This window comes from Anthonomus grandis, chromosome 12 (genome assembly GCF_022605725.1).
Source record: "Anthonomus grandis grandis chromosome 12, icAntGran1.3, whole genome shotgun sequence".
Lineage (NCBI taxonomy): Eukaryota > Metazoa > Arthropoda > Insecta > Coleoptera > Curculionidae > Anthonomus > Anthonomus grandis.
Genome location: NC_065557.1, coordinates 16715645 through 16769107, shown reverse-complemented (window position 1 = coordinate 16769107; position 53463 = coordinate 16715645). Strand labels below are relative to the sequence as shown.

At 28.7% G+C, this 53463-nt stretch overlaps 2 protein-coding genes across 2 annotated transcripts; both read left to right on the top strand.

Moving 5' to 3' along the window:
- Positions 1–1885: 1885 nt before the first annotated feature.
- On the top strand, positions 1886–13249 carry LOC126743098 (cytochrome P450 4d2-like). Its single transcript, XM_050450046.1, has 8 exons — positions 1886–2161; positions 4241–4438; positions 4864–5052; positions 11689–12062; positions 12158–12226; positions 12285–12459; positions 12581–12748; positions 12826–13249. Exons 1-8 carry the CDS (start codon positions 1993–1995, stop codon positions 12990–12992), a joined length of 1509 nt encoding a protein of 502 aa, XP_050306003.1. The 5' UTR covers positions 1886–1992; the 3' UTR covers positions 12993–13249.
- Positions 13250–16496: 3247 nt separating this feature from the next.
- On the top strand, positions 16497–52519 carry LOC126743337 (uncharacterized). Its single transcript, XM_050450374.1, has 16 exons — positions 16497–16790; positions 21054–21251; positions 21699–21887; positions 31614–31987; positions 32079–32147; positions 32208–32382; positions 32513–32680; positions 32758–32924; positions 36415–36622; positions 38607–38804; positions 39102–39290; positions 51075–51448; positions 51555–51623; positions 51684–51858; positions 51989–52156; positions 52251–52519. Exons 1-16 carry the CDS (start codon positions 16622–16624, stop codon positions 52415–52417), a joined length of 3057 nt encoding a protein of 1018 aa, XP_050306331.1. The 5' UTR covers positions 16497–16621; the 3' UTR covers positions 52418–52519.
- Positions 52520–53463: the final 944 nt, after the last annotated feature.

The following is a 53463-nucleotide window of genomic DNA, read 5'->3' as shown; positions in this document are numbered from 1 at the left end:
ATAAATACAACTAAACTAGGCATTACACAAGCGTCGTGGTTACGTGTGACGAAAGAAGAGCCCGGCATAGTATTGTACAAAAATAATTTCAGTGACTTAATAGGATGGGAGAAGTGCCGTGTATTAAAAAAGTGTGTGACTGTGCAAAATTTAAAGTCGGTTGAGCTTTTAGCCTTGCCTGGTGTTGAGCAAATAAAGGAAAGTAAGAAAAAAGACCTTCGCACAATGCTAAAGTACATTGATCAGGACAATAGGGCATTTTTTACCACTATTTTAGATTTTTAATCATTTATTATTTTTGTGGACTTAGATCATTTCCGTTATTTCTTCACTTATTTTGCTCTACGAAGTTTTTTTGATGTCTTACCACAGAACGTTTGTTTTAGTTTATCTCTGTGTTTGTTAATAAAGCCAGTTGTCCATAAAAAAAATTACATTTGTTTTATTTTCCTTATTTGTCAAGTTTTCTTTGATTTCTAGCAATTTTTAATTTTGGCACTTAGTTCACTTAGCTCAACCACTCTTCAATTATGAATCAACTACTTCTTAATGTAGCTAAAACCATTAGTACTGTTTTTTAATTTATAATTTTAGTTACCTAGTTAATTGTTAAATTTTTTAGTTTAATTGTAAGCCTTTTAAATTTTTTTATAGAAGCTCTGTAAAAAGCCTAATTTAGGCCAAAGCGTTAGTGAGGCATAATAAGAAAAACATTAGATAACTTTTTGAAGGTTTGTCTTTAATAGCTTTTAGCAAATCTTCATTTCACGGTCTTGGTAAAAAGGACGTATACCCATCGTTGTCGTGTCATTTATATTTTGAAGAAGACTAATATTTTTTAAATTCGCCAAAGCTTTTAGGGTTCTCAGTGTAGATGCCTCTAGTATTTCCTTTTATGCAAATAAAATAATTTTATATTTTTTCCACAACAGTTGAGAGCAAAAATTTTTTGTCCTGTCTCTAGAAAAAAAAATCATAAATTTTTAGTCCTCTAATTATTTGACAGCAGGCAATGTAAAAAACTAAATTTTTGTTATTCAGAATAAACTGAGCCGTCTTAAAACATCCAGAGCGTTTAAATTTTTCTATCTTCTTAGCGCTAAGTTTTCTTTTAAGTATCTCTTTTCAAGCTTATTTTATTGCTTTATTTGCAAGCTTGCTTTATTAAGTAATTTTTTATGTCTTCCAGGTAATCGAGGTTAATTAATATTTATTTGTTAATTATTATACATATAAAAATGCAAGTTGTCTTTCTTAACCAGCTTAGAAAAAGCACATTATATAAAAATTTCGCTAATTTTCAAAATAAAATTCCTTTATCTTATATTTAATTTCCAAGTAGACCAAGTATCATAATAATCCGGTGAGCATAAAATTAATTATAAAAATACATTGACATATCCACTTACTGTTGATTCAACGCACAAAATCAATAAATTAACATCAATAAATTAGTATATTAAAGGGAGATCTATATCGCCTAATGTTTATTAATTTAATATAAAATGCCAATAATTTAACTACCTATGAATGTGCATAATTTGTATTATTAATGACTAATCCTTGTATTAATGTTATTCATCATCGATTTTAAACTAATGTGATTGTTTATTGATTCAACATACTTTTTTATTAATAAATTTAGTTTCTTTTTTTTATAACCCAGCAACAACATATTAGATAACGAATACAAACTCCCGTGCTACTATAAGAAAATATACTAGTACACATATAATATGAAATATACATATTATGTAAATAAATAGTAAAAATGCAATACTTGCCTATTGTAAAAATAGATAATTTACTTAAATCGATTTTTAATCTCAAGTTATGTGGTATCCATTAAAGGTCGTTTCACTTTTGTCTAGTATATATTTGTGTCTTTACGACCGACGCGTAGATGTACTGCGTCAGCTGACAGTGCGTGGTACAATACGTAAAACGAAGAAGAGTTTTATGTTATAAAAGTGCTGTAATCTGCGAAGCAATATGTTGAATACCTCACAAATTATTCTTAGTATTATTGCTATAGCTTTAAGTTATATATTATATCAAGCAAAAAAAGTGTATATTGCAAGAAAACATTTGACGAAATGGATTCCACAAGTTCCTGGTTCACTGTATTTTGGTGCGAAGTCTAAGTTTGGGCCCACAAAAGGTAAGATTTACATTTTAAGTTTTAAATAAAAAAAAAATTATAGTCAAAAATGTATTATCGAATAATCATATCGTGTTTATGAGAATTTTTACATGCAAACAAAATTAAATAACAAAAATTATAGGGTTTTAGCTTTAAATTAAGTTCATCTCATTCCTGTTATAAAAATAATTGATACCTTATACTAGACAAAAGATGCAAAATGAAGCGTGTATTTATCATTTATCGCAATGTATAAATAATATTTATTTTTTAAATTTCTAATATGAGTAACTTAATGATGTTAAAGAAATCGCCAAAAAGATTCCATAGTAAAAATGAGAATTTTTTTTTTAAATTTGCCTCTTACTATAGCAAAAAATCGAGCTTTTAAGACTTTAGAGACAAATTGCAAAACTATAAGAGATAATATCTGAAGTTTATTGATCTTTATAAAACTAGACAAATATAATCTTCACCAAAAATATATATTTAATTATTCTCGGATAATGACTTAAAATTTTCATTCCATAAGACGTGGGGCATAAAATTTACAAAAAATAGACACGAAATTAAGTGCTTTATTATTATTTTTTATAAAAGCTAAATAGATCCTCAAATAGATCCAGTACTGTTAAGTAGTTGTAAGAAATATATTCTTAGAAATAAATAGAAATTATTAAGAAATAAGGAAAATGACTTATTAGAAACAAAAAGAGAAAATTTAAATTTTCTTCATATTGTGAGGTTAAACAGAATTTGTGTTTCAGGATAGTGTCACAGAAAAATGCATAACAAAAATAATAAATATCTTTAGTTTATATGAATTGCGTATTAAATTAATAATTTATTACGTATCAAAATAAAAATTCCTGTGATTAAGAATTAAATATCCTGAATATTTAAGTCTTTATCTATTCATACATAATTTATTTATAATTTATTAGTAATGCATGCAATAATGATCTTGTAATTACCTATTTAATGATTACTGACGAAATGATTTATAGATTGGTGTATTTTTTAAAACGCACGGTTTTACCAGAAACAGTAATAACTTAATAGTAATATACAAAAAGGTCATCCTTTCGGTATATTATATACATACAACCTGTTCTGGCCAAAAATCATGCTCTAATGTCAAGTAGTATGTAATATCTCTGAAAAAGTACTCTTTTAGAGAGGTTGTATAGTTAACTAAGTACGTATAATCTAACAAATTTATTTTAGTATAAATTTTTTTAATGCCTCTTATCATTCTCAGATGCATCATCTCATCTTCAGTCCTAGTCGGGCCTTTTTAATGCTAAGACTTTAAAGAGTCTTGTAAGGTAGTAAAATAGACATACAGCAGAAGGCAGGCTTTTTAAATATGGTTCTAAATGACAATTTAAGATAATAGGGACATGCAGAATTATTCTCTAAAAAATTATTCAAATCTCAATTCACGACTTTACATCGCCACCTTTAAAATATTATTAATAAATAGTTCGTTATTAAGCATGTATTACAGCTTAATCTAGTGCTACATTAATTATAATAATTTTTAACACATTACATTAACAACACATTACATTTACAACTACATTAATTATAATAATTGGTTTTGGAGATCGCTATTTAGTATCATGATAAGTTTTTGTTATACAGAAGAATTAATAAGAATATTATTTAATATTCCATATAATGCATCTAAACAAAATTGTGTTAATTATATGTTCTCTATTTTATTTTATATATTTTTTTTTGCAAATTGGCTTAAGAAAGATTAAGATTAGCTCAAGTTGAAATATTGTGATTGTGTCATGAATATTTTAATATTTTTATTTTTATAAATTATTAAAATTTAATAAAAATATATTAAGTACCTTACTTAGAGGAAAAAAAATTACTGTTTCGTAAAACCGAAAATAATACTTTAACTGTGTATGCCATTTAAAAAATTGTTTTACAATAGAAGTTAATTACTAAACTAAAATATTTAATGGTTGATGCACACAATATTATAATAAAAATATCATGATTATATATCTAACCAAAAAATTAAAAAATTTAGTATAAGCAACGTATTTATATAATTAAATAATTTCTAATATTTAGACAGGATAAAAGATACAGCCCGATTATTAGATAACCCGAAAAAGTCTGTATATTTGGAGTTTTTAAGTAATTGGGTTATCATAACTCAAGATTATGACCTAATGGAATTTATACTGAGTTCAAACGAATTAATTACCAAGGGACCTCACTATAAAAATCTAGCAAAGTGGCTAGGTTATGGACTCTTAATTGCAAATGGTAAGAAAAATTATTAAAACTATTTAATTATTTTGTATATCGCAATACTATTTTGAGTAATTAACATATTAATTATAAATTAAAAGCACATAGTAACATTGCATATTTTAGGATAATGACAAATCTTATATTTTGCTTATAATTTATGTAAAAAAAAATATTTCATAATAGTTCGTAGGAAGAATAATTAACAATAGTGACTTTTATTTCAAAAAAAAATTAAAATATAAACCAATAAAACACAAGTATATAACCTCAATGCGATACAGTCTACCTTAATAGAAAATAAGTAATATAGTATTGAGCTACGATACTCAATAAATAAATTTGTAAAAGAACAATATGCATACCGAACAACAGTAGTTTATATTTGTTATTTTATTTATAACCTATTGCATATCCCAGAATTGATCAATTTATTTTAGGGCAAAAATGGAAAACCAGCAGACGTATTATTACCCCAACTTTTCATTTTTCAATCCTGGAACAATTTGTGGATGTGTTCAATTCAAACGAAGCTATCATGATTGAAAAACTTAAGCGCGAAGCAGTGGGAAAAAAAGGTGTTGAGATTTACTCGTATATAACAAACTGCGCACTTGATATTATTTGTGGTAAGTTCCTATTAGTACACATAGCAATATGGTTCCCTTGACAAAGGTATTGTAAGAAATTAATTGAAAGTTTGAAAATATTGAAACTAAACACATCGGAAGTTATTTAGGAAACACAGCTTAATATTAATTCATCAAAAATGCAAAAATTCATCGTAGTATGAATACTTAAGAATGTAATATACCGAAAATTTTAAAATTAAAATTTAATAGAATTTCTCGAAAAGTTAATAGAAAAGAAAAAGTTCTTGTTAATAGAGTACATAACTACTTCTATTTCTATTAATAGCCTGATATCTATTTGGCATGTGTTTAATTAAATTGATAATGCCGTTTTGCACAATTTGTAGCCATTGCAGCAACTCTTGCCTTGACTGGAACACTATTCCTAAATTTAAAACACGCCTCTTAAACAAATCTCAAATGTGCTCAATAGGGTTTAAGTCAGGGAATTGCACAGGTTATCGCAATACCTGAATATTGTGCTGGTTCAAAAACTTTGTAAGAATAAAAATGATATTTTAACTAATTGGAGGGTGGATGACCTTAATTGTATGACAGTTCAGCATCTGCTAGGAGTATTTCTACGAGCTTAAAAGAACATATATGCTTGGTGGAGGGGTTTAAAGACTCGAAAGTATTATATAAATATCAGTATGGTTTCATTTCCACAATACGTCCCATATGACACAGTGTGTTAAACCCGATTTGTAGGTTGTAAGTTCCGGCCGTGGTCTGGCCAATAATTTAGATTTTTGTTTTAATTTCTATTTGTTTTGGATTCTTGTATAGATAAATAATTACCATTTTAACGGTAAAATATTTAAGTATCCTTAATATATGCATGTCTTAAATTTTAGGAGTTTTTTTACGAGTGTAAATTTTAGGAACTGGTGATCAGGTTTTTTTTTAATTATATATGTTAATTTTAGTAGGTTAGGGTCCTTTACTATTTTTATTTAGGTATAATAATGCCTTTAGAGATGAAAACTCGTATTTTTTAAAACCAAATCTTAACCTTAATATATTAAGAAAAGAATTGACAAATATTTTCAATTGTGTATTTTCATGCCCAAGTATAAAATGTTTATCAAATTCGGTAACCCGTGGATATGTTCCAGGATTTGATCTCGATATTTGTTTGCTGGTAGAAACCCTTAATTTATAATCAGATTAGTCCAAAATAGTGCTAAAACTCTAGTCTAAACCATCAAACTTTTTCAGCCATTTTCAATAAGATCTTACAGAAAACCTGGATTCATCGGTTAAAGGAATGCATACCCGCTTACGCTCCTGCCAATTCCAATCTTCTTCGGTCTGTCCCTACATACTGTCATACTTCTTGCGTAATTTCCCCAGTACAGTACTGGAGTTATACCAGGACATCGGGTGTAAAATTATTTGTATGTAATCTATCCCATCTTTTCCTTCTTAGTTGGTTGGCAATATTATTGGTGTCGCCAGTCTCTTCAAGTGTCGTCGCAGATATTCATAGTATTTATATAATTGATAGCTATACGCGTATCATACAACCCCTCGAAGCTGTGTTTTACGATTAAGATTAAAAATTAATTTCTTCGCATATTGATTATGTTACGTGCACAATTGAAATAAATTCTCTCTATATTGACAGAAAACATTGTACCTACTGAATATATTTTTTAGTTTATCAATTATGCTTTGAAAGACCTAGACAATTTTTAACAATAATATTTTAATATGACGTGTTAAGGTATGTTAAAAAAAAAACAACCCAACTCAATAAATATTTAACACAATTTATCTTGCAAATAAATTAAGTCTAAAAATTAAACGGCTTTTTTTACCTCTCCACTATGTACGTATTTACGTATTTGATTAAAAATATAAATTTAAATTTATCGTGCATCTTATCTAGATAATTATTAAAATAAAATGTGAAATTTATAGTGTTGTAGCGAGTTCAGTATTACCTTTTACTTACACTCGTAACTTATACGCTTAATTATATAAGTTTTAGAATATTTAAATACTTTAAGTTCAATAAAAATATAAATGGTAAAAATATAACATTAATAATAATATAAGTAATATGTTAAATAGTAATATAAATCAAAAAAGTATTTTTAATGTTTAGCTAAGAACACTTAGATGACCAGATTTATTCGTCATTTAGCTGGAAATTCCATATCTATTTAATAATTTCGAAACAGCAATCCGAAAAAAACATATATGAAATTGGCTTTTCTTTAAACTTTATTGCACTCATATTAATGTGTGTTATTTATTAATAATATATTAATGTATTAACAATATTTTTGATTTTAAATTTCAAAAATAGTTTTTCTATATTATTAAAATGTATATCGAAATAAGTATTTGCTTCATACTAGATACCCCTAAAACGTTTCATATTTATTATAAAATTTTAATTAGCCTATAATTATGGTGATTTCTCGAAATATTTATACATTACTAAGTAGGTTGAAATAATAAGATAATTTAGTCAACAATTAAATATTACTTAATTTCAAGTGGTAAATCATTTAGTGTCAGCAACAACAGAAATAACAGATTGTTTTTGTTTATTACTTTGTTGCTCAATGAATGTGTGAAATTGCTGTATTTTAGAAAAAATATGTTTATCTTTATTCATTTAAAAACAGATCTTGAATCCTAATCTATTTATGATGAGAATATAAATAAAAATAAACATGTTTTCAATAAAAGTATTAGTAAATATTTTCTTTAAAATTCAGGCATAACAAATACAAAAAAAATTAGGTTTTCAAATGATAAATCAAGCTTGAAGAAAGTAGTTTTTGAATTTTAACTTCAAAATGTTTGACTTATTTCTATTGTACAAAAACTACTATATGTACTATAACTATATACTTCAATTTTATTTTGTATTTTTTTGTAAAAATTTACAATTTTTATTTGACCTTGTGTTTTTTGTTTTATTTTTTTAAATTATTTTACTTTGCTTTGTCTTAGCTTTGTCTACATAATTTATAAAAGAAAATGATTAACAAATTATTTATATATTTTTTATTTACATTATATTTTTTTAATTTTAGCACATCCAGTAGCTCACATTTTAAAAATCAAATAATATAGTGTTTAATTTTGTATAAACCTACTCTCATCTAAATCTAAATAACATCTCAGAATGTGCAAACCAAATCACAGAGACGATCTTGGCCGGAATGGAAGCTTATATCCCTTTTTCTACTAAATACGGATCAAACAACAAGCAATGGTTCAACCTGAATTGCAAAAAGGCAGTAAACACTAAAAACGCAGCATATCGCAAATGGCGTCAACATCCTTCCATCGAAAATCGGAGGAACTTTTTAGCCTCCAAAAATAGCTGCAAGCGAATTATTGATAAATGCAAAAAGAGTCACAACAACAGGATCAAAAACAAACTGCTAAACTGCCCAAATGGAACAAGATCTTTCTGGTCGGTATCGAAAGCCGTTAGTCAAGGATTTGCTTAGTTGGCCTTGCCACCCCTAACAGCAGATGATGGTTCTATTGCGGTAACAGCAAGGGAAAAAGCCAACTTACTGGGTAAACTCTTCGCGTCCAATTCTACTCTGCACTCGCCAGGCAAAACACCCTCATATTTGCCAAGGGTGAATTCATCGATGGGAGAAATTTCGTTTCCCCAACGAATTATAAATAAAATTCTTAAAAGCGTAGACACCAACAAAGCTTCTGGACCCGATGGAATTCCAGCCCTAATACTAAAACTTTGTGCAGACCAATTGACTCCTCCCTTATGTAGACTGTTCACGGCATCGTATAAGCAGGGCCAATTTCCAACAAGCTGGAAAACTGCTCGAGTGCAAGCTGTACCCAAAAAGGGTAAGAAGACGATGCCCTCCAATTACCGCCCGATTGCACTAGTTCCAGTAATATCGAAGATTATGGAGAAAGCAGTCAACCAACAACTGTTAAGATATCTGGAATCATCTGGACTAATCAACGATCATCAATACGGCTTCCGAAAGCTTAGATCTACCGGCGATCTTCTGGCCTACATAACACACTTGTGGACGGAGGCCATGGAGAAGCACGGCGAGTCTCGCTCAGTCGCTCTTGACATTTCCAAGGCATTTGACAGAGTGTGGCATGAGGGACTACTAACCAATCTCTCCTCAATCGGCATACAAAACTCATTATTGAATTGGATCAAAAGTTTTCTTGAACAACGAACAATCCAAGTAGCCGTCGATGGATACCTCTCCGACAAATTTAACAATAACGCTGGAGTCCCTCAAGGATGCATTCTATCCCCCACCTTTTTCTTGATATATATCAACGATTTACTAGGAACCACTGTCAATCCAATCTACAGCTTTGCGGACGATAGCACACTTATTTCCACATTTAAGTCCGCCAAACCAACGACAGCCGCAACTCCTCAGAATCTTAGGCAGCAACAAGTAGCTTCAACCAACAGCGATATTAGAGCAATCTTGGAGTGGCGCGATAACAATTTGGTCAATTTTAACGCTTCAAAAACGCAGGCTGCAGTATTTACGATGAAGACTAACCTTGGTGGCCCGGAGCTGGTTATGGCAGGGAAAACAATGCCAATGAAATCATCTTTACATCTTCTAGGAGTCGAGGTCACCAACAGTGTGTCCTGGCATGACCACGTTGCCGAGGTCGCCAGGGCGGCTTCCAAAAAACTCGGAGTGCTTTTCAAAATGAAAAAACTGTATACACCAGAACAGCTGCTGACTCTTTATAAGGCTCAAATACGCCCTTCCCTCGAGTATTGCTCGCATGTCTGGAGCTCTGCACCCAAGCATAGTTTAAACCTGCTGGATTCTATACAGAAGAGAGCTATTCGTCTTATCGACAAACCAGAACTGACAAAGAGTCTGGATAGTCTGGAGCATAGGAGAAAGGTGGCCGATCTCTGGCCCGATTCTACCGTTATTATCACGGTAAGTGCTGCTCTGAGCTGGCAGGCCTGATTCCACCCAGGGCTGTTCCGGCAAGAAGAACGCGTCTAGCAGTTGCGGCTTATCAACATCGAGTCCACCTGCCTACCCCAAGGACGTTGCTGTATCGGGACTCATTCATCTGGAGAAGAATGTTCTTTGTGGAACGGGCTTCCACCTCACATATTTCCCGACGCATACAACCTACAGCGATTCAAGGTAAATGCCCACAAATATCTTCGCGCGAGCACCACTCCAAGAGTGACATAGGACTTTCCTCTTGTGCTTGTGTTTACCATTAAAAAAAAATTTATGTTTTCATTTCACTCTTGATAATTCTACATAAAAATTTCAAGTTTATTCATAATACTTTTATTAATGAAACTATCTAATCTAATAAAATTAATCATTATTTTTTTGTTTAAATATTCAAGTATATGTATACTCAATTCATAAATTATTGTCTTTTACTATAACTATAACCGGAACTTTTATTTTTAGAACCAATAATCATATTATCAATTGTATTGATAATAATATGATGTTCTGTGATAATTTATAACTATCAAGGAATATATTGTCTTTTTAATTTTGTTATCAATAAGATAAAGAAAGAGCGTAGAGAAATTCGCGAATCTTAACATTAATAACAAAGCAAACAAAAGTATTACTATTTGTCTGCAAAATTGGACATGCAAGAATGCTTACATTTTAGTTAATAAGTAACAAATTGCTTTTGCTGATAAAATAAAAGTTTTGGGTATGACTGTTTAACCAGATATAAGATTTCAAAGAAAAAAAATGTATTTGCATATGTATCTATTCATTATATATTATCCTTGTCTTATATATTATTAATAGTTTAACTTAGTAACTCAATATAATGTATATAGTAAAAGAGTAACTGAATAAAGGATATAACGCGTACAAAATTCATGTTATTGTTTTGCCTGCTTTTTGAAAAAAATGATTACACCGACTTCAATGGCTAAAATTACAATTTGTATATAAATTTTATTTTTCAAAATCTATGCAATAGAAGTCAACATATTTATTTGAAAAATTAATTCAAATAATGTAATACATGAAGGAAATATAAAAAATCGAATTCTAAGGATTATTATAAGATTTTATCTTTATGTGAACGTTAATTCTGATGCTGATTTTCTCTTAAAAAATTTGATTATTTGAGTGCTGTTTTTTTCTGTTATATTTTTGACTTAATTATTATTTCTACATTCTAGATATATACGGTGCTTTTGTTTCAAAACAAACCATCCTCAAAAGCTTCTTAAAACACGTCTTAAAAAAAACAGGTCAATTTAGATATACTAGGGGAAGGTGTGTACTTCAACGAATAGTGATCGAAAATGTCTCGGAATAATGTTTAAATATATTTTATCGGCCTCAAACGTTTGTACATCAAATGACTACCCTGCTAAGTGAGATATATCATTTTAAAGGGCATACAATCTCCTATCCAACCAAATCGAAAAAACTACTTAAAAAAGGCATTTTATTTATAATATAAAAACTCTTTTGTAACGATTTAAAGTTAAAATATACTACAATAAATTCAGAACTTTGTAAAGCAATATTTGTTGCAATACCATAACAGATGAATTAAAAAAAAAATGTTTTTTTAAACGTCTAACGTACATCATTACTATTACTACTATATTTAAGCGATTTGTAGAAACTGCTATGGGAGTGAAGATGGATTCACAGCAAAATAAAAATAAAGAGTATACTGATGCCGTCAAGGATATGTGTGAAATTTTAGCTGTTAGAAATCTTTCGTTTTGGAAAAACTGGGACTGGCTATTCCGCCTATCACCTGAGTATAAAAGACAACAAAAAAATTTGAAGATTCTTCATGGATTTACAAATTCTGTTATTGAGAAGCGCAAGAAAGAACTTGAAAGTAATAAAGATATAAAGAAATTAGAGGAAGAAGATAGTTTCGGCAGAAAGCGTAGGAAAGTGTTTTTGGATTTGTTATTAGAATCAACTGACAATAGTCTTAGTCAAGATGATATAAGAAAAGAAGTAGATACTTTTATGTTTGCGGTAGGAACTGATTTTAAAAATAAAATATTTCTAATACTTTAAATTTTTCTTAAAGAAAAGTTATGTATCTTATCATTGTTTTAAATCTTTTTAAGGGGCATGATACTACCTCTTCAGCTGCAACTTCAGGTATATTGCTGTTATCGGAGCGGCCTGATATTCAGGTAAGGCAAGCACTAAAATTATTTATTGCACTTGTTTCAAATAACTTAATTTTTATAGAAATCAATCCGTGATGAGTTGAAAGAAATCATTGGAAGCGATAGAGACAGACCATTGACCTACAGTGATTTACATAATATGACTTATTTAGAGTTAGTTGTCAAAGAAATATTAAGAATAAAACCTCCAGTTCCATTCATAGCAAGACAACTTACACAAGATGTGAAATATAAAGGTTCGGATTTTAAATTTCTTAGTTCATAATGGAAATTCAATTTAATGAATATAATAAACTCATATAGTGAATTAATATAATATGTTAGTTTTCTATTATATATATTTAAGTTTTTTTTTAGATCATATTATTCCAAAAGACACAATGATATCATTGTTTCTGTACGGAATGAATCGAGATCCAGATTTTCACAATGATCCCGACAAATTTAATCCCGATCGATTTTTAAGCACTGATAAAAAGGCCTATTCATTTCTTCCATTTAGTGCCGGACCCAGAAATTGTATAGGTAGGTGTGAAACTCTTATGTAACTGTAATTGCTTGGCTATTGATTATAGATAATAAATGAATTGTGTTGTTTTTAGGACAAAAATATGCTATGTTAGAACTTAAAAGTATGCTGGCAAAAATATTAATGAACTTTGAAATCCTTCCATCAGAAGTCCCTCACGAGCCTGACTTTACTGTGGAAATTGTATATAAATCTAAAAATGGAGTCTACGTCAAACTAAAAGAAGTGGATTGGAACTGATAATAAATATTTAAAATTAAAATGTTATTTTATGATAAATAACTTAAACTTACTTCACTAGCCTAAAATAAATACAATATTTAATGCTTAATTTTTATATATATTTATAATATTTTTTTACTTTTTTCTGCAATAATGTGGTTCTTAGTTAGGGTTAGCATAACCTGTGTTTATAAAACCGTATTAATAGATGTATATTGTGTCTCATAATGTTTGTCGAAAACTGTTCAAATAATAAAACAAAGGATTTTAAATTTTGTATAGAGCTTTTTTCACACACTAAAAGTAACGATGAGGTTAAATGGAGTAATAACTACAAGTATTCAGCGTAAGAATTCTATTGATATTATCTGCCTAGCGCTTTAGAGCGTAGTTTATCATCAGGACTATGACTCTACAAAAAAGTCAACAGCTTAAAATAATTAAAATTAATAAAGTTGTTGATTCGCTATTACTAAGATATAGTTGAGACTAGAATTTATTATACTAGCTCTGGAAAAACATAATTTCTCTAAATTCCTATTCCTCTTGTTATTTGGCAGCCCGCAACCTATATTTGTTTTATTCAAATTAAAGCCTGGATGCCTAAAAATTTCAAAAGCATTTCGGATTTTCTTTCCAGTATTTCTTTCAGGCATTTAAGATCGTTAATTCTTGTTTACTCTGGAATTAAAAAAATTATTATTCTAAATGCCCATACCTTTAATAATTTGGTTGCATCTGCAATACTATAACTCTATAGCATATAACATTATTATAATCAGATTGACATTTTAACTTCCTCGAGTATCCAAGAAAAAATATTCAATTTAGCAAGTATTGAATTAATATCTTTAAGAAAAACTTAGATATTATCCATCAAGGATATTATTAAAATCTTCTAAATTTTTCCGGTCAAAATTTCACTGGCTTTTCTTTGTTTAATTGAGAAAAGGAGATATAATTAAATTTTATTTGTCAATTATTATTTATTTAAAAATGCAAAATATCTCGCATCATCAGCGATTTAAAACTAATGGAATTGTTTATTGATTTAATACTTTTTCAATAATATTTGGTTTCTTTTTCATTCAGTGTCTGACAACAACATGTTCAGTAAGGGAATATACCGGGTCACACGGGAAAAAGGGAACACTTAATAACTACTTTACTCTTTAAGATAAACAAATAAAATTTGATATATCGATGGAAATGCTATAAGAGCATTTTGAGACAAATCCAGTTGTTTTCCGTCTGTTTAACCGAAAGTGGCACTAATTTTTTTTTTTAATGAGACATTTTGTATATTATTACGTAGTTTGATAGAAAATAATATTTTGAGAACAATGATACTGCATTTGCTATTTTTTATTTTATACTTATAGAAAAAATTATTTTTTCAAATTTTAAAATAGTGTGCCGTAAATGTGTTAAAAGTTTAATTTTTAATCGTGTAGTTACGAAAATAAATAGTTTTCTTTGCACTTGATGACTTAAATCTTTGACACACTTATTTAAAATGTCCAAATCAGTAATTTTGAAATTTTCTTAATATTTTTAAACAACATAATTGGGTATGAATATTTTTTATATTAGTGGATAAATAAGCCTATAACAAAAAAAAATTAGGTCATAATACAGGGTGTCTCACGACGAATAGACGCGATCGATATCTCAGAAACTAATTTTTCAACAATTTTGAAAATTTGGCAACAGGGCACAATTGACGGGGGCCACACGACTAAAATATTTTGACAGTTGTGACGTTTCCGGTTATACCGAAAGTAGGTGTAAACTTCGTTATTTCAAATGGAACATCCTATATATTTTTACATTTTTGACTTCCACATGAAATTCTAGGTATATTTTGTGTATAATGTCCTATACCTAAGTGTAACCGTTTTTGAGATATTTTTAATTTAATGTGAAAAACTATGTTTATAAGCCCTAACATAATTACCGATTACTCCCTTTTAGTAGCCTTTATTTATTGGTTAGTTTTGGTTTTATTTGCGAGGAAGGACCACTTTAAAAGACTAAAAGACTTTAAATTTTAATATTTAACTAAAAAAACAATACAGGGGGGTCAAAAACTAGCATTAAAAATTAAAATGCAAAAATCAATAAAAACTTTATATAAGGTTATCTAGTCCAAAAATTGATAGTTTTTGAAGTATTGGCAATTTAAATTTGACCTATTATTAAAAGCCGTATAGTAACACGGCTCAAGGATTGTTGATTAGTTGATCATGACGGTTGTCATAGTAACCGCTGGAAGCGGCAGTAAGACAATGGATAAAAATAAGGGATTTCCATTTAAAAAAATTGACTTTTAATGATTTTTTCATTTTAATTTTTAGTGCTAGTTTTTGACCACCCTATATCTTATTTTAAGCCAAATATTAAAATAGTCTTTTAAAGTGGTCCTTCCTTTAAAATAAAACCGAAACTAACCAATAAATAAAGGCTAGTAAAAGGGAGTAATCGGTAATTATGTTAGGGCTTATAAACATAGTTTTTCATATAAAATTAAAAATATCTCAAAAACGGTTAGCTTTAGGTATAGGACATTATACACAAAATATATCTAGAATTTCACGTGGAAGCCAAAAATGTAAAAATATACAGGGTATTCGATTAAAAATAACGAAGTTGACGCCTACTTCCGGTATAACCGGAAACGTCACAACTGTCAAAATATTTTAGTTGTGTGGCCCCCATCGACTGTACCATGTTGCCAAATTTTCAAAATTTTTGAAAAATTAGTTTCTGAGATATCGATCGCGTCTATTCGTCGTGAGACACCCTGTAAATATAAATAAACGCATTTAATTAATAGAAATAGCATAGAATGTTTTGATTTCTTCACTAGGACATATTACATGACATCTTGTCAAGTTTAATTATTATTTGTCATTCAAATACATTTTTTGCATTTTTTTGAAAGAAGTGTAACACACATAAACACATACATACATATAACATACATAAACACATCTAGTGTTTAGTGATATTTGAAATGTTTGCTGACTGTATTTCTGAAAAACTGATTTAAATAATACAACACAATGAACATTAATCTTTCGGTAATTACTTTTAATTATTTATGGTTGCACCTTATTTCAAAATTTTAAAAGTTGATTTTTTCTATGAGTATAAAACAGAAGCAAATACGGTAACATTATTCTAAGAATATAATTTTCTATCAAAATACGAAATAATATACCAATTGTCTCATTTAAAATAAAGAAGTTAGGGTCAGTTCCTGTTAAACCGAAAGCAACAAAAAATAACAGAATACGTCAAAACATGTTCTTATTATTATTCTATCATTATAAAATAAATAAATAAATTTAATTTGTTTATCATGAAAAATTTAAAAGTTATTAAGTGTTTCCTGTCTCACCCAGTATATATAAATGAATACTAAAACTAAAATACTCGTATATTGTATAAATAGATAACTAATTTAAGCCGTTTTTTATTTTCGTGCTATAGGCTATCTATCAAAGGTCGTTTCACTTTAGTCTGGTATATAATTATTAGTCTCTTTACGACCGCGTAGAAGTAAACTGACTGTGCGGCATAATACGTTTTTGAAACAAAGAAGAGTTAAATATTATAAAGAGTGCTGTAATTTATAAAACACTATGTTGAATGTCTTACAAGTTTTTCTTAGTATTATAGCTATAGCCTTAAGTTATATATTATATCAAGTAAGAAAAGTGTATATTGCGAGAACACATATTACAAAGTGGATACCACAAGTTCCTGGTTCACTGTATTTTGGTGCAAAGTCTAAGTTTGGACCTACCAAAGGTAAGATTCATCTTTTAAGTTTTAATTTTAAAAAAATTAGAGGCAAAAATGTATCACTGTATAAGTATTATAGTGTTTTAAATTTAACTTAAGTTTTATATTCATGTGATATAAACAATTGATACTTTATAATAAACAAAATAGTGTCTGTTAAGTCTATCCTTCATGTATAAATATAATATCTATTTTTCAAATTTCCAATATGAAAAAGCGGGTGATGTTCAAGAAATTCCCAAAAAGATTCCATAGTAAATGAAAATGACAATGCTTATTAAAATATAGAACTTTAAAGACAAACTTTTGCAGAGATAGTACCTAAAAATAAATTTATCTTTATAAAACTCGACAAATATAATCTTAACCAAAAAAAAAAAAATGTTAAATACGCTGTATGATAATGACTTAAAAATTTCATTTCATAAGACGTAAAATTAGATACAAAATTTATTGTTTTATTAAACCAAATTTCATGTCTACTACCGAGACCCAATACTATTAGGCAGTTGTGAAAAATAGAAAATTTAAATTTTACCTAAAATTTGACGTTAAACAGAATTTGTATTTCCTTTAATCACCTAAATGCAGGTAAATAAATGTAAAGACTCTAAAATCCCTTTAAAATGAATTAACTATGACCCTGATCTGCCAGATAAAATAATATTTAAAAAATTGTTTAAATGCAAAATCCTGTATATTCATTACCTTGTCAAATTTTCGAAAAATTGTACATATTTTATGTGTAATGGCTTATAAATATCGTAAATTATTGCGGAAATATGAAGTGTCTTCAGATTTAATGCAAAAATTAATTAAAAAACGGCAATAATTTGGATTATACTGAAAACTAATAAGTAATACTGTTGTTCTTGGTAACTAAAAAAACTAAAATAATAACGTAGTCGACGTTTAAAATGATTGCTGTGAATGAATCTTGATCATATTGTAATCGTAAGTAAAAAATGTTCGCTAACGTTACAACGACTGTGCTAATTGCAAGCTTTAACATTTTCAAGGATCTTTCAAGATGTTTTTCTGGTATTAAGCTTACCTGATGGCGATAATTTTGTCGATTATCATACCGGTAAAATATAAAGATGGATTCATCAGCAACTCAATTAAGTTTTAGTTGGATCAAATCGGCATCTAACTTTGCCATAATTTTTTGACAAAATTGTAATCTCCCGAGAAATACATTTTATTTCCTTTTAATATTCAATAAATGGTCAACATCTTTGGCTGCTTTTTAACTAAAACGATGTTCCTCAAGCTCAAGTATGATATAGAATTTTATATAAATTAGTTTGACAACTAACTTTTTTATATGCTTTACCAAGTTCGCGACAGTGCTTTTCTATTTTCAGTATTATGTATGTTGTTGCAAATTTCTGCAATCATATATTTTTTAGTTTCTAATATTAATAATTTTTGAAATAATTCTTAAAACATATAAAATGTTCAATAATAATTCAATATAGGTATAGGGTCGTGCATAAGTTATATCTTAAATATTTTATTTATTTTTCAAATAAGACTTGTTTTATTTAAAATAAAAAATTTACATGACACACTTTGTATTAAAAAGGTTATCTGAGAATACTTATTGATATGTACGAGCATTTTTTTTTTAACTTAATTTTCTTTTATAGAATGTATTCTATTGGGTTATCATATATACAATAAGATAAAATTATCTCTTAAATACCTAATAATAAAATACTATTAGATAAACTATTTATCATAATTGAAATGAGGAGGCTTGTAGAAGTAAACATAAAGACTAATATAGATGCTATTTGATAGATTTGAAAATGATTCGTAAATATTTATTTTAAATTGTATAATACAGCGTGTTTCTTAACCTATACGCATAAATTTGGGAAATTATTGCCAATGATAAATAATGACTAATAGTGAAAAAAAAATTAAGTAAAATATTTTTAGTTTCTGAGATAATTCTTTTTTTTTTCACAAAAATGTTAGAACTTTATCAGGTGGAATTTTGTTTTCAAATTAAGAAGTAAACAAGTTCGGATGATGTTTATTATGTTTAGTAGTACCTACTTTGCTATCAGTTGATACAGTTGTGGTCGTATTTCATTTTTTATTAAAATTATGCTACATAATTTTTCAAATGAGGAACTAATGGACATGTTACTGGCATACGGGGAATCAAAACAAAACAGTGTGGCTGCAGCTAATCTTTATGCATAAAGGTTTTCTCATAGGTATCATCCGTCGCGTGAAGCTTTTTGGCGTGTGGTTCAGCGGGGTAGAAAAACTGGAAATTTGCGGCCGAGGCCAGGGCAACATGGTGGAGCCATTAGACCTAGGCGCATTTTAAATCTGGAGAATTTGATTTTAGATATCATCAAAGAGCATCCTGACATAAGCACTAGAACAATTGCAACGCAATTTGGATAATAACCAGTCACAGTTTGGCGAATTTTAAGACATGAATTACTGTATCCATTTCACGTCCAAAGGGTACAAGCTTTACTTCCAAGGGACCATGCGCCTCGAGTAAACTTTTGCGAGTCGTTGTTACATCAGCAGCAGTTAAACCCAAACTTTACCAGGAACATTTTAACTACGGATGAAGCAATTTTCACACGCAATGGTATTCACAATTTTCGCAACACGCATTTTTGGGCAGTTGAAAATCCGCATGCCATTCGACGAACAAACTTTCAACAACAATTTTCAGTAAATGTGCGGGCTGGAATTGTAAACAGAATACTTATTGGCCCTTTCATTTTGGATAACCGTCTAACTGGTGCTCTTTATTTACAATTCTTGCGACAAAATTTGCCGGTACTCCTTGAAGAAGTCCCTCTTCACATTAGGCAGAATTTGTGGTTTCTTCACGATGGTGCTCCACCACATTTTGCGCGACCAGTGCAACGGCATTTGGATCGAATGTGCCCCGAACGATGGATAGGCCGAGGTGGTCCAATTAGATGGCCTCCTCGATCACCCGACCTTAATCCACTTGACTTTTATTTTTGAAGCCGCGTAAAATCTCTGGTGTATGTAACCGAAGTTGACAATGAACAAGAATTAAGAAATCAGATATTTGCTGCCGCCGAGGAAATTCGACTACAACCTGGATTAGCTGCTGTCTGCAACTCCTGGATTAGGCGTGCTCAGTTATGTATTTAAAGTCATGGAAATAACTTCGAACAGTTACTATAATAGTTAAATAAACATTTATTTTGGAGAATTTACGTTTTTTTTTAAATTTTAATTAATAAGTCGTTTATCTCCGTAACTAAAACTATTTTACTAAATTTTTTTCACTATTAGTCATTATTTGCCGTCAGCAATAATTTCCCAAGTTTATGCATATAGGTTAAGAAACACCCTGTATAAGGTTGCATAGTCTAACCGTAAATCATTAAATTGTATCTTTAATACATTGGCGTACATAGAACATAGTCCGAAAATTTATTCTTTGTTGAAAAGGCTTTAAGAAATATGCATCAATTGCAAAAGAGTTTAAATAAAACAAAGATACAAATACCAGATAAAAAAATTAGAAAGTCTAGACTTCCTTGGCCATATTGAGAACTATAAAAAAATAGATAAAAACTCTTTGACATAATAGCATTGGTTAAAAAAGTAACAAAAAATAGATCTAAGAAATAACTTTAAATAAATAATTGAAAAAAGAAATAATCTTTAAGAATCTAAGAATTCAAAAAATTTTGTCTTTAAAATGTACTGCTTCTATTTCTCAAAAAAAAACAGTAGTCAATTTAAGAGAGTATTTGAGGAAAAATTATTTTGCAAAAATGGTATTATACGGTTAAAATATTGCCGAAACTTTATATTCTTAATAAAAACCCAGTTAATATAAATGTATATTTGTAATTGTCATTTACCGTTTCTTAACTTTCAATAATGGAAATACTATGCTTATCTCATGAATATTTTAATAGTTTTGTGCATTTTACATTGAATAAAAATTAGTTAAAATATACCTTCTGAGTACCTCACCTAATCAAGAAAAAAAATGCCATTTTCCGCAAAATCAGAAATATTAAAACAAAATTAAATGCGCCGTTTTATCCAGTTTTACGTCAAACGGGCATATATTTAAAATTATTTGTGCACTATATCGAAATATGTAATAAAAAAAATTAAATACCATTTAACCAAATTAAAATATTTTGGTGTCTTTGGACACAATATTATAATAAAAATATTACACAGTTAAGTATAGGCAAGGTATTTTTTATAATTGGATATTTTTGTAATGTTTAGACAGGATAAAAAACACAGTCCGATTGTTAGACAACCCGGAAAAATCAGTATATTTGGAGTTTTTAAATAATTGGGTTATCGTTACCCAAGATTATGACCTGATGGAATTTATACTTAGTTCAAATGAACTGATCACCAAGGGATCTCACTATAAAACTTTAGCACAGTGGCTAGGTTATGGACTATTAATTAGTAATGGTAAGAAAAATTGATAAAAGCTATTTAGTTATTTTGTATGTCGCTATACTATTTTTAATATTTAACATTTTAGTTAAAATAGTAATTACAAAATAAAAGTACATAGTAACATTTCATATTTAAGAAATATAACAAGTCTTACATTCTGCTTATAATTTATGTAACAAAAATTGTTTAAAATAGTTTATAATAAGAATAATTAACACTAGAAAATTTTATTTAAAAACATTTAACAATATATTAGATTAAATTAATAAAACATAAATATATATTCTAAATATGATACAGTCTATTTTAATAGAAGATAAATAATATAGTATTGAGCTACGATAATCAATAAATAAATATGTAAATTAGAGAACAATATTTATATCGAACAACAGTAGTTTGTATTTGCTATTTATTTATATCCTATTGCATATCCCAGAATTGATCTGTTTATTTCAGGTCAAAAATGGAAAACCAGTAGACGTATTATTACTCCAACTTTTCATTTTTCAATCCTAGAACAATTTGTGGATGTATTCAATTCAAACGAAGCTATTCTGATTGATAAACTTAAGCGTGAAGCTATTGGAAAAAAAGGCGTTGAGATATACTCGTATATAACAAACTGTGCACTTGATATTCTTTGCGGTAAGTTCCTATTAGTACTCACATCACAATGGTCAAAAGGAAAAAGTTATTAAAAGACAATTAAATAAAAGTTTGAAAATATTGAAACTAAACACACATTTATTTGGAACAGCATTTATTTAGAAATACTGCTGAAAGAAAATGTCTTTTTAGATTAAGTGTTTAGCTCCTCCTATTGTTAATAATAGCTCGATCTGCTTGACATGCTCCTAATTAAATTTTTAATGTGGTTTTGCTCAATTTGCAAACATTGCAGAAACTCTTTACTTATATGGAACTTGTCATAAAAAAATATCGATCAAAAATTCAAATCCATTAAAAATTTAATTTTTGCTTATTCCCTTAAAAACCTTTATTTACAGAATAATGCCATTTTAATATCCCTTGATGTTAGAAGCCTTTTTCCTTATATCCCACCAAAATACTGTTTCCCTTCTTCATAAGATGGTAGGATCTAGCCCACTCCCAGAGACTGTGATAGATTTTTAATTGACACGTAAGGATGACAGATTTGAATTTGAAATCTATAAAAAGTATTTAGGTTTTGACAATAATATACAGTTTCCGTTTAACTCCCTTAAGTTTTTATCCTTCGATCCTCTTCTTATAGGTATTTCAATTTACTTCTGCCAGAAACTAGTGACTTTAAAAAATTTAAGGCAATTAAAAACATTTATTTTAATAATGGCTTTTAATTGAATAATATTAGAAAATGTATAGTAAATTGGCTAATAAATACAGATACAAATTCTCATAAAATATTATACATTCTCTAAAAAAAGACTAACAATGTTTTCTTACTTTGGAGATATATCTCAAGAGCACAAAAAGTATTGATTTAAATATTTCTTTTAAGGCATTTAACACTAAAGAAAAACGTTGTTATGGTAAGGGACAAAAGTAATATTTTATCTAATTTATGGGGGTCTATGAGGGTAAAAAAACATATAGCTTAGTAAAGAGATCTCGGAATTTATTTAGACCAAGTCTGCTTTTGCTAAGCTTCTTCTATTTTCGAGATTTTTCTTCTATTAATGATACTACGTTGTTGCATTAGTGTAAAAAGGTTATTAAAATGGATCTTTTGGAAAAGTTTAGAAGAGATCACTGAGGCACAAACGTCTGTCTATTGATGTTTATATAGAAAGTGATAAAATTTTATATATAATCTTCAATATGTTTTAATTTCCACAACATGTCCCATTTGCTAGAATGTATTAAAGCACGTTTCAATGGAGCGCTGGTTTGCCGGATTATAAGTGCAGGCCCTACTGTGGTTTTTTTCTTTTTTATTTTACTTCTTGTTTGTCTTGGATTCTTCAACAGATAAATAAAATAGTTTAGTATCCGTTATCTAACCGCATTGTGCTGCCTTAAAGTCGCTATAATTTTAGAAACTGTTGCTTTTAGGGGCAAAACAATTTTTAACATTAATATAGGTAAGTTAGAGACTGTTGACCAAACTTATAGTTATTTGTAATAGGTATAGATTAGTCCGAAATCCTACCAACACTACAGTGCAAACCATTAAAATGCAAGCAAGACGCATTTCCAGATTTTTGCCACACCTTCAGCCGTCATGAATCAAGACTCAAAGCAAATGGTATCCATAAAAGGAATGCATGCTTATTCACACTCTTGCCGGTCATGTTCTTCGGCCTGTCCCTGTCTCCTTGCGCGATTTCAACAAGATAACACTGGAGTTACAGCAGGACGTCTAGTGTAAAGTAGGTTTCATGTAATCGATTTTTTATTGCTTGAAAAGTAATACTGAGGACATGAACATGTCGAAATTCACTTCTTAGTTGATTAGCATTAGTATTGGTCATTCACTTATATCAACAGTCTCTTTAAGTATCTGCCACAAGGTTCCGATATGGATCTTTGTAAAATTTATAGCTTCTGCGACGTTGAAGATGTTCACCCTGTATCATGCACACAGCTCATACGTAAAACTATGATTTATGATTAAGATGACACGTTTGCATATTAACTATGTTGCACGCATAATTAAAATAAATTTTCACTATATGTCAGCACGAATTGTACTGAGTATTTTTCAGTTTACCAAATATGCGTTGAACGACTTAAATTATATATTTAATATTAACAAAAATACCTTAATATGATAAATGTGATAGGGTACGTTCAGACGAATATTATAAATAAAAATAATGAACACAAAATTTATCGACTTTTGTTACTTTTCGAACGTTTTTACTTGTTGAAAATATAAATTTAATCTTATTGTACAATTTTCTTAGAATAAAAAATAAAATTCAGATTTAGTTCTTACTTACACCTGTAAACCGTATACTTAATTATATAAGTTTTAGAATATTTAAATAACTAAAGTTTAAATATTGTTGTTTTTTTCATGACTTACTTTATATCTAAGCACGTTAAGCGATTTAATATTAACGGTATTTTTGTAAAAATAAACAAAATCATAAATTGATACGTAAAAAACGTAATTTATAGGAAATATACAAAGTGATTCAAAAATAAGCGGCAACTTTTCGGGGGCGTAATTTTTGCCAAAAAAAGAAAAAAAAAATTCTTATTAACATGAGTCCGCAAAGCCACATCTTAAAGACGATTTTTTCTCTATAACTTTAAAACCATTTACAGTAAAATTTTGAAAATTGGTGTACTGTAAAACATTAGATGGTAGTTAAAATACTAAATAAAAAACGTTAAAAATTTTAGTCATATACATAGTGGCGTCACATACCGAGGTGGATAGGGGTTAAAACATCCCTATCTCTTATACGGTCTGGGTTATTGCGATTTTATTTAACTTTAGAGTTTTTTACATAAAAAAGTCCCCTAGTTCATTTCGATAAGACGTTGCATTTATAAGAAAATTGACTTTGAGTATAGCTTTAATTTGCATATGTTTACTGATGAAAATGAGGTACCTACTCTGCATTTCCATAGAAAAAAAAATAATATATTTAATTAAGACTTAATTTACAAACAATTTATTTAAATATTGAAGAAAATGTTCCAAATTATTACTATTAGCATCACGACAAACTAATAATCTTTTTATTAGATTACGATGCACTCGTGGAAGAATTTTCGGATTGTTTTTACCTGTTTGAAATCCTTTCTCTATTCTTTGTCTAAAAACATCAATATTGGATATTGCGCGAAAATAAACGAGATGTTTTATGGGTCGCCATAAGTAAAAATCATGAGGGTTTAGATCATGAGACCGTGATGGTCATGACACTAGACTCCCAACGCTGTGGGTAAGCATTATTTAAATGATTTTCAGAAATAATGCTAAAATATGAGGAAGCTCCGTCGTGAATAAACCACATTTGTGCTCGTAATAGAAGTAGAAGATTTTTGAATAGTGACGGTAATTAATTTTGTAAAAATAAGGTGTAAGCTTTTCCAGTTAGTCGCTGCATACGGGCTCTAATAAATGTATATCAATAATTCCCCACCACACATTTAAAGAAAACTGCTGCTAAGCTCTCTGTACCATAGAAACTCTTTGAATATGATAAAGGTGCAATAATATCTAGTGCAAAATTTTCCATGCAGTTGACTGCGGGATCCCTTCTTGATTTGCGATAATGCGGATACTTAACGATGGATTTGCTCTAACACAATCTAGCACTCATTCTTGCAATGCTCAAATTCTCGCATTTCTTGATCGCTTAACATTTTTCTGTCTTTGAAAAGATCCTAGAATAAAATGTAATGTAAATAGGTATTATGAACACCTTTTTTCTAAATTTTCAGAATTGCCCTCTTTCCCTTAAGTTACGACATACTTTATAGAGAACCGAAATATATGGCACTCGTCGATTAGGAAATGCCTCTTCATTCAACCATCTTGCTTCCATAAAATCACCATATATAATACGAATATCATCTTGTTCTTCATACGTAAAATTAATTTCTGCTTTTTAAACTTAGTACACACGAAGTCAACAAAGGCAAATCTTATTATTAATCAATTAATTTGAAATACTCTTTTAACTGATCACTATGGCTAAGTCAAGCGTATTTTACAGTGACAATCATCGGTGACCTAAGTACTGAACGCATTTAAAATAAGAAGTACTGAACTTTCTTATTTTAAATGCGTACTAATTTTAATACGAATAAACCTACATACATAACCAGAAGATTTTCAAAGTTAATTTTCTTGTAAATGGAATGCTTTATCGAAATGAGAATTACCTTATTTACGTAAAAAGTTCTTAAGTTTAATAATTTTGAAATAAAATTGCAATACCCTAGAGCGTAAAAGAAATAGCCACTATGCGACGCCACTGACTAAAATTTTTTTAATTTAATTTTTTAACTATCGTCTAATATTTTTCAGAAAATCAATTATCAAAATTTTATTATAAATAGTGTTAAGGTTATAAAAGGAAATAACTTCCTTAGGAAGATTACGCCCCCGGAAGGATGCCGCTGATTTTTGAATCACCCGGTATACCAAAATTATTTCTCTTTAAATTTTAATTTACTCATAATAATTTATGTCATTTTTTAACTTTATTAAAAATAATTTTTGTTCTAAAATTAAAAAATCGATTTTTAAAATATTATGCATGTAGAAACAAATATTGGCTTATGGCTATATATAAGTGTCTCTAAAAAATTTCATATTAATATTATTTTTTAAAGACAGTTAGATAAATTAAAATTAGCATAGGAAAAGTTGATTTTTTATAAAGTATTTTTATTCATTTATAGTAGGTTTAAATAATAAGATAATTTTGTCAACAACTAAAAAAATACCTAATTTTAAGTAGGTTATGATGTAGTGTGTACTGTGTATTTCTACGACCAAAAAAAATTGTTGTTATTTATTATTTTGTTGCTCAATAAACTGCTATATCAAAATTTTGGAATTTGCTGTAATACTTTATTTTTGGGAAAATATCATAATCTTCATTTATGTAAAAATAGATCTAATTTCTTACCCTAATTATGATAAGAATAGAATTAAAAATATACAATATGTTTCTAGTGAAAATATTTACGGCATTTGTAATTATTTTCTTTATTATTCAAACATAACTAATCTAAATTGGATTAGATTTATAAATAATAAATCAAGCTTGAAGAAAGTAGTTTTCTAGTTTCAACATCGAAATATTCGACTCTTTGCTATTTGTACTAGGACTTTTATAATTTCGTTTATTATATATATGCATATATTTTGTATTTTATTGTAATAATTTACTATTTCTGTTTTTGCTTGAATGTTTGTTTGTGTTTTTTGCTTAAATGTTATTTAACTAGTTTTTTCTACATTTTAAATTGTTTAACAAATTTCTGACGATAAGCCAAATTATTTGTTTATTTTATTTACTCATAGTTTTTCTGCTAAACTTCCAAGGTTTTCATTGAACATTATTCTTTTTAAATTTTAGCACATCCAGTAGCTCATTTTTTAGCAACGGAATAATGTAGTGTTTTCTTAAACTTCACTTTTAATAACTTTACTCAAAAATTTAATTTTTAGTCATAATACTCATTAAACTATCTAATCTGGTAAAATAAATCAATATTTTCTTAAAATACTTAAGTATTCCATTCCCAAATTATTGAAATCTTTTTACTACAACCGGAACTTGATTTTTATTTTTAGAACAGATAATCATCTTATTCCTTATACTGATAATAATAGAAAGTTCTCTGATAATTTGTGACTCAAATTCTGTCAAGGAATATATTGTATTTTTTTTAAATTTAGTTAATAAGTATTTTTTAAATTAAATTTATTGATTTTATTTTAAAATTAAAAAAATTTATAACCTCATCAAATCAAATCAAATATGCTTTATTGTCAAAAAATTTAAAAATTTTTGTAGACAAAGCTATACATAAAAAGCAAAACACACAAATATAGAAATCAAAATACAAGTACTAAATAAATATATACAAAACTGGGTACAAAAGACATAAATGTACCTGGTCAAATTTCCTATACTTATACTTAATGTAAAAAGTAAGAAAATAGGAAAGTAAATAAAAATAGTAACAAGAAAATAAAATAAAAAAAAGTAAAAAAAGTAACAAAAATAGTCAAAAACATTAATACAATGTTTAAAAAGTCATCAAAAATTTTATAGAAATTTAGCAATACAAAATATTGTTATTCTTCATCGTAAAAAATTTAGAGCCAGTGCGTGCATCATACGCAAAAATTAACATTAAAAAAAATCATCTACTAGATATAAAGCTCTCTTCAGTAAATATGATTTCAAAGCATTGCGAAATCGAGGAAAAAGGTTTTCTTCCAAAAGCAGATGATTGTGCCTTTTTTTAGCTCCGTAAAGAATAGAGCTTTTTATTAATTCTTACCTTGGGATTGGCACATAAAGATCATGAGCGATCTCTGCTGAACTTAATTTTTTAGATAAAACATCGATATGTAATTCCCACTTTAAAGAGCTGTCAACAATAAGTCCCAAAAATTTCACAGATTCAACAACATCCAAGCTGGTGTTGCTAAGTACAAAGGGTTAGATAGTACCTTTATAAGATAAGACATTAGTTTTTGAGATGTTTGGGCAGAGAAGATTCGAATCGCACCACGATTTAATGTTGATAAGGTCTTTAGCAATAGTTGCATGAAGTGCCGCAACATCCGAATTGCTCCATGTAAAGTAGTATCATCGGCAAAGAGACAGATTTTGCCGCTAATGTTAATATGGGCCATATCATTAATAAACAGCAGAAACAGACTTGAGCCCAGAACTGAACCTTAAGGTACCCCACATTCTATTGGTCTGATAGAAGACATGGTCGTATCAACTTTTAAAAGCTGACTTCTGTAGCTAAGATAGGACTTAAACCATTCGAGATTTTTTTACATTTTTTTATCAAAAATACGGCCCAATTTATGAAAATTATTTTTGCTTAAAGTGTCAATAGTAAATTTGGCCAAAACAGCTTCATGGTCAGAAAAACCTGAATTGAAAACAGTACTATCAACGAAGTTCAGATTAAAAGATGACACGATATAGTCAATGGTGCTGGAACTATTTTTAGTTATTCTGGTTGGTGAATTTACATGCATTAAAAAACCCATTGAATCGAAAATAGACTGAACAGATTCTTGAGCAACACACACACTGGAGTACGACCTTAGTATTGAGATATTAAGGTCGCCACAAAAAAATTAATTTACTTTTTAGAGGCATAGATTCTAGCAAGCTTAGAAGTTTTAGACAGAAGGTCTGTACAGCAGCGTCAGGTGTTCTATAAACACAAACAATATCGAGGTCATATAACTTATGGTGAATGATGGAAAATTCAACTTTTTCAGATAATAAGTCATCAAACTTAGTTACTGGTGAAAAATCGGTGATTGTAGCCATTATCATAGTACCTCTATGAGATAAATTACTTCTGTTAAATCTTGCTGTATAGTGTAATTTTTAATAAAGACAGGTTTCGTATTTAGCTCTTCCAATAAAAGAAATAGATCATTAGTTTTGTGTCTTAAGGACTGAATATTAAGTAGAAATACACTAAGCTTACTATTGTCCGATTTATCAGAGAGTGGTTAATCCTCTTTTCGCGTCACTTTATCTAAAAATTTTTTATTTCTAGATGGGGAACCGCTAGAAAAATCCTTGTACTGATACGAAACTTTTACAATTAAAGTGTTAAACTGACCAGTTTACACTTGATAACGGTTGGAGATACTTACCAACCGAAACGTCAAGTTACATTAAATAAATAAGACAATGCAAGTCCGGCAAGATGTTTTCACTGTACCATTGTCTACCACCTTCAAAAACTAACATGTCCATCGTTAGGGATGCTATAAAAAAAACCAAGGAAACTCATAAGATATAGATCAAAATTGTTAAATTACAAAAGGTATTAAAATTATTTACACAAATTAAAGGATTCCGTCAATACATCTTATAGATCTAGTGGCTCAGACAAGATTAAAAGGTTAAAACGACTATAAATGCCTACAATAGTGATAAAAACCTTAATAAATAATTAAATAATTGAACGTTAAAGACATAAAACTTACATTAAGATACATGAGAATAGGACCAAATACGGATTTACAATAACTTTAAAATAACATCATTACGACGATAAATTAATAATAATACAGCTATTGTTTTGTAAACAAAAACTGAGAACAAAAGAACCATATAAATTTTCAAACGATAGCGTGTGCCTTACTTAAAGTATAGTACCTGTAATTTGCAAAAGAGATTTTATTATGTTGGCTACAGATGGCGGTACTGGAACTGGTAATTATAAATAAAATGTTTTTGACTCTTTAATATGAGAGAATGCAAAGGTAGTTATAAATTAGCACTAAAAGTTAATGAATTAAAAAAGTGTGTGGATGAATGATTTATTTCATCCTTGACACATGTAATACCAATATTTTATATCGCTCTATTTACTTCTAAAATTTCTAGTAAATCTAGTTTATTACTTTTATAGCAGAAATGTAAGTATTTGGTATCTAAAAGAGGATCGAAAATATGGTTATTAAGATGTATGTGTCTAGCAAAGTTCGATTTTATATTTGAAGGGTACATATTGCATTTTCTAGCTTTAATTAAACTTCAAAAATATTAATATTCGCTTGCAAAATTCGATGTGCTTTTGCCAATTATGCTTAATATTATGATATATAATAAGCGTATTGTTTGTGCCGATAATATAAAAGGGACCTAACTGTTGAATCAGGTTCAGATTTTAAGGACATGTAAGTATTATCTTACAAATATGTTATTTGTGTATGCACCTGCTTTTCGCCAATAATGAAATTTTAAACAAGAAAAACAACTTTTAGAGACCTTCCTTTTATCTGCTTTTAATTATTGTTTTGTCGTATATTATACTTGTCTTGAAAAATGTATTTTAAAAAATGCAATACCTGATAGAAGTCTAGGACACCGAACTTTAACTATATCGCACCATACCACAGCCCTCTTTTAATGTAGATATGCATATACTGCTGTTATAATTGGTCTCGGACCTCATATCTTAATTTTAATGCTAATATAGGACTCTATTAATTTTTATGTGAACATTTATTCTGATTCTGATTTTATTTCATTTTGTTTATTTTTTTAATAAATTTGCTTATTTAAAAATATTTTTCGATGAGTTAATATTGTTATATTATATATACATAAATTTACCTATTGGTAAGTTTTGTGCTTTAGTTCATATTAGATTTATTAATTTATTTTGTATGTTAAGGTTTAGAGTTAAAGTAGCTTAAGCTTCATTTGATACCTAATAAATACATTTTATTTTTCTTATAAAAACTCTAACAATAAAACTTCAAGATCAAATATGCTACAATTAATACATAACTTTCATTATAATTAAAAGCAATATAGTTATAATTTAATAAAAACGGCATCTTCTATAGTTGATTGTTTTAGGATGTGGAATATGATATCTTCAATTAATTTGTGCCATAGTTGCGTAGAAAATATTATCTAAAGCATTAAAATTTCAATCAAAATATATCATATATTAGCTTTTTTTTCTCAAAAATGACTGCAGATAGAACATTCTTTAGTTGATGTTAATTTTTAATATAAGCAGGAACGTTGCAATGCTGAAAATATTGTAGACTGATATAGCAGGGTGTTTTATTATAGTAAGCCGAATTAAAAAAAAATAATATCCCGTTTTTCATACACGTCTAACGTACAATCTGTACTAATACTATATTTAAATAATTTGTAGAAACTGCCATGGGAGTAAAGATGGATTCACAACAAAATAAAAATAAAGAATATACTGATGCCGTCAAGGATATGTGTGAAATTGTAGCCGTCAGAATTCTCTCATTTTGGAAAAACTCAAATTGGCTTTTCCCTCTATCAGTTGAATATAAAAGACAACAGAAAAACTTGAAGATTCTTCATGGATTTACAAATTCTGTTATCGAAAAGCGCAAGAAAGAACTTGAAAGTAGAAAATATATGAATAACTTAGAAGAAGTAGATAGTTTAGGCAGAAAGCGTAAAAAAGTATTTTTGGATCTATTACTAGAATCAAGTGACAACAATCTTAGTCAGGATGATATAAGAGATGAAGTAGATACTTTTATGTTTGCGGTAAGAACTGATTTCTAAAGCTAAATTAATTTTAGAACTGCTTTTCTTAAAGAAAGTTGCGTTTTTAATAATTTTTTTATATCTTTTTAAGGGGCACGATACTACTTCTTCAGCTATTACTTCAGGTATATTGCTATTATCGGAGCGACCAGACATTCAGGTAAGGAAAGCACTAAAAGTATTGGTTATATTGGTTTCAAATAATTTTAAATTCATGTAGAAATCAGTCCGTGATGAGCTGAAGGAAATCATTGGAAGCAATAGAGACAGGCCATTAACCTATAATGATTTACAAAATATGACCTATTTAGAGTTAGTTGTCAAAGAGATATTAAGATTAAAACCTCCAGTCCCATTCATTTCAAGACAAGTTACAAAAGATATTAAATATAAAGGTTAGGATTTTAAATTTTTTACTTCATAAATGGACTTTTCATTTAATGAATAAGTTAAACTCATAAAGTGAGTTAATATAATACATCACATGTTAGTTTTTTAATCTATTTACCAACAAAATTTTTCTAGATCATATTATACCAAAAGACACTATGATATCATTGTTTTTATATGGAATGAATCGAGATCCGGCTTTTCACCAGGATCCCGACAAATTTAATCCCGATCGATTTTTAAGCACTGATAAAAAGGCCTATTCATTTATTCCATTTAGTGCTGGACCCAGAAATTGTATAGGTAGGTGTGAAACCCTTATGTAACTGTAATTGTTTGGCTACTGATTATATATAATAAATGAATTGTGTTGTTTTTAGGACAGAAATATGCTATGTTAGAACTCAAAAGTATGCTGGCAAAAATATTAATGAACTTTGAAATCCTTCCATCAGAAATCCCCCACGAGCCAGAGTTTGCAGTTGAACTTGTATATAAATCTAAAAATGGAGTCTACGTCAAACTAAAAGAAGTGGATTGGAACTCATAACTAATATTTAAGATTTACGTTTTATGGTATACTCAATATGTTAAACTAAAATTCTAAATAAATGCCATATTTTAAGCTTATTTTATATATATTTATTCTATTTTTTATTTCTTTTTACCATAATGTTTGGTTTCTAACATTAATGAGGTATTAAGTTAAGGTTTGTATACCCTGTATTTAAGAATTGATTACTAAATATATATTTTTTTATTTTTTTTTAAAGCTGCTAAAAGGATGATAAAAATAAGATTTTAATTTTTGTAGAAAGTTGATTTGGTTTTAATAAACAAAAATATGGGTTCATCTCCCAGTAACGCAGTAACACTCTAAAGGCGTTATAATCTTTATTAATCTCCCAAAGTTATTTCATACAATTAATATTAATGTCCTTTAATTGTAATGGGTTTCAGAAGAGTGGAAAAATGTTTGTTAGATACCTATTCTAAAAACAGATTATATTTTGAAAAGGAAATCAAACTAAGAGAATAACTTAAATGTTGGAATATCCCAGTGATCGGTACAGAGACCACTACAAAACCTTCTATATGTAACAAATTTAAAATATTAAATAATATATACTTATAATTTACGAATAGAGAATTTGTGTGATCTGATAATTACTCTGAGGAAATTAAAAGTTTAATTAACTTACTTAATTAAACCGTGTATATGATATTGAAACAAAAAAATCAATCAAATTGTGAACTAAATATGTGCTAAATCAAGAAAAATTAATAAAAGTGTCTGAATATAAATATGTGGGACTGGCGTTACAAAATAATGATGGTTAATAAAAGAAAATAAAAATTGTTCCTTTCATTACTTTTATGAAAATGTATACAGGATATTTAAATAAGACTCCTAGAAATTTACTATATAATTTATTCATAATGGTACATTTAAGATATCTAATTTTATGTTAAGAGATCTATTTTAAATAGAGAAGCATTAAAGGTACTTCAAAATAATGCGCTAAAAATTATTTATGGAGTAGACTATCATACTCCAATAGTTCAGCAGACAAAAGTTTGGAATTAACAACAAGATTAAATTATTTTAAGAGATTAAATTCATTAACTATATTAAAAGGAAACTTCTTAACTCAACATTGCATGCTATATTGGTTTAATGTAAGGGCTTAGTTAATCCCAAAAAATACTCTAAAATACATCACGCATTAAGCTTATAACGAAAAATATTATTACTAGAAATAGAGCACATATTATGTGTATCTTATGGCCAAGATTAACATATACTGGCAATAAATCAAGACAAACATTATTATATTACAAACAGCATCATGGACTATTATGAGTTGGTTAGTTTTAATACTTATAAAGACACTAAGTATGACAAAACATAAACTGAAGTAGGAAAGTGGAAGAAAATATGCCGCTACAAGAAGACATGGTAAAATAAAGTTTACTGAGATTCTGTATCCTGTAATCACTGCTAGTCGATTTACATGATAATTTAAGTATGAAGAGAAAAGTAAAAATATACCAAGTGGCGTATCGTCAAGCAAATAGAAAATCCCATATAAATTATCATACTTTCCAATGTTGGCTCCTCTGTATATTCTACAGAAAAACTGTATTAGAATTTTTTTAAGGTACAAATTAGATAAGCCACCATACCAAATTTCATTACTTTTTATTAAAATTACTGTAAAATTAATGCACTACTTACAAACAACAAACAAACAAGAAAGCTAAACAAAAGAAAAAAAAACTTTAATACTAAATACAAAATAATTTTTTAGTTTAATAATTGTAAAATAAAAATCTGCTCTTCAGGTTCCATCGCCTTCCCTTAGTTCCTGATGTTTTTAATATTCTTTAAGGATTGATATTTGTATTTTTTTTAGTGTGCGCAATACTGTACTACAATCTTTTCTTACAACTTCTTCAAGAGTTCTGCTGTTAATTCCTTTATTATCTTTATGAAGTAACATTTTAAAATCTTAATTATTTTATTTAAACATTTTAGAAACTTTTCGAAAACTATTCTTCATGTAAAATCACTTAATCGCAGTTATTTTCTTCTGACTAGTGTCATAATTATTCATACTGACCACTAAATAAATAGATTACAACACTTTGACATAACATTTTAATAATTTGGCTGGTGGTTTCATATTTTAGTTTTTAGTTTTCTTCAAATAACTTCTAAATTGCTTATTAGAAAATAATGAAATCTGGTATGGTGCCTTATCTTACTTAGTTAAAGCAAATAATAAGGATAAAACAGTTGTCTATCTAAAAGGTGCTGGATACAACGCTAAATTGGAACTCACATCTTCTGATTTTAGCAATATCAAGACACCTAAAACTTATAAGTCATATCATATTATTTTAAAAAAAATAATTTAAATGACCTATAAGTAGGAGAGCATTGTTGAATTATTGCAGAATATGCAGCAAGCACTGGGAAATAAATCCAAATAAAATCAGATGTTAATCAGGGATTTCTTTCTATAATATAAGTACTATTATTATATATTGGTATTTCCTAGATATAATAGGATGGCATTGTGGAATTGTCGCAGGATATGGAGCCAGAGTTCAATACTACTTTCAATTTAAGTATAGGTACGAGACTTTTCACCAAACTTGTAATTTTCTTATGATAAGTTACCGACTACGGTTGCCTTCAGAATGATGCCAACAGAATGGTACCATAGAGGTACTACTTGGTGTATCCTTATTGCAGCTCTACCCATAGGGCGAGGCTTTATACCAACTATTGCATATAATATTGTATATCGGCAATCTGAACTTTTCAACAGAATACTTTATTGATGAGCTCTAAGACCTAATTGAAAATTAAAAATATTGGATATTATAAATATTGGAAAGTTAGTAGGGGAAGTCTCTACAAATAAAAGACTTATCCTCTAATTTCAGGAGTGATGCATTACGGCTAATATTCTTGCTATCAACAAGCACTTGTGTGTGTGTTAAGTAACTCTAGTCTGATGATGGCAAGAATACTTGCCGAAATGCATCAATCCTGAAATTAAAGACTTCCCCTACTAACTTTTCAATATTATATTGACTCCACTTCAGAATGGACCTTTTCCTTAATAAACATAATATTTAAGACGCATTTATAAACAGAAACATTTAGCACGCATAACTCTCGAAATTACTATTAGAATTTATTAATGCAGCAGAGTTTTGCATTAATGCTTCCTACCTTTTTCCTTTTAATACATAGAAATTATATTTTAAGTCATGAACCTCCATTCTACCATAGATAATATAGTATCAAAATAAAAAAATTAAATTGTAAGTAAATTAGAGAATTCTCCTAATAATAATTAACCGCGTCGTGCAGTATCAGAGGTCGTTCTACTCCAATCTGATATATATTGCAGTCTCTTTATGAATGCGCAGATGTAATGTCTATGTAATAATTTATTACATAACTCGTAAATAAGCTGTGCATAGCATAAGTAAAACATTCCTCTTAAATAATTGTAAAGAAAGCTTGTAATAGAAGATTTTCCGATTTGTGCGTCGATATGTCTATTATATTACAGATTTTTATTTGTATTATAGCGATAGCTTTAACTTATATTTTGTACCAAGCAAGACTGGTCTACAATGCGAGAAGACATTTAACGAAATGGGTCCCACAAGTTCCTGGGTCTCTGTATTTTGGAGCGAAGAGTGAGTTTGGGCCTACCACTGGTAAGTTTTACCGTTAGAAATTAACTAACATAGATACGTATCATATTATCCAATAGAAATATTTTTTTAAAGTAAATATTAGTATATTTTAAAATAGTTCTAATTAAATATACATCATTTGAGAGAAAAAAATCAAGCAGGACTTTGTAAGTTAAGACAAAATTTAAAATTGACACAAAGCATGTCTAAAAGTAATATAGGTATAATTTTGTAAAAAATGGAGCACCTCTATATGTACCATAAGATACAAATTTTATATATAATTATCCAATATTTTTAAATTTGATTTAAATTAAAATAAATTTGATGTTGTATAATGGAGATTTATATTTAAAAAAAAGTACAAATTTGCATTTATAGGTCGATAGAATCAATGATTTAATGTTTTTGAATGTAAATCTAGTTTATATTTAATCAATCTCTTGATATAAGCTATAGTAATTATTAAAGGAAAATACAAAGTGTCAATTTGAAAACTTCCCGCCACATTATAATATATCTCGAAACGGATTAGGTTTTTATAAAATCGCTAGAACACGTCAAATTTATTCTGCAGACGGAACAATTTTTATATAGAAATCACTTTGCCTTTTTTAACCTTGTACACCCCATAATCTCCCTCTCAAAAATCTTAAATGGCAATAGGGGTTGAGTGATACCTCATTTGAAAGAACTGTTTATTCTCTTCATGTTGGCACCTCTTTTTATAAATTTAAGTGCTGCGTTGTCAAGTTAGAATTATTTAAACATTGTAAATTACTTATTATTAGACATTATTCCTGTAACCTGTGACTAAGATGTGACATATTTTTTTAGGTTAATAAATTGTTTTAATAAATCAATACATCATTTTTGCTCACTGTTTTTTGACATGACCATAAACAGAACAGGTGCATTTATTACTGAAATTGTTTATCAATCCGATAAATTATTTTGATCATGAAAGATAAACATTTAAATTTTTTTTTCTTTTTGTTTATTTTTGTTTGAAATAGAATTCGTCTCAATAGAGTTTAATGATATGATCCGAAATTTAAAATATTATTTAGTGAACTTTTCTACCAGTCAAGGTCCACTAGGTATTTAAATCAGTTTCATTTTATTGCGATAATTTGTGTATTATTGTAAGTAACTATGATAAATACGCTTAGGCACAGAATTGAAAAAGGCAAAGTGATTTCTACATAAAAATTTTTCCCTATTTATAATAAAGCTGAGGTGTTCTAGCGATTTTATAAAAACGCTAGGGTGAAGAGATTCCAAATTGATACCCTGTATAGAATTGTCTGCGTGTCTAATAATAAGATAAGTACCTTTTAATTTGTATCAACAATTAAACGGATATCAGTAGTGTATGCAATATTCTAATGTACGCAGTCAGCTGTTCTTGCTTTTGGTGCTATTATTTAACTGTAGTGTATCATTGTTCTTACTTCGTTTGGTTTGTCCAGTAGAATATATCATAGTAGAATATACAACAGAAATATATCTTGTTGGCTAAGTCTTAAAAGATTGCTTGTTTTTACGTTACTAAAATATTACGTTGCAAAATGCTGACAGAAAAATTTTTCCTGGTTATCAACCATACCCGCAACCGGATTTTATGTCATTTAGTCCGAATTTATTGCATATTATGCGTATATCATAAAATTCATTAACTCCTCTCAAAAAATTAAGAAAATATAGGACCGTTACTCGGTATATATATATATATGTACTCGTACTTTATGTTGAATTAATAGTTTTAAAGGTTATTTATGTACAGGTTGTTTTATGGTATTTTAATTACGTTTATTAAAAAAAATCTTTTAAAAACTAACATAAATACCAATTAAAAAAAATATCAATATATGCCGAACTTTGGATTGTAATTTGATAGAACTTAGAAGTATATTTTAATATGTGCCTTGATAATTATCTAAGAAATTAGATTAAATTGCATACACATTTTCACATAGTTTTTACATATATTTAAAATTTTTAGAAAGGATAAAGGATATGACCCGATTATTAAATAATCCGAAAAAATCAGTATATTTGGAATTTTTAAACAACTGGATGATCATAACAAGAGATTATGATTTAATGGAATTCATACTTGGCTCAAGCGAATTTGTGACAAAGGGAAAGAAATACAAGAATATAGCAGCCTGGCTAGGCTATGCAATATTAATTGCTAATGGTAAGAAGACTTTTTTTTCTTTTTTATATTATTTACTAACAAGTATATTTAAAAATAATAGTTAAATTAAAATCAAACAAAAAAAGAGGTTTATTATAGCATGTGGGCATATTAATATATTTTGAATACATGAAATGGCCTATTTCCTGACAGATAGTAGTAGAACACTACGATAAAAATAAAATACATAAAAAATATTTATCTAACATTCTAAGGGCTTAAATACTTCATTCTTGGTTAAATTTTTATCTATATCCTATGGTATATCTTATTTATAAATCAATTAAATTATTTTAGCGCAAAAATGGAGAACCCGTAGACGTATTATTACTCCAGCTTTTCATTTTTCAATCCTGGAACAATTTTTGGATATATTCAACTCAAACGATGACATACTGATTGAGAAACTTAGGCGCGAAGCAATCGGGAAAAAAGGCGTTGATATATACTCATATATAACAAATTGTGCTCTTGATATTATTTGCGGTAAGAACCTGTCTATATATAACATCTAATAAATGACGATAAAATACCCATTTAATATATAGTTTGCACGAAATTACCTTCAATGCACATCATGCGTGATATCATTTAGGTGCATTGATTTTCGGCGTGACTTATGCTATAAATGGACATAGTGGTCTATGTTTGCCAAGTTTAATTGGTTTATTTGCATAGTGTCGGTTAATTAAATACACAAAATGTTTTTTTTATATAAAAAAAATCTCAACTTGCTACTGTAGAGTTACTATTAACTTACTATTGATATATATTATTGTATTATTTATTTGGATAGATCGGTACACCTTATTTCACTAAAACATTTATTAATACTTCTAATTATTTAACAATAACAAACAATTTAAAACAGCTTAAATTTTAACAAAATATTTTTTCATAAACCCTTGGGTGAAATATACACATGTGAACGCATAAATAATAATAATAATTAAAAAAGAATAACGTGGAAAAAATATCATAATTGTTATGAACATATTTATTGCAGTCTTTGCTCAGTTTGCTTATTTTTTGTTGCTTTTATTGTAGATAGTAAAAGATTAAATAAAGATTATATTTCTGGAGAAAGCTAAAAAATGGCTTTTAATTCCTAGTTTTAAAATTATTTGGAATATCTCTAGATCTTTATTTTGTAATATATTCATATGGTTTATATTTTTGATATGTTATAATATATATTCTCTATATTGTTGCTAAATACCTGACCAAAATACAAAGCATTCCGTTAAAAAAAATTTTCGACATACATTCTACGATATTTTGTATGGGAGATTTGCTTAACTTATTTACGGTTGTCTATTAACAAGTTTAAAAAATTATGTCTATTTCTTTCAGTAAAAATGCAAAATAGTTAGTTTTTATTACAATCAGGAATACTGTTTTCGGTCAATTTTTCATTCTAATCAGTCTTTTTATTTTATTATTTTGCTTGATCGTAATATGTATCATTAAAAACCAATCATTATCTACATATAAGATGATTGTATCATTATTTAATCTAATTTTAAAAAGAGAGTTAAGGTAAACTAAAACAGAAAAAAAACCTAGCATTATGCTTTGTTCTATCTCTATTTATTGTGTAATTTTGTCTTTGCTTAACCTTAATGACCTAACACCTGTTGTTTAAATAACACTTCAAAAAGCTCATTATTTGGTGTCCTATCAAATTCTTTGAACTAATATATAGAAGGATCCTTAGACTTTAGATATTTTCTATCATTATTAAGATAGTTAAATGTAATAAAATCCTTAGTTGCAGGATTTTAATTGGTATGACACATTTGGAATACTGCACTAATTATTACTTGCCAAAAATAACATACGCTTATATAAAATATTTCTGCATGACATGTTGGGAAGATGATGGGTCGATAATTACCTATAATGTCTTTGGGCCTAATTTATAAATAGGAGTACTATTGTGAATTTTAAATTTGATGGTTCGTTTCCAGTTTCATAAATTGTGTTTATTATATAAAGAAGAGGTTTAACATAAGTTTGTTTTGATAATTTGACAATATGATAACTGGAAAACTTCTCCTTATAAGCTTGTTTTCTACTAAGGTCTAAGTAGTCAAGAATTAGGGGTCAAAGACAAAGAATATGGTTTTACGTCTTTCCGGTGTTGTACATTGTTAGATTGTGATTGTTTTTTTTTTCATTTTAATACCTACATTTGTAATGTCACACTTTAGTAGTAATTAATTAAGCTGGTGTATCATTTGTAAAAAATCAAAGAGAAATATATATTACGAAGATGTTCCGTTAGGAGAATTTACTATGATAATTATTTATGATTCACTAAGGTCAAGTGAATAATGTTATAGTAATATATCCTGAGACTTCCCTCCATTGCTCTTTAAATTATATATATTTTTATTTATTTAACGACTAAACTACAGATAAAATAAAATTACGTTGGTAAAATATAGATGGTCGAAATTTTTAAATATCTATATAAATATAAATTTAATTTAAAAGTATTCGTTCTAGTAATATTATTTTAGAATCATTTGACTTTCGGTTTAGTTTTAATGGAAAACAGCAGCCAGTTTACAATGAATTTAATTTTATCAACTCGTCAAGCAGCTGTAGCAATTAGATTATCTCTTAAATCAATACAAAAGATCCTTATATTTCGTAAGTTATATCCCTATAAGCTGCAAATACTAAAAAAACTTGATGACCCCGACCTGGACAGAAGAATCCAGTTTTGTGAAATAATGACAGATAAAATAACGGGAGAACCTCGAAGAGTTAAAATTATTTTCTTTAGTGATAAGTATACGTTTTATTTAATTAGCATGTTATTAACCAAAACTGTTATTACCGGAATGATGAGAACCCACACTTATTTAGAGAAAGGCATACCCAGTACCTCCGAAAAATTATTGTTTGATCATGGATGGAGATGGTAATATCGGCCCAATATTTATACTAGGAAATTGAAATAGCGACATGTATGCTGAAATGCTACAGAGGTCTATGAAACCAGTAATGGTGCGAAAATTAGGAAATCAGAGTGATATACATGGAAATTTATCCTTAGTAGAATGCTTACTACAATTCTAATAGTATGGAGCAACTCTTTGTTATGTAGTGACCGTTAGGCAATGGTTGGATGATCATTATCCTAACCAGTGGATTGAAAGAGGTCCTATTAAATAGCCATCAAGAACCGTGAATCTAATACCTCTTGACTTCTTTTTGTGCGGTCCCCTCAAATCTGTGGTTTTTAAAACGCAACCTGAGTCACTATATAGAGCAACGCCAGCATAGAATAATTCAGGAGTACCGTGTTATATTTAGAGAAACATTTGTAACTGTACGTGAAGCATTTAAAAGTACATGTTGTTTTTATTTATTATTTTTCATGATAAACAGAGGCTAATAAAGCATTTTTCAGTAGTTTTGAGATGATGTATCAGTCAACCTCCTTTATCTTTTCCTTTCGTTTATCTTACCCTGTCCAAAGGTTTAAGGCTGAGATAATGTGCTTGTTTTTGTTCCTTCTATGTTTTATAGGAACTGTTTTCAGCATTTTTTTATTCAGTTTTTTGTTCCTAATATATGGTCATTTCACATGTTTAAATTGTCACCCTGTATATAAGCAAGTTCACCTTTTTATGACTAATGAATGTAAGATTACATAATATTAGATATATAATTAGCATAGTGTTTATGGTGACTAATATAAATGTATCATAAATATTTAACATCAAATTGCAATATATTAAATATGGGCGTCTAATTACATATGAATATATATACTTTTAAATATTTTGCATAAATTTTTAATATAGATAAACAAATATTTTAATAAAATTAGTTAATCTCAAAATCCGTTTCTTGCCCGTTTTTGTATTTAAAATCAATAAAGATAATTTAATATCAATATGTACAAAATAAAAAGTTGTTAAGTGACTGTAGTGACTAAATTATGCAGTTAAAAATGCTATTGTAAAAAGGCCTGTCTACAAATTATCTGTATATTGTGTGGAAACCTTAAAGAAATATTAAGCAGAATAATTTTTATAGAAGATTTTTTTTCAATTATGTATATTAGTATTAAAAATAGTTTTTGTTCAAGCTTCTTTTTGTTATTTAATGCCTAAAACTTAAGTTGTTTTTAAACTTAAGTCATTGGTTTAAATAAAACTTGCCTAAAGAATATTTATTTATTTCAACTTGAGAAATTCTTGATCAATTTGCTCTTAAACGTAAAAAAACGCATTTATTGGTGTTGCATGTTTTTAAAGCTGTACACTACTTTACTATAAAAAATATCCGGCAATCGATTATGTTCTGTTAGGTGAGTAGCAATTATTATTAGATAAATAAAATGCAAAAATTATATCAGTTAGTGGTAATTAATTTGTGTACTTGTTAATATTCTATTTAAAATGTGATCTATTTTAGGTACAAATTTGATTATTTAATAATTTAAAAAATTTAGCCGTGTTTCACTTATAAACTATTAAATTAATGGTTAAAATAATAAAAAATAATTAGTTTAATGTCTTTTAAAAAATGTCTTTATTCGATTAGATTTGATTTATTGATAGGTAATCATCAAATACAAAAAAATCATAAAATTAATAGTTGAAGAAGTAGTTTAGTCTTTCAGTGGAGTTAATAGATCAATTAGTAACTAAAGATACTTCAAACATCCTCCACTAATTTTTTATTTAAAAAAAATATGAATCCTACATGTTTCAGACTTATAACATGTACATCATCAGGGATAACAAATTAAGGTGTTCCGTCAATACATCTTACAGATCTAGTACCTCAGACAAGGTTAAAAGGTTGAAACGAATTAAGATACATGACAATGGAACCAAACATGTATTTACAAAAACTTTAAAATTAAAATATTACAATAATACGATGATTGTTTTATTGTTCTTATTTTGTTGAATTGATAATTGTTCTCAGTTCTTGTTATTGTATTGCCGTAATTATGTATTTTAAAGTTTTTTAAATCAATGTTTGATCCCATTCTCATATATCTAAATTCTTTTTAACCTTGTCTGAGGCACTAGATCTGTAAGATGTATTGACGGAACCCCTTAATGTGTTATCCCTGATGATGCACATATTATATGTCCGAAACATGTAGGATTTATATATTGTTTTAAATAAATTTTGTGGAGGATGACCAAAGTATCTTTCCTCCGAAGCTAATATTAGCCGAAAGATAATGTTAATAATAAATACTACTAAAAAAATAAAGAACACTACACTAATATAGTTTAGAAAATAGGCCACAGTCCTTTAAAGCAAAAATTGAAATTAAAAAGTAGGGCCGTCATACGCCCGATTTACAAATGAAATCAACGGTAGTATGCCGAATGTTTTCAAAAAAGTATACAAGAGGGTAAATATGGAAAAGCAATGTCATCGTCAAATGGAGTTATAGTTAATTTAAATTCAGGTAATTTTAATTTTCTTTTAGAAGGCCTTCAGCCTATAATTCTACAAGTTAAAACATTTTTTTTATTTATATAAGGATGTAAATAATTTGGAAAAACACGTACAGGAAATTCGAACTCATAAAATTTATTTAATATTTCAACAGGGTAATAATATAAATAATAAACCAATATACAGTGTTTCAGAACTATGGGATCAAACTCTAGGGGTTGTTTAGTGCAACAGTAGAATCCATTTGAGTATAGGAACCCATGTCCGGAAATGTGTCACTACGTCACTACGGCCCTAAGACGCGTTTAAATTTAGAAAAAATATTAATTACCTAAATAGGATCTGACATTTATTTTTACCTTTTGTATATGATACCATCACAACAATTCTTCAAAATGTCTTCCTCCAACCTTAATACACCGATTTAAACGCCGTACACGATTTCGGCGTACTACACTAAAAATTTGATCCTCGTTTTGAATGATTTCAAATGCTGCTGTTATTCGTCCAATTAAGTCTAGCTCTGATTCTACTGGAGTTTTGTAGACTAAAGACTTTACATGTCCCCACAAGAAAAAATCGAGCGACGTTAAATTGGGTGACCTAAGAGGCCAAGAAACTGCTCCACCTCTGGCAATCCAACGGCGCTCAAACCGCTGAGCCAAATTCTCGCGTACTTGTACAGCAAAGTGAGCCGGCGCACCATCATGGTGAAACCACATTTGCTGTCTAACGTTTAGTGGAACATTTTCAAGGAGTTTTGGGAGAACTTCCTCCAAGAAACGCAGATTAGTAAGTCCTGTTCCGTTCCGGTAGAAGGTATGGCCCAATTAAATAATCATCAACAATGCCTGCCAATACATTGACAGACCAACGATTGTGATGTTTTCTTGGAAAAATTGCATAAGGATTTTCTTCGTCCCAAACATGGCTATTCCTACTATTAAAAATACCGTCTCTTGTGAAAGAGGCTTCATCGGTCCACAAAACATATCCTAAAATATTTGGTTGTGCAATGATGTGGTTCAGAAGCCATCGACAAAATTGAACTCTAGGATGATAATCGGCTGCAGTCATACCTAGAGTTTTCTGGAAGTTGTAAGGATGGAGTTGTTGCTCGTGTAGTACCCGCCAGATAGAAGCGTTACTCGTATTCATATTCTTAGCGACATCACGTGTGCTACTTGATGGTTTATCAGCAACTCGCTGAAGCACCTCTTCTTCAAATTCGACCGTTCTTACGGTTCGAGCAACACCAGTGTCATGCATCTTGGTCTTAAACATGCCTGTCTCAGCGAGCCGCCGATGAACTGCAATAAACTTTTTGTCTCCAGGATGCTGTCGTTCGGGATAACGTTCATGATACAACCGCGATGCTGCTCACGCATTGCAGTTTGTTGCTTCGTATGCCAAATGCATATCCGCCAATTCTTGATTGGTAAAGTTTTCCATTAGCAATAAATGTTTAAAAATTGTAAGCTATAAAATTTTTAAACATGACATTGAGAATTGACATTGATAAGCGTTGATTTTAAACAATTGTTGTTATGGTATCATGTACAAAAGTTAAAAATAAATGCAGCAGATCCTATTTAGGTAATTAATGGTTTTTATAAATTTTAACGCGTCTTAGAGCCGTAGTGGCGTAGTGACGCATAACTTATAGTTAAACTTTAAAATACTTATAAACACTTATTAACTCTACTGGTTCAAGAGAAAAATGTATGAAAATGCAATAGATTTTAGAAAAAATGAACTTTAAATTTTGAAAGATTATTTCTATATATATATATATAAACATTGTAAAATGTTGACCTTAAAAGTTAATAATTTGATGCAGAAAGGCGCGAAACTCTTCAACGGTTTTTCAATTTTGATCATCGAAGTAGATACAATTTTTAAGATATGTGTTTGGGGCTGTTTTAACCAGGAAAAATTAAAAATCACAATAGTTGCGCCTTAATACAACTAAATACTCAGAAAATATATTTTTTAAGTATAAATTAAAATGTTGATTATTGCAATAGTACAACTTTAAACAATAAAATACTTTTTTAACTTTTTTTTGTGAATCCAATATAAGACCCTAATACCAAGCCACATACATATGCTCAAGCGGAATATAAGCAAAACAAATTTTTATATTACTGAAAAAGTCAACCTTATTTTTGCTTACAAGTAACATAACCTTAACCTTAGATTTAGAGGAGTTTAGGGTCAAATAATATTCAAAAGATAAATAAAAAATTTGTGCAAATTTATTATTATTTAATTTCCGGCTTCAATTAAGTTGTTAATGAAAAATACATTTGCGTATCATGAGCATAACTAATATTCTTGCAGTTTTTTCAGAGGTTACTAAATGCGATGTAAAGATATTAAAAAGTAAAGGTCCCAAAATCAAACCTTGCGAAACTCCAGATAAAATATTTAGCTTGTCGGAACCATTACCGTAATAAGACATGCTTTGTATTCTTTGAGATAAATAGATAAGGTGTAAGTAATTCCAGAGCAGATAAATCCTAGCTCTAAAATATAGGTTTTGAAACTGGTAACTGATGGTTAAGCATGTATTAGTAGAGGATCCCACCATACTACGACCTTCACCCATAACGTTACGGGATAAAACGTATGTTTTCATAAAATGTAGTATATCTTAAAATGTATTTCGCAAAGGTTGCCTGAAAAATCTTGTGCAAAATATTAATTAATAATGATTACAAATTAATTTTTTTTTAAACATTACACTCTTTCTATTACGCATTAACGCATTAAATTGTGTACTAATCGAAAGTACGTAACTTGTGAAATATGCATCCACTGGGTTGCCTTCTTTTTTCTTGTGCAGTTACTACGCAGCCAGGTGCGCGGAGTAGTAACGGAGTAGTAAGTAGTAACGTATATATATATATATATATATATATATATATATATATATATATATATATATATATACATATATATATATATACAGTGTGGTGTGTTGTGTGTGGTGTATCGTGTGTGGTTCCATCGCTAACAATACATTTAATTAGGTGTTTTCATCAATTTTAGAAGACCTTTGTCTTGAAACATCCCTCACGTGCCCAACTTCTCGAAATCTGCTTTCGATTTTACTAACCGTACCTTGGTTAATAGGTGGCAAATCCGGATATTTCTGCCTGAATAAGTGGACAACCTCTAGCTGAGTACGACTTCTATCCCCATAACTAATCATCATTAAGATTTCAATCTTGTGGGATTCGGATAAATAAGGCATTTTTTCAATATAAGTTAACTTATTTAACAACTGGTTGAAATTCACTTTAACAGTGACACTACAATAATGTCAGGAAATGTCTCGATACCAATAAAATAAACAAACACGCCAAAAATTTACCAACACAAAATATTTCGAGACTTTTAATAATTTAATGGTTTTTTTTCGTATTTCTGCTTTAATTGAATTTAATTGAATGAATTAACCTCATTTTAAAAAAAAACGTGCTAAAAAATGGTTAAAAAGTGTTTTTTGTGTGGCTCATGTGACAATGTACGTCATATTTTCTGGAAGTGGTCTTTATAAAATGATGTCCTTAAGTGATTAATTAATTAATCCTTAATCCTTAAATGATGTCCTATAAGCACTTTTAGCCTAAAATATGTAAATTCTTGATATATTCATAAAAATTTGCAAGATAGAAGGGGTAAATTTTAATATATGTATGAATGAATATACACCACACTGTATATATATATATATGTATATATATTATATATATATATATATATATATATAATATAAACATCCCTCACGTGCCCAACTTCTCGAAATCTGCTTTCGATTTTACTAACCGTACCTTGGTTAATAGGTGGCAAATCTGGATATTTCTGCCTGAATAAGTGGACAACCTCTAGCTGAGTACGACTTCTATCCCAATAACTAATCATCATTAAGATTTCAATCTTGTGGGATTCGGATAAATAAGGCATTTTTTCAATATAAGTTAACTTATTTAACAACTGGTTGAAATTCACTTTAACAGTGACACTACAATAATGTCAGGAAATGTCTCGATACCAATAAAATAAACAAACACGCAAAAAATTTACCAACACAAAATATTTCGAGACTTTTAATAATTTAATGGTTTTTTTTCGTATTTCTGCTTTAGATAATCACAAAAGAAAATAGGGCAATTAAATTAGGAAAAAGCGCTCTTTTCAATGAGAGTTTAAAAAAAGTGGCTTTCTATTTGAAAAAAAAAAAGTTTGGGTTAATTTGAACCCCCCCTGTAGGTGAAAAAATACAAAAACTATCTAAAAACGTGAAAAAAAAATAACAAAAATCGACGGTTTTAGGAATTTTGCGAGATAAAATTTGATTAGTTTTAACTGAATTTATTCGAGTTAAAGTCATCACACTGTATATTTGTCGCTTGCATTAAGCCGCGCGAGAATTTGAACTTTTAAAATTCGGCAACCGGGATTATGCACAGGTTTTTCGCAAGCAACCCTATGCCATATTGTTTGCAATAAAATTAACTTTAATTTAATGTAATGTTTTATTGCGTAACTTGATAGGTGCAAATTACTATTACGAATCACCTCCGCGCACCTGTCTGCGTAGTAACTGCACAAGAAAAAAGAAGGCAACCCAGTGGATGCATATTTCACAAGTTACGTACTTTCGATTAGTACACAATTTAATGCGTAACAGAATGAGTGCAATCTTTAAAAAAAAAATAATTTTTAATCATTTATAAATGATATTTTGCACAAGATTTCTCAGGCAACCTTTGCGGAACACATTTTAAAATATACTACATTTTATGAAAACATACGTTTCATCCCGTAACGTTATGGGTGAAGGTCGTAATATGGTGGGATCTTAGACTATATGTGTATAAGCAGCGTAGCAAAGCCGTTATCGTAGGTAGTTTAAAAACGTCAATTAATGCAGTTGCTGAACTAATGCACTTGCAGAATCCACACTGATTTTCTAGAATTATCTTATTCATATCACAATACTTAAGCATTTCCTTGCAAAGTATTTCTTCAAATATCTTTGATAACAATGGTAAAATGCTTATTATCCTTAAATCCAATATTTTTTCATGTTCCTAAGATTTAGGTAAAGGAGTACCCTTGGAAATCACGAGAGAGTTATTTCTCTCTATACAGTAGTTGATTAATTTGCACAATACATATATTAATTTTAGCACTACAGTGCTAAACCATTTTAAAAGAAATATAATTAGACTCGACGCAGTTTTTTTAAAAGCCAGGAAAATTTACTAAATCTCCTTCTCCAAACACAAGTTATGAGATGCTGTTTTGCTAAAAGGTTTTTTTTTGCTATATTATGCTTTTTTTGTTATTGCAATAAGCTATATAAATAGTTAGTTTATTATATAAATTGGCTAAAATAAAACATAAATATAGGTGATTTTCATTCCTAATCACAGCAAGAATCAGATTACGTTTATAAGTTACCCATTCATCATTATCTTTTCACAATAAGCATTTTTACGTTCCCTGTTAACCAATCTACTTTTGGATTTGTAACCTTTCTAATTTTTACTGCTGCATGTTTATCGAGTAATTGAATAATCAAAGAATTAGGAATATTATTTTTTTATTGATATCCTTTGTACAAATAGTTGCAAAACAATTTCGATTAGATAGGTCACCCTTAAAATGTAAGGAGATTGCGCAAGCCGGGGTATAAAATTATTTTAGGTGGAGCTTTAATTTTGAAGACTGAGAAATCACAAAAATAAAGTCCACAGAGTTTAGTTTTAAGCTTGGAAAAAAAATTAAATCAATAAATATAGATGAATTGCCTGCATTTCGTATAGGTTCATAAAGTGCCTATACTAAATCGTATGTATCCATATATGGCTGGGTGTTTAAAAAAAATTTTTTAATCTCTAGTGCAGATAAAGGTACCACTACAAATGTAAGAACAGATATTATTCATTTTGTTAAAAAAGTCAGGTATTGAATATTTTAGTGGTGTATAATAACTGGCAATATAATAAGCTTTGTTACAAAATTAAACTTAAAAAAATAAGTATTCTACGCGTTCACTTATCGGAAAATCGAAATTTATCTCTGAAATCGTAAAAGAGCTTCTTTGGTGCGTCAGTATACTACTGTATACTACCCTCTCTTCTGCAGAAACGATACTTATGAATAATAAAAAACCACGTATATTAAAAATATCAGACGGAATTTGTAAGCGTAAACGTAAAACTTGTAAAAATATATCTTATAGTTAAATGTGCTATTTTTATGGTTAAACTATACAGAATAAACATAGGATCTTATCTATTCAGAAAATTTTTAAATCTTTAATAAAATTTATAACACTTTTAAGAAAAAGCGTTTTAAGCATTTTTTGTCACAGTAAATAATAAATTTAATAAGATAATGATCTTACTTAAAAAAATCTTACTTCATTGTAGTTAAAATAAAAATGAAAAGCCCCTTAGAAATTTATCAACGAGAATTAAAGATGCATATGCCATTTTTATTTAATCGACCTCTGTACCTCCTGTGTCTTATTTTTAATAACTTAGATAAATTTATTAAATTGCCTAATTTAAACGACGTTATTTAAATTATAAATGTTTTGCTAGTGTCTAATGTAACATATTAGCCAATTCAGTCGAAGCATTTACGGCTAATTATAAATATTTTTATTTTGGTATAAAGTACATTCAAGTTATTAAGCAATCTATTTTATTACAATTAACATATTTAATAAAAAATATATATATTTCATTTATTCGGATATAAATACTAAACCATAATATTTATTATAACCATAAAAATTTATAGAAACTACTATGGGAGTGAAGATGGACGCGCAACAAAATAAAAATAAAGAGTATGCTAACGCCGTCAAAGATATGTGTGAAATTGTAGCTATCAGAAATGTATCATTATGGAAAAACTTTGACTGGCTTTTCTACTTTTCATCTGATTATAAAAGGCAACAAAAAAATTTAAAGATTCTTCATGGATTTACAAATGCTGTTATTGAAAAGCGAAGGAAAGAACTTGAAAATAAGAAGGACATAAAGAAAGAGGAAGAAGTGGACAGTTTGGGTCGGAAGCAGAAGAAAGTACTTTTAGATCTGTTATTAGAATCGACTGACAGTGGTCTTACTCAAAAAGATATCAGAGAAGAAGTAGATACATTTATATTTGCGGTACGCATTTATTTTTTAAATCCTAAAATAAAATATATTCCTAATTTAAATACGTTTTTTATTTCTTAAAATAAATACGATTCACCGACTTTTTATTTTTTTTAAGGGTCATGATACTACAGCTGCAGCTCTTACATTAGGAATATGGCTGTTAAAGGATCTACCAGATGTTCAGGTAAGTAAAACTCAAAAAGTATAAATATTACATGTATCTAATAACTTTTTATTTATAAAGAAATCAGTTCGGGAGGAGTTAAAGGCTATCTTTGGAAAAGATAGAAAGAGACCTATAACATATAACGACTTACAAAACATGACCTATTTGGAGTTAGTTCTTAAAGAGATCCTAAGAATTGAGTCTCCAGTGCCATTTATTGCAAGAGTAATTACAAAAGATGTCAAATATAAAGGTTTGAATATATTCATAAGAAAATTTTACAATAACATCTAACATTGAATAGTACCTTTTAAATCAAACTTATTCATGATATCAGTTTCTGATTTTATCCATTACTTCAAAACTAACTACTGATTTTCCAGATCATGTTATACCAAAAGACACTGCAATATCATTTTTTTTATATGGAATGGATCGCGATCCCGATTTTCATAAAGATCCTGAACAATTTAATCCCGAGCGATTTTTAACCGCTAATAAAAAGACCTATTCATTTATTCCATTTAGTGCCGGTCCCAGAAATTGTATTGGTAAGTGTAAGATCCTTATATTAACTAATTATTATAGTTACTGTAATTTATTGACTTCGAACTTTTATAAATATTAAATAAGTTGTTTTTTTAGGGCGAAAATTTGCTATGTTAGAACTTAAAGGTATGCTAGCAAAGTTACTAATGAATTTTGAAATTCTTCCATCAGACATTCCACACAAGCCCGAGTTTGCTGCGGAAATTGTATATAAATCTAAAAATGGAGTTTACGTCAAACTAAAGGAAGCAGATTGGGACTAATAATTATTCAATTATATATTTATCTTATTTTATTTTGTAATAGCTCAAACTAAAAAACAAAAAAAAAATTTTGTTAAAATATATCAAATGTATTTTTGTGCATTTTTTAATATTTAACTTAGACCTACAACCAATACGACTAAGATAAGAGTTCATCAAAATTGCCTTTATCGAAGCTTTTTTAAAAATATATTATTCCATATCAAAAATTCTAGTTATTACCTAAAATTTACTTAAAAACATCTTTTCTCATGTGATTAACTGGAATAAAATCCGTAGGTAGTAGGTTTAAACAAATGGTCAACTAACACCAAAAAGTGCTACTTTTCGTAAGTATTCGAGAAGCTTCGGCTGAAAAATAAACATCATGTTAGAAGCGGCTGAGTTTAAAGCCGTGAAGGCAACGGGAACACACATTACTATTTATTTTCCTCTGGGTATTGCTATGGCTAAAAATGTACACCTGAAATATTAGGAGTCTATATGCAGTAGTTTGAGAACCTTATTAAGGTGACAGGAAAACTTGAATGGCGATGATTTGGGTCGGGCACCTGCAACCATGACGATGGCATCCTATACTATTATGGAAGCGTTGAGGAAGATAAACATTATAGCATTGTGGTGGGCATCTTTGTAACCTCTGAATTTGTAAAGTTTGTTAGGAAGATTATTTCCATAAGCGACAGAATTATGCTCTTACAACTGAACTGCTGCGTATTTAAGATTAGTATACTACAAGTATGTGCCCACGGCAAAAAAGAAGCGTGAAAATGAAGTGAAAGTATTGTACGAACATCAAGTCTAAAGAGTAATAAAACTCCCTACATTATAAGTGATTTTAATGCAAAAATGAGGGCTGCAGATCTGAATTAGTAGGCAACCACGGCCTGTGCGAAGCCAACGAACGTGCGGACAGATTATAGAATTTCTGCTAAGAGCCTGACATGGTCAATACATCTGGTATCAGCTACACAAACGAAAGTTATTTACTTGGAAGAATAATAAAAAGGATATAATTCAACATACCCAGTAGAACACCAGACTAC

Bases quoted from the DNA above. Each gene is read 5' to 3' on its own strand.
- LOC126743098 (XM_050450046.1), top strand. From the start codon at position 1,993: ATGTTGAATACCTCACAAATTATTCTTAGTATTATTGCTATAGCTTTA. The intron at 2,162-4,240 runs GTAAGATTTACA...TCTAATATTTAG, and splicing joins TAAGTTTGGGCCCACAAAAG to ACAGGATAAAAGATACAGCC. The intron at 12,749-12,825 runs GTAGGTGTGAAA...TGTTGTTTTTAG, and splicing joins CGGACCCAGAAATTGTATAG to GACAAAAATATGCTATGTTA.
- LOC126743337 (XM_050450374.1), top strand. From the start codon at position 16,622: ATGTTGAATGTCTTACAAGTTTTTCTTAGTATTATAGCTATAGCCTTA. The intron at 39,291-51,074 runs GTAAGAACCTGT...AAAAATTTATAG, and splicing joins TGCTCTTGATATTATTTGCG to AAACTACTATGGGAGTGAAG. The intron at 52,157-52,250 runs GTAAGTGTAAGA...TTGTTTTTTTAG, and splicing joins CGGTCCCAGAAATTGTATTG to GGCGAAAATTTGCTATGTTA.